Source organism: Thermobia domestica, chromosome 4, assembly GCF_964235325.1.
Source record: "Thermobia domestica chromosome 4, izTheDome1.hap1.1, whole genome shotgun sequence".
NCBI lineage: Eukaryota > Metazoa > Arthropoda > Insecta > Zygentoma > Lepismatidae > Thermobia > Thermobia domestica.
In genome coordinates this window covers 139,894,571-139,966,659 of record NC_137457.1, presented here as the reverse complement: position 1 = coordinate 139,966,659, position 72,089 = coordinate 139,894,571, and the positions used below count along the sequence as shown (strand labels likewise).

The following is a 72,089-nucleotide window of genomic DNA, read 5'->3' as shown; positions in this document are numbered from 1 at the left end:
AAACTAGAAAATGGGCAGATATAAACACTGATGCATTATCAGTAGACAAGGATTCCGGAATTCCTAGCATACTAAAAAAATCCATTAACCGATTACAGATGATAGTTAAATTCAAATTTCTTAATTTTTCGAGAAAAATAAATCTCGCAGCATTATCCACCCAATTAATATAAATTTGTAAGAATTACAGGTCGGCAAAGGCCCCATTATGTCTACCATTACGTCATGTCTAACTCTTATGGAAAATTTTTAAATTAATGGACCCATTTTCTTTGTATTATTTTCTTTAACTAGTTGACATGTTTTACAAGTTCTAACATACTCCTTAACGTCATTTACTACTGAGGTCCACGTGTATCGTCGCATTGTTTTCTTTAATGTTCGAAAGGTCCCCGAATGACCAGCTGTCAATTCATGGTCGTGAAAGAATTCAATCACTAATTTGTGCAAATTCTTCGGAATTACAATTTTATATGGAAAGATCAAGGCTTTACTCTTTTTCATTAAAATGCCATTATTCAAAACATAATTTCGAATATTTTCGCCATATTCCAACCTTTCCATAATATTTCTCAACTCGGGATCTTCTTTTTGCAATTCCGGTAAAGGCTCTTTCACCATTGGTAATTGCCATGAATTTGCCATTTTTAAATTCTTTCTCATAATGGCCATACCCACGGGTCCGTCCACTTGAACAAATTCAAATGGATCATACATCCGGGTCAAAAAATCGGCCACTACATTGTCTTGGGACCTAACATGTTGAATAGTAAATGAGAATTGGCATATCTTCACAACTAAAGATCCATATTTTAACAATCTCTTTGAATTTCCCAAAACCCAGGCTAGCGCCTTGTTGTCAGTAAAGACAACGAAATCATTAATAAGATAGTGGCGGAACCTATAAATTGCTTTCACGAGACTGATGAACTCGATCTCATATATGCTCCTGTGTCGGTCAGCTTTCGTCAATTTTTTACTAAAATACGAAACAGGAACAAGGTTATTGTTCTCATCCATTTGACTCAAACAAGATCCAATCGCTTTTCCTCCCCCGTCAACATGGATATAAAACTTTTTGGACAAATCAGAAGTCTTTAATATAATATTATCTAACAATACTTGCTTGAACTTATTTAAAGCTTTCTGATATTCCATGGTCCATTCGAATTTTCTTTTTGTTGATTATAATTCGCTCAATGGTCCCATGAACTCCTGAAGACCACTACAAAATCGGGCATAATACGAGAAAAGTCCACAAATTTTTTGAACTCCGCGTCTATTCCTAGGTGGTGGGATTTTCTTTATAGCCTCAACCCTTGATGGATCAATTTCTATAGTATCCCCATCAGTTACAAATCCTAATTACTTAATGTTCTTATAAAAGAAAGCATTCTAGTCTGGAGAAACCGTAATGCCATATTTTCTCAATCTTTCGAGAACCATTTTTAAAACTTCCTTATGTGATTCAACATCAGAAGTACATATTAGAATGTCATCAAAATACGTTTTTACAACTAGATCCTTCATATCAGCAAAAATTTTATCAATTACCCTTGCTAAAATACAACTTGCAGTCTTAATACCTACAGGTACCCTCGTATACTGGAAGCTGCCACGCGGGGTAACAATAGTAGTTATTTCGCGTTATCCTTTTACCAGTTGCAACTGGAAGTAAGATTTGGTAAGATCTAGGCTCGTAAAGAATTTCTTACCCGCTAAGCTCGTTAAACACTCTTATAAATTAGGCGCAGGATAAACGTCACCCTTAATCAAGGAGTTCTCCTTACAGAAGTTACCTACAAAACGATGTGAACCACTTTTATTACTTACCAAGAAGCAACTACTTCCATAATCCGAATGGTCTACCTCTGTCAAAATACCCTGAGGCACAAGATCATCGATACAATCATAAAAAAAATTCTTTATTTTTAGGTATCAGAAATGGATGCTCCTTAAATGGTTTTTGTTCTTTTAAATACAGTTAACCCTTAAGTACTATGGACGAAAAGAATCACGTAACTACTATGGAACGGTCTGTCAGACCGCATTGTTGTTTCACATTTTCTGAATAGTAGTTTCATTGTATATTTTTTTAAATGATATCCTATATATCTTAGTTGCTTATAGAAAAATAAAACATAGTAATTTCACGATGTAAAAAAAGCTTTATATTTTTAAAACAATGAGAAAGAGAACACAGTCAAAATTTGCAACAATGCTTTAATTGTTATTCTGAAATAGTAATTGTTGAAATATTCAATTTCTTTCTCCGTTTCTATGTAGTCAAAGTAACACTAATTTAAAATGCACTGTTCTTATAGATGCACTAAGAACAAAAATTACAGTAAAAACGGAGAAAAAACATGGAAATTTAGCTCTTTTAATCTTACAGGAAAGTACTGTTTTAGTTGTACTCTTACTTTTTTTTAGTGAAAAGGTAATGCATAACACTTATTTTTAGTTCTTATATGATGGAGAACACGTTTTGCAGGTATAGAAAGTACCGCACTAACTTTTCTGACAACATGCACTTTCTTCAGGTAGGCACTTATATCTTTTTTATTCTGCCCTGCAAGGAAATCGGTACCCCACACCGCTGACACGAATGAATATCTTTGCTTTCCGCTTACAACTCAGTTGACAGAAGACTATGTTTTCCTTTTCAACTCCTTATGCGCGATGGTGGGAAACTCACTTTCAAGCTGTAGTATGCTCTTGATTGAAAAACTCAGCTCACGTGGCAGATGTCCGATGAACAATCTACGTTCTAAGTCCTGTTGCCAACGTTTTCATGAAATCAAGTCTTGTCATCACACCGGACTTAGCGTAGACTTGATGCAGGACATACGCATTGACATCACACACAACATCCACCAACATAAAGAAAATTGTCAATGGCTAACCTCTTGTTCGACGACTTGATGTGTAATCTGTACATTTTTTGTCTAGAGTATCCACTCCGCCTTTACTCATGTTATAAAATGTGATTACTTCAAGTTTTTCAGTCTCTGGGTCATTATTTGATGTGTAGTGCAGGACGTGACACATGGTAAGACACAAAACTGCTAATAATCAATAGATAACGAAAGTCAACTGATCAGCAAAATACTCACGTAACTACTATAGTACGTCTGTGAGACCGCTCGACCCCTCCAGCGCCGCGCACACGGGATCAATTACAACACGAACTTCACAATGTGTAACCATTTGCTAGACAGGAAGGTAGACGAAAAGATCCACTTGTAGTAGTGAGACTGTGGAAAATATAATGATATGAAAAATCGCAGCGGTCTGAGAGACGGTCCATAGTACTTACGGGTTAATCCACAAATTCTTGACAACATCCTATTTTTTCTGTTATTACATCTGAAAATTCACTACGAAGACCATCAATGAATTCCAAAATATTTTTATATTGAAAATCCGCACCCGAATCTCTAAGATCATCCTTATTATTATCTCTCGAAAACAACTCCGATTGCAATTTATCATCAGGATCTACTAATTGTTTTTTTTATTTTTTCACTGAATCATAATATTTATTGGATTGCTCTAAATACATATCCGAAGCAGCTGAATCACTATCACAGAAGTTCATATGAACCGCCGCAACGCAGCCTTTTTCTTTTTCCTTTCCTCCCACACATCGTTCCACTGTTTTTTTTCAATTTCACAAGAGGTAAAATTCTTAATAATCACAACTCGACGACGCTTCATTTTTCTCTTTCTTCTCTTCTTTTTCTTTTTCTCATCAATCTCAGGTGTATCTCCTTTTCCATTAGTAAACTCAAGTAGAATCTTCTTATCCATATCTCCCGGATGCAAAGATGTGGAAAGAAACGATCTTAAATTCGCATCTCCATCAGATCCTTTTGCCAGAAACTGAAGATAATCGGATCTAAGTTTGTTCGGGTTGATTCAGTCCAAAAACATGACGAATTTCATGAAATTGCTTCGAAGTAGGTATTTCCAACAGTTGCCGCTCAATAGTTGAAAATTCAATATCACATTGGACACCAACATTAAATGATCCTCTACCATGAAGAACTGACGGACTTCTTTCCAAATTCCTATAAGATCTTGATTGGCCAACTGAGTATCCCGATCTAAGTTCATTTCTCAGTGACGAATTATCACGAAAAAACAACGAAGTCGACTTCTTAGATTTAACTTCATTCCAACCTACATTTCCTCCATGATGGTCAACACGATCAACTGATTTAAATCCCGAAGTCGGATTCCGAAAAGATAATATATCGTCTCTAAAATACAGGATAACTGATTTGCGATTATTACGCAAATTCAATGTTCCACGAACAAAGTCCACACTTGAAGAAGTACTTTTTAGAAATGGAGTTCGCAGAAGGCAATCACACAGCAAGTCATTAACAACCCAAAAACTAACTCGCTCGAACCAACCAGAAAGATTTAGAGTAAGTTTAATCTCCTTACTGGATTCGTAAAATGATCCTTAAAGGTGCAAGAATTAGAATTGGAGTGCTTTCCTCAAGATAATGTGTAACCCCACAACGTTCAACAACCGATAATTTAAGTAAATTATAAGATTACCCGCTATCTAAACAAGCGCGAATTAATTCATTATTAATGCGAACATTAACAAAGGTAGCTACAGTTCCGTCTAATTCAGAAGGTACTACATTCTGTTTTTCCGAACCCGCATTTGAATTCATTGATCGTCGGAATTTTTTTGTTTCACTTTTATCAACATCAAATGATTCAACTTTTTCTGTATTAACATTCAATTCTTTTGAACGGTACTCTCTAATGTTTTCTTTACCAATGCAATAGAATTTCTTGTTGACTTATTTCCTATCTTTTTGTTATATTCAACCTGATTTCGAAAGATTTTTGAAAATTCTAACGAAATTATTTTAAGTTCTTCTAAATTTCTCGGAACAGAAAGACCAAACATTTTGAATCTCATCGCGGGATTCATGCCATCAATCATAATACGTATCAATTGTACTTCATCACCATAACAATCCAAGATTAAAGCAGTATAATAAACATCATTAATATAGTGATCAACAGATTCAGTTAATCTTTGCTTCCTAAATAGCCTTTGTGATATTAAAGCATTCCTAATTGAATTTGTAAAAAATTACTCACAATTCAGCTTCTTAATTCGTGGCCAAGAAATATTCGAATAAATAACATGCTGAATTTCCTCCAGAAATTCCCTATCGCTTTCAGATAACAAAGTACTATAAATAGCATTCAAGCGGAAACTTGTACTTTCAATGATTTGCTCTAAGTTGACTAACAAATCAAAAATAATATAACTATTTTTTAACATCAATCTTCCTAAAGTTCTTAAATTTCGGATCCAACAATTCAGCATTTTTTTGAAAAATAAATTGATCACAACAACTTCCATAAAATAGCCTTGGAAGCGGTTTAGAATTTAATTCCCCTACATGCTCTTTACTTTTTGAATAACCCTCACATAACTGTTCACTACCTTTATAAACAGGATTTCCTCTACTATACAAATTAATTGGAGTGGATTTTTTTATGGCTGAAACTCTCCTATAATAGCGACCTAATCGTTGATATTTGTCAAACCCCTTACTCTGACCCACAGTTTGAGAACTCTCAGGTGGTAAGTTAAATTCTACCTGCCTATTAGCTATATTGTTAACGTTTGAACAAACTCTTCCCAAGGGATTAAAATTACTGGCACATCCTAACGGGGCATTACTATCAAAATGCTCATTTGAGGGGGCTTGTCCAAATTCTTGCTCACTCAAACATAAATTCCTTCCAGAATTAAACCTATTTCTTTCAAAGAACCTATGAACAGTTGAAGGAGATTGAGCTAAACAACTAAAGTCTCTACTAAGAGAATTCTCTAAACTTGAGCTATTTGACATACAAAACAAATTAGGCTGACTCCTATTTCTTTCAGATCTATTATCACTCGGGCTATTCAGAATACATTCCCTATTTTCTCTTGAACTAACATATAACAGTGAATCTCTAAGCGGTGGCGTTAAACTCATCGTCAATCTACAAAAATCACTTTCGTCAAATCCGGTTTGATCAATGGTATTCCAATCGAAAGTCGAGTCAACACCAGGCATGTTTATTCTTACATACTCCTCCGACATTTTAATAACACACAACTTATCAACTATAACAAGCAAAATACAAAATATAGCAAAAAGATTATACATATACTATTAAAAAAACAAACTACCACTAAATCTAAGCAAACTACGAGATACTACAGAAACTATCCCCGGGGTTCTAAATATACACAATTCAATCAGATTTTTTCCCTCGCTCTCTTGAACTTTCCTCTCTTTTGAATATATATAATTAATATTCCAACAATATTAGTTAACCTTATTTCTAACAAAGAATTCCAAAAATGAAAAAATTAAATGCCTTACAAATTTCAGGGAGAGATGCCTCATCAAACAAGGGGAGAGTTGCTGCGTCGAACTTGTAACGAACCTTGTGCCGAGGATTGTTTGACACATTTCTTAATACTAACCAAGACAAATAAATACTGATTAAGATTAGCCATACTATAATGTGATACGGCTCTAGTATCTGGCAAAAATAATTGCGTAAAAAAAACCAAATAATGCATTCTTCAAATCTCCCAATCTATAAATGCAAATTTATCAAAATTAGAATAAATCGAAAATGTTACAACTACTAGATATTTAAATAAAAGAAAATATTCAATTTGATTTTTATTACAAACAATTAAATCTTGAAAAAAATATAACAAACTAACAACAACAATTTAAATCCTGTGAATAACATGATTAATATGAAAATTTGAAACGTTCTTAAATGCAATTGAACAAGACGTGAATGCTGCTTGAAAAAGTAGTTAAACAAACAAATTATCAGTTTTTATAAATAATTCCAGACAAGAACAATCTGAACACTATTAACAATTTCAAGGGTTATTAAAAGTCAAACGGAATAGAAAGTATCAATACTTATTCAAATGCGACCACGACTTGACCTACCATTTTAAATACAATATAACGTGAAAATCCAAGATTATTAAATACGCAAAAGCAAGAACAAGAATTAGAATTCGACGTCGAAAAATGCTAATCTCTCAAAAGAAATTTAAAAAAATAAGTAATGACTATAATGGGACGCTAAATTCAACTTTTCTTTTCCGAGTAAAGTTACGAACAATTTTCTCACCAAGTACTAAGACGAAAAATTCTATTAATCTAAAAACTCTTACTACTTGAGTTAGCAGGAAACTCATAACTACTCCAAGACTCGGTACGAAGCTTTTTCCGAACATCTCAGAAGAGGTTCTTCATTTACTTCAGGTCTCAAAGCCGGTCAAGAACTTCTCCTCTCTGCCATTAACATCTCACCACTAAGCAACTTCATGAAAAAATAGAATGGTTTCTGAACAACAACAACCATAACCCAGAACTGGTTAAGAAACCGGTCCAGAGCGTCTTCACAAGAACAGGTTCATTTTTAATCAATGATATATATTTTTAATATTCCAGTAAATTTATCATTTATTGATATATATATATATCAATAGTAATCTGACGAAGTACCTATGGAAAAGTGTAAAAGTTTATATTTGCTTAGTTCGCACTATAAATCTTTAAGTTTTGTGAAGTATTTTGTGTATTAAGATGTTAATAGCTTTATGGTACAAATTTGATGTTTTTTTTATCTATTAGTTTAGTTATTAAGTATTTGGATTAACAAAGTTAAATGTACTTTGTGTGGAGATCAATTGTACCTATTTCTTAGCCTTGTAGTTGTTATTTTATTTAATGACTAAGTTAGTGATTTTACATTTCTTTTTCGCATTACATTGATGCCTATAATTATGAAATCGTTGAACACTGAAATGCAAATATGCTGAAAAATTATTACTGACATTTTGAGGGTATATCAGGTTCAATATTTTTTTTAACACAACGACAGTGAGTTTATATTACTACATTTCTTTTTCTTCTAATGTTTGTGCCTACAGTGCTTCTTCGTCATAAATGTTCTATATTTTCTCAAAAGAAATTTGACACTAGTTGAGTGACTACTCTTCCAATTGATCGTCAATTTCATAGTTTTAAATACATTTAGAGTGTGTCCCGAATAAACATTGTTCAAAAACCAAAGAATTATTCTTAACTTTTAAACCTTTTTAATATGTTCTAAAGCAAATCTTGCTGTCAGTTGAAACTCCAACTAATATTTATGCATTCTTCTCTTTTTTCTAAATGTGTGTATGGGATAACAGTGACGTTTATTGCGGCACGCTTAAAGTTCCATTTTTAAACAGTAACTATAATAATATTAAAGCTATATATATATAAGTAAATTATGTTGACGTTATATGAGTAGCGAAACAAAGTACTATACAAAAATATGTTTTTAGTGTTGAAGGTAATTTCAAACAACAAGCACGTCATATTGCAAAGCAAAATGAAAGTAGTAGTTGAATTTATTGCGCGATAGCTCAAGTCAAATTATAAAAGTAGACAAGAAACAAGCTTTATGTATAGAGGAGTTTCCAAATTTCGAAGACAAAATATTGACAGCTGGTGCCAGCCCAACCCTGCTAGAAGGGGTACAAGGTTAACATATCCAAACAATCTGTGGTATTAATCTAAATTTTATATCTATCTATCTACATCTCTCTCTCTCTCTCTCTCTCTCTATATATATATATATATATATATATATATATATATATATATATATATATATATATATATATATATATATTCAACTAATTTCATTGTTTTCCATATTTTTCAGAGTCTGGACTTAGTAAGTGTAATGTTGACTTTCTGAAATTCATTGCTATTTCTAATCTTACAAATTATGACCATTAGAAGATTATAAAACTTGCAACTTCTTGGGGATAAACATGTATATTAAGTAACAATATTGGATGTATGTATTATCATTAGTAACTACTGCATTTCTTCACTACGTTAAACATTATTTGAATCAATTTAACTAGTTATAATCACGCTTCTTGCTCACAGTAAAACATAAATTAAGTTTCATGTTGAAAACAAATAAATATTGGTTTTAGAATCAAGACACAATATATCAGATTAGCTCTGAAATCAGTTATTTACTGCGAAATGAGCTTACTGCGGAAGTGACATTTAACTGGATTCCAAGGTTGTAATTGTTATTAAAATGTCTAGTATTTGAATTAACCATTGCAGAAACACAAATTAGTTTCAGTGCCCCCCGAAGTAATGCAGCCCTATGTTAAAATTTTAATAAGGTATCTGTTGAAAGGAGCCACTTACATTTGAAAATATGGCCAAACAAGTAGGTGTACTATCACCGACATAAGTATGTACAACATGAACTATTGTAATTACTTTAGTTTTCGATTAAATACAAAATGAATGGAGAGGATATGAAATTCAACTTGCACGAAAAATTACGAAGAGGAGATGACAGAGAGTAAGCATTCCATGCACAGGAAATTACTTTTTGTGCAGTTGATGCATTAAATTATTCTAACTAAAATGCATCTTTGTTTTAGGTGGCGTGCTTTCCGTAAAAGTGTAGTAAGCCAAATGAAGTATAACTCATTGTTTTTCACAATATGTTATCTCACTGCATAATTCATCTGATAACAAAGAACAAACGTTCACCATACAATTTTTATAATTTTTTACAATTACAATTTTTTAATAAACTGAAAAAACAAACAAAATCTGGAAAAAACAAATGAAATAAGTAAGTAACTCCCTTTATAAACTCGTTTTAAATATACCTATTCTTTGTCATTCTCGTCAATACAAGAAATCTTTCTTTTTCCACATTTCTTGTCACATTGAGTATGGTTTAACATTGGAATAAAAACTCTTAAGAAGTTTCAACTAATCAAGATACGAATTCGGAGAGTTTTGTTTTCCAAATGTTAAGCCTTAACCACTTATCTACGCTTATGAAATCCTTAATTTTGCACAAAACAACTGTTTAGTTGAATCAATTTCCTGTTCATCCCAAAACAACGAGTTATGGCCCGACAAGAGAAGATATATTCGAGTTAATTAGTGCTACGAAGGCCATATTTTGAGCCTAGCAATGGCAAAACAGTAAGTTATCGTGGAAAATTGATTTACTGTTTTTCGAAATATTCTACTTTATGATCGTAGGAACCACCTTTTCATTCGTAGGAACCATTTGTAAAACAATTTTTTTCAATCTTCTTGAGACACCTCCAAAATATGGTTTTTGAACGCATAAGCGGCTCTTCTACCGACGAAAATGGTTGTCCACGTAATTTATTCTTGACATTCGGGAACAAAAAGTAGTCGTCGGGTGCAAAATGAGGACTGTACGGCTGATGACCTATCAATTCGATTTTTTGAGTGTTTAAATAACCGGTGGTTAGACGAGATGTGTGTGAACGCGCGCTGTCTTGATATAGAATGATCCGACTGCACTTGTTTGTTTCCATATTTGACCGAAGATTTCCCGCAAACAAATTGTTGTGTACCATTTAGAGCTGACCGCTCTACGTTCCTCTAAAGACACAGATGCTATACAAGCAGATTTCCCGAAAGGCGATCATTTGTTTCCATGTGCTTCGAGCGCGAACAACTTTAGTTGGATTTGGTTCGTTGTGAAACACCCATATAGCCGACTGGTGTTTACGTTCCGGTTCATATGTATATATCTATGATTCGTCACCTGTTACAAATGGTCACCTCACAAATCTATGCACAATCCCGAAAGTCGAAAAGACCGGAAGAAGTGCTTTCTCCATTTGTTACTTTGTTAAATAAAGATTAGGTACAATTGATGACAGCCAATCAGAGTCGATTTTACAAATTGGCAGAAGTTTACTTAAATAGATATACTGATCTTCGACTTTTAATGGTGCAATAAATGTCCTGGAACCAAGTTTAAACGAGAAAGGTTAATGTTTAACGCGTTTGACTGAACGCTCATTTAAACTTCGTTGGTGCACGCGGCTGTATGCAGTTTTAATCTGTGTTGAGACGATGTAATATTATTGTTTATTAGCTACGTTGTTGATAACTGTACCTCCGTCATATCGGTTTAGAGATTTATTGGTATAATAAACGTAGCTCAGGATTATATCTGTATTTAATTGAAGGGGTAATTTGGATAACGGAGTATCCACTTTTTTCTGGTAAAATGACATATGCATATATATATTTTCTGCAAGTCTGAACACATTAGCATGGGTCTAGGTCTATTAAGGAATTATCTATGCTAGGTAGCGAGAGCTTGTCTCCTAACATAGTATATGAACACTGTGGTTAATTGCATACGGCGTTTCGGCACTTTTGCTATTATTGTCTAATGGAGTGTAGCGCTTTGAACCAAAATAACTATTAAATACCAACATTTTGCGTTGTTACCCACTTAGCTACTTCTAACCTTTAACAGTGGGCAATGCGATAATGCACTATCAAGTCAAGAAATATAAAATACATTTGAAGATGAAGCTTCACTCCTTCCAGTGAAATTTTTAAGTAGTCGAGAAGCTAGTGAAGGCCTAAATGAAGAACTAGTAGTGTTCCTTCTTGCAGCCCTGCAACACAGAACAACAATAGAGCACCGGTAGTGAAATAATCCTGAAAATGAAAGCGAAAGCGTGAAACTTATGATAAGAACATAATCAAACTGAAAATAGCAAGAGGTGAGGACCATATTAGTAGAATAACGGAAAAAGAGTCCCTGCTATAAACTGCCTTCTACATTTGTTTGTAAATGTAAATGCTTTCAAAAAATACGAAAGCAAAGTACGAAACGAATATTTGATGTTTTTCACCAAATAGAAAATTACAACAGACAAAATGCTTACCTAATTGATATTATCAAACCTGCAGAAATACAAAAAGAAGACAGCAAAAAGTGAAGAAACTGAAACATTTCTCTTATGACGTTCCGGTTTCTAAAATGAGAAGGAAAGTGTGCCTCAAAGCATTTTTGAAGCTTCATGGAATGTAGAAAATATAATCCGAGTTGTAAGAGGAGTGATGACTTTAAAATCGTTGATCTCCTAGCAGAGATTTACGTGGACCGAAGAGGAAGTAATAGATGAGAATCACGGCCAAAAAGTGATTGCACACATAAATTTCTTTCCAAAAGCCATTAGGCATTATTCAAGGAACTCAAACTACAATAGACAATATCAAGATACCAACTTGTCTATGGAGACAATATTTGATTTCTACAAGAAACAACACCCTTAAGTCCATACCATGAAAGAATTATGCTGCAGAAAAATATTTTGCACAGAATTTAACATAAGATTTGGGTCACCAAAATCAGATGTGTGTAATGTATTTCACAGACTTGGAATTGCAATAGAAACTATGGGCAGTGAGCCTGAAAAGAAATAAAAGGAACAACTGCTCTACTCCCGCAAACATTTTGCTGAAGATGTTCCAAATACGCTCACGGATGACTTCATAAATGCAACTGAGGACACATTTGTTATTTCTGTCGACTTAAACAGGTTCTGTACACATCTTTATTGAACGTGGATACGTTTTTTTATTTATGCAAATTAAGCTCATATAACTGTGGGATTCATCGAATTAAGGGAAGAGCAAGGAAACATGTTTATGTGGACTGAACTAATTAGGAAAACAGAAGCCGATTAAATTAAGTCTTGCATAATTAAATTTCTTTCTGTAAGGCTCCTTTTTCCCAAAAGACTTATTGTTTTGGACAAAATTAAAAAAAAAAACAAATAATAGCAACGCATGGATACACGCCTCCCTTCCAGTTGATTCTGGAGGTCTTGGTATTCGTCGGGCTGTCGATTTGGCGTATCCTTCATTTTTAGCGTCGTTCTATGGCTCCCGGCATACCATTGAGATACTCCTCAACCAACTGAATGAGCCTCACATAGAATTTGACGTCCAAGACTGCATATCTGACTGGTCTAACCTAGTTGGTTTAAGCCCTCCTGAAATAACGGGCAGAAGTTCGCAATCAATTTGGGACAAGCCAATCATCAAATTACATCAATCAGTGTTATTACAAGAAGCAGACAGTCAAGAGGATAAGGCTAGACTTCTCGCCTCCTCATCAGCAATTTCAGGTGCTTGGCTACAGGCATTACCTTCACACACCCTAGGACTGCACCTTCCAAACGAAAGTTTTCGTATTGCAGTTGCACTTCGCCTAGGAGTAGACATCTGTGAATCACACAACTGCTCTAAATGTGGTGCATCAGTCAAGCAGAATGGTCTGCACGGTCTGTCTTGTATAAGTAGCTCCGGAAGACATGTGAGGCATTCGAACGTGAATGACATTATCTGGAGAGCACTCAGATCGGCAGAAGTTCCATCTGTCCGTGAACCTGTGGGGTGTAACAGATCTGATGGCAAAAGACCAGATGGCATGACGCTGGTACCATGGAAGAGGGGAAGGATTCTTCTCTGGGATTTCACCTGCTCTGACACTTTCGCGTCATCTAATTTGACTCTTTCTTCATCTCGAGAAGGGGCTATTGCAGCCCGCAGAGAATGCGAGAAAAGAAGAAAATATAAAGAGCTGCTCAATAGATACATGTTCGTGCCCGTAGCCATTGAATCGAGCGGCATTTGGGGTCTCGAAGGGCTCAATTTCATCAAAGAAGTAGGCCAACGTATAACACACCTTACTGGTGACAAGCGGGCTACTACTTTTCTCATAGCAGTTCAGCGAGGAAATGTGGCTTCCATTTTAGGTACATTACCTCCTGGAAAATTATTAGAAGAAGTTTTTCTTTTATAACTAACTGTTCAAAATTTGCTGTTTATCAGTCTGTAAAAAAAATGACAAATATGTTCCAATTTATAGTTAAAAAAATATTCTATTTAAATTGTAATAAGGAGATCTAATGCAAATTATTTCTAATTAATTTATAATCAAAAGTATGTATTTATGTGTATGTGCTTCTGTGTATATGTTTAAGCAGTAATGTCTAGTAAATTTAGTACATACAAGTTTATTAGGATAACTACTACAAAGCTCTTATAATAAATTATTTTCATATAGAAAAAAAATAATCTTTTATTGTTGCGCTTACAAGTAGTGGGAAAATTGAGGTGCATTTCGCCAGCCATCTTGGAATTTCGAAACAAACCCTCTGCCAATCGTTTGTGCTACGTTTGTGTCGGAAGGTACAGCAAAAATTTTCGTTTGTACCACTTTCAGTAGTAGTAGTGGCCCCGTTATGTCCAGCCGAGTCAGCAAAAATTTTTGTGACGTCATAGGTCAAAGGTCAATGACCTTGGCCCGGGGTCAATGACCTAGGGGTACCTAGGACCACCCCCTCTAAATTTTGGCAGGGGTACCTTGGCCCACCCCTTAAATTTTGGCAGGGGTACATAGGACCACCCCCCTCAAATTTTGGAAATTGCCAAATCTAAAAATTGGGTATGGTAGCCTAGGACCATAGTATGTACCTCTATCAGTATTGGGTGTCTATGTCGTCCCCTTTCATGGGTAAAAAATTGCCAAAATTTGAAATTTCGGGGGTTTTTGACCTAATTTATCCCCTTTGATGAGGTGTTATTACCTTATATAGTTATATGGGCGTATACAGGGGTTCATTACCTTTCATAAGACATGGGTATATTTGTGCACCCCTTGAGAAATTTGGGAGGGGTACCTTGGCCCACCCCTTCAATTTTGGAAATTGTCCAATTTCAACATTTGGTATTATAGTACAGGACCCTAATATGTATTATGATAAATTTGGGTGGTCCACCTCGTTTCCTTTTAGGGGTAACAAATTGCCAAAATATAAACGTAAGCAATACGTTGTACCACGTGTTTGGTTTTTGGCTCAATTTATCCCCTTTGATGAGATGTTATTACCTTATATGGTTATATGGTCATGTATAGGGGTCCATTACCTTTCATAAGACATCGGTATATTAATGCACCCCGGGAGGGGTACCATGGCCCACCCCTTAAATTTTGGAAATTGCCCAATTTCAACATTGGGTATTATAGTATTGGACCCTAACATGTATTATGATAAATTTGGGTGGTCCACCTCGTTCCCTTTTAGGGGTACAAAATTGCCAAATTTTAGTACAACCACATGTTTGGTTTTTTGGCTCATTTTATTCCCTTGGATGAGGTCCTATTACCTTATATGGTTATATGGTCATGTATAGGGGTCCATTATCTATTATAAGACATGGGTACATTGGTGCACCCCGGGAGGGGTACCTTGGCCCACCCCTTAAATTTTGGAAATTGCCCAATTTCAACATTTGGTATTATAGTACAGGACCTCAATATGTATCATGATAAATTTGGATGGTCCACATCGTTCCCTTTTAGGGGTACAAAAATTGCCAAAATATAAACGTTGTACCACGTGTTTGTTTTTTTGGTCCATTTTATCCCCTTTGATGAGATTCTATGATTACAGGGGTTCATTTCTTATCATAAGACATGGGCACCCTTCTTAAATTTTGGCAATGGGGGTCCACTGAAATTGTCCAATTGAAGCATAGTACAGGACCTCAATATGTTTCGGTGGTCCTATTACCAAATTTGTTTAGTACAACCACGTGTTCGGTTACTGACTCAATTAAGGTTATAAGGTATGGATGGGTATCCCCTTTCAATTTGGTAGGACCCTTCGGGTGTAGTACAGTCACGTGATCGATGATTTGGTTTTGATGCGCGACGAGGTCCCTGGTCAATGTTCTCTAGGAATTAGGCGGAAACTTTGAAGAAGATTCTTGGCATTTAAAACTTTTTTTTCAACTTTTCAAACTAAAAAAATCAAAACAAAAATTGAAACGAAAACTTTTAGACAAAAATCTTGAAACTAAAAATTTTTCAAAACAAAAATTTGAAACGAAAAATTTAAAACAAAAATTTCGAAACAAAAATTTTCAACAAAAAATTTGAAACGAAAAATTTTCAAACAAAAAATTTTGAAACAATAAATTTACAAACAAAAAAAATTTGAAACGAAAAAATTTTTAAACAAAATTTGAAACAAAAATTTTGAAACAAAAAAAATTTTTAAACAAAATTTTTGAAACAAAAATTACAAAACAAATTTCAAACGAAAAATTTTCAAATAGAATTTAAATCAAACAGTGATCAGCTTTCACGGTTAACCGTTAAACTTTATCCGGTTTTTAACTATTCGATTAACAAATAAACGGTTTTCAACTATTCGATTAACAAATAAACGGTTTTCAACTATTCGATAAACACATGAACGGATTTTTCCTTTTCACACCAGTGAGTGCAAGAATTGTTGTACTCGCTTTAAATACGCATCATTTTTGAAACAAGGTGTTAGTGTTCATCATGGATACACAGTGGAAACATCCATTTACCTGTATTCTCGCAGGGCCTAGTGGGTGTGGAAAAACGTATTTTGTGAAGCGATTACTGTCACATCTCCCAACCATGATCAATGCAAAATTTCGTAAGATATACTGGTATTATGCAGAATGGCAAGACGTGTATTCAACAATGCCAGTTCCAGTAGAATTTCACGAAGGACTTCCACGAATGAAAGATTTTCAGCCTCAAGATGGACCACATTTGATTATTATTGATGACCATATGCGAGAAGTGAATAGTGATATTGTTGATATGTTCACAAAAGGATCACATCATCGAAATATTAGTGTGATTTTTATAACACAAAATGTATTTCATCAAAGTAAAGCAAATAGAAATGAGTTTAAATTGTTCGTATTTGGTGTTGTTTAAAAATCCACGTGACAAGTCACAAATCAAGCATATGAGTTATCAAATCGTGCCTGAGCATCCACTGTTTCTACAAGAAAGTTATGCAGACGCAACAAGAAATCCACATGGCTATTTACTGATGGATCTTAAACAAGATACACCCGATGAAATGCGATTTCGTACAAATATTTTTCCCGACGATTTGCATCATTATGTTTACGTACCAACAAAACATGTTTAAATTATTGTGCATGTGAAAAGAATGACTTAGTCTGTCACGATGTCTCCTACAGTGAAACACGCTGATCTGCTACGTGCTCTGCACAAAGCTAAACCAAGATTGCGTAAAGCTATTATTGCCAATGCAGACGCTTCATTAATTCATAGTATTTGTGAATGTTGTTATAATGTCTTAAAAGGCAATGTTCCACTGACAAGTGCGCAGAAGTCAAGATTAAAGCGTTACAAGAACACGCTCCGCTATCTCGTAGACAATACAAAATCATTGGATAAAAAGAAGAAACATTTAGCCGTACAACAAGGAGGATTCTTACCTGCATTACTTGCACCTATTGTAGGAAGTGTGTTATCCAGTATTTTGTTTAAACAATAAACTTCATGGAACATAGCAAGAAGATGGTTTTAGTGCCACCAGAAATGCTTCAACGAATGCATGCATCATCATCCCGTGTGAGTGAAAATCGAGAATCTGATCTCGATCGTGAAATGCAATCTATATTGAATACATCGTATCCAAGTGATGAAGAAAAATGGAATCAGTACAATAGAATATTACAGAAATATCTTTATGTGATACGTAAACAAGAAGAACCAATACCACTTACAATTACATCAATGAAACCTGATGGTGACGTCCCGAATGTTGACGATAGCACGAAACAAGAAATTTTAGCCGCAATACCACAAATGTATCGTAAGAAAGCCGAACTACTATTCCGTCGTTTAAAACAAGATGACGCAATTACGTGGGATCATAAAGGAACAGTGTACATCAACGACAATAAACTACATGGATCCAATATTGTAGATTTAATGTGCGATGTGACTCGACCGAGGAAACATTCTAATCCTCAAGGCTGGGAATTGTTTTGCAACTACCTTGCATCGTCAAACACACCTCAAGAATTGATTGGTAATCCACGAAGATTAAACTATATTGTCAAGCATAATAGTACAACAGCATCTGAAGGATCTGCACCACCAAAACCGGCACCTGAATTATTTTCTTCCGGAGAAGAAGAAGAAGAAGAAGACGATGATGATGTTTTAGAAGTCCGACCAAAAAGAAAACGTATCATTCCACAATGGTCAACGTACAAACCATGAACAAAAAGTTGAAATCCATTTATTACAATCCAGCACATCCTGCATCGTTTTCTACTGCAAAGAAATTATGGCAAGCCACAGGAAAATCTATACCTCTAGCCAAAATAAAACTTTGGTTAAACAAACAACCTACCTACACGTTACATCGTCCTGTACGTCGTCGTTTCCGTAGAGATTTTTATCTTGTCAACAATATTGATGATCAATGGGAATGTGATTTAAATGATTTACAATCCCTTCAAAACTATAATGACAATTACCGCTATATTCTTACAGTGATTGATGTGTTTAGTCGGTACGGGTGGGCTGTACCACTAAAATCAAAAAGTGCCGAGGATATAGTGAATGCATTTGAAATGATTTTCCAGGAGAGGAAACCAATTGTACTACGTAGTGATCAAGGAACTGAATTTACCAACAAGACAGTACAAAAGTTTCTCAGAAAACACAACGTGCAACATGTTACAACAAAGGATCCAGATATTAAAGCCAGCATCGCAGAAAGATTTAATCAGACATTGAAACATCGTATGTGGAAATACTTTACCAAATATCAAACATACAATTACATCAAAGTATTGCCTTTACTTGTAAAAGCATACAATGAAAGTCGGCATTCCAGTATTAAAATGGCACCTGCAAACGTTTCTCAGGACAATTTACTGGAGGTGTGGCATAACTTATACGACAAAAAGCTACAACGTTCAAAACAAGATACGGATTTGTCTGTTGGTGATACTGTTCGTATAAGTAAAACAAAACGTATCTTTGACAAGGGTTACCTCGAGAACTGGACTTGGGAAATATTCAGAGTAAAAGCCATTGTACCAAGAAACCCACCAGTGTATCGACTAGAGGATTTAAATCATCAACTTATCGATGGTGTTTTCTACAGAGAATTACAACCAGTGCCGCTCCCTTCGACGTTCCTCATCGATAAAATATTACGTACAAGAACAAAAGGTCGCAGAAAGGAGTATCTCGTCCAGTGGAAAGGATATCCTTCCTCATTCAATTCGTGGATCCCTGCAACTTCATTGAAGAAGAAGAAGAAGAATGGAACCTGATCAAGATTTTTACGTTACACTTCCCAGTAATAGTTCCATGGATTATTTTCCAGAAAATACATTGACTTCATATATTACGAAATTACAACGACGTGTAGAGTTTCGCCAGAAATGGGATGTGGCAATTGTAGAGATTCATTATCCACATTCTTTGCTGAACATTAACAGTAAAAACAATAAAATATATTACAAATCATCAAGTAGTAATGATCAGGAACCGTGGAAGGTTGTAACGATCCTTGTACGCTATTATAACAATATACGGGATCTTATTCATGCAATTAATATACATCATAAAGAAACCAATTTATTTATATCTCATGACGCAACTAATAATATATGCCTCATAAGACATCCCAAAAAGGAAATCCATACTTCTGTACAATTGTCACCAAGTGTTAGTTTAATGCTTGGATTTGACCCGAAAAGTGATTTAAAAGATATGGAAAAGGGACAATATACACCGGATGTACGATTAGGCTTACCATCACAAATGTACGTCTATTGTGACATTATTGAATCTGTCATTGTTGGAGATACAATGGTACCCTTGCTACGAATTGTCAACATGGATCCTGTGAATCATACTTTTGGAAGTCATGCAGTACAAATCTTTAATCCTGCACATTATGTTCCGGTGGAAAAAATGAATTTTGAGCAAATACAAATCGATATAAGGGATAGCACAGGTCATCCTATGCCATTCACCTTTGGAACGGTGTGTACAAAACTACATTTCCGTCGTCGTCGTCATGACTGATCCGTATTTGCAATACTACCAAAAACAAGCGTTATCCGGTATCGGCAACGTCTATGTGGGAAGTCCCTATCAAGCAGGACATGGCATTGGAAGTTTCCTTGGTGGCTTATTTCGTTCAGTGTTACCACTTGTGAAGCAAGGCGCTAAAACTGTGGGAAAAGAATTATTAAAATCAGGTGCCAATATGATTAATGATGTTGTGATCTCGAATCAACCGCTGGAAGAATCGTTTCATCAACGGATGCAAGAGGCAAAAACGAATTTACAAGAAAAAGCTAAAAACAAGTTGAAAACTATGCTGGGAAGTGGATATCATAAACGAAAATGGGATGACTGCTCTCAGTTTGAGGTTGACCTTCCAACGATCAACAACACCATCAATCCTACAAAGAGACGTAAATTATCACATAAGAAGAAGAAGAGATCATTATCATCGTCACCAGATATTTTTGATTAATTCAACGATGGCTTTCTTACATCATCAATCCTGTGAATGTGTAAAAAGTGAATTGGACATTTTTTCAACGTTGCCCACGCAAACCAGTGTTCTGGACAATCGTATTATTGGCTACAAACCAATTAGTTCAATAGCTGAAAATTCACCAATAGAATTTGTAGTGAGTGGTAGCAGTGATGAATATATTGATTTACCACAAACCTTATTATACATCCAAGCACAAATTGTGAAACCAGATGGTTCCTCCTTCACCGAAACGGATAAAGCAATTGCACCTGTCAATGATTTTCTAAATGCTATGTTTAGTGAAGTACAAATCTACTTGAACAATAAACTGATTTCATTTCCGTCACATAATCATCCATATCGTTCGTACCTGGAAAAACTACTCAATTATAGTGATGGAGCTAAAAATACACATTTACAAACAGCAATGTGGTTTCAAGATACGGCTGTTCATATGAACGCAACCACAAGTGAGAACAAAGGATTTCAACAACGCTATGAACTGACAAAACAAAGTATGACATTCGATATGATTGGACATCTTCATTGTGACATTTTTAATCAAGATAAATTTTTAATTCATGGAGTGGAATTACGTGTGAAACTTATTCCTGCAAAGCCAAACTTTTGTCTCATGGCCGGTGAAAGTGGTGTCAATGCAAAAATCAATATTCTAGATGCATCGTTGCAGGTGAAAAAAGTCAGCATCAGCCCTAGTGTCAAATTGGCACACAATAAAATTTTACAATCTACACCGGCAAAGTATCCTCTGACAAGGGTTCAAATGAAATCATTTACCATCCCGAAGGATATACAATCCAAAACTATTGATAACCTGTTTATGGGAACATTGCCAAATCGTATTATTGTAGGATTTACATCGAATGAAGCATCCAGTGGAACTATTACCACCAATCCATTTGAATTTCAACATCTAAAAATTAATTTCTTTACACTGTACGTGGATGGAAAAGCTGTACCTTCAAAACCGTTGCAACCCAACTTTGAAGAAAATCTCTACATTTCATCGTACCACACATTGTTCTCAGGCTCTGGCATACATTTTACCAATACTGGAAATACAATTTCAAGAGCCGACTACAAGAATGGATATACACTGTTTGTATTTGACCTAACTCCCGATTCTTCTGCTGGAGATTGTCACTATTGGAATTTACAACGACATGGAGCCATCCGATTGGAAGTTCATTTCCAAGAGAAATTAGCAGCACCTGCAAACTGTATTGTGTATGGAGAGTTTTCCTCACTCCTAGAGATAGACCACCAGCGCAACATTATCCTGGACTTTTAAATTACAAGGTACGTATACGTTATATATCATTTCCATTCACGATGTTGAATACATTACAATTAGCTAGTGCTTTAAACGGTAGTCCATTCTTCAGAAATCATTTTACCGGGGTATTTGCAAGCGATGAGTTGCCCTCACGGATTTCTCTTCCTCTGGCAATCATTGTAAATACAGATCCATCCACAAAACTAGGAAGTCATTGGATTGCAATTTATATTGATCATCGCGGTGTTGGAGAATATTTTGACAGCTATGGCCTTCCTCCTTATGTATCACAACATGTTGCATTCTTAAAACTTCATTGTATATACTATAAATATAATAATAGCCAAATGCAAAGTCTTGGTTCATCCGTATGTGGCTATTATGCTTATTTTTATTTGTGCTGTAAAGCCCAAGGAAAATCTCTGCGTGAAATTCAATATTTGTTCACAACAGTACCCACGGTTAATGATCGTAGACTGTTGCAATATACCTTCCAGGTAATTTTATCATATTTATCATTGTAAGTGTATTTGTTTTATCATCATCTATTTCTATACTAATCATCTTTTTCCTCGTTCTTTTTTACAGAATTCACAATACGAAGCTTTGCAAACGGGTGCTATGCTGCAAAACATGGAAACAAATCATTACAATCAAGAAGAGGAGGCAGTCTAATGAAGAAACCCAGCTCAATATACAAACATTGTCAATAAGAAAGAAAAAGAAGAAACCAGAAAAATGAATAAAATACAATTTATGCTTATTTATGTGTTTTTATTGTCCATTCCATATACAACGTTATCAGATTCTCCTAAAGAACTGTGCGATATAAGACGAGAACCCTGTGCAAAGTTTCCACCTAATTCCTAGAGAACATTGACCAGGGACCTCGTCGCGCATCAAAACCAAATCATCGATCACGTGACTGTAATACACCCGAAGGGTCCTACCAAATTGAAAGGGGATACCCATCCATACCTTATAACCTTAATTGAGTCAGTAACCGAACACGTGGTTGTACTAAACAAATTTGGTAATAGGACCACCGAAACATATTGAGGTCCTGTACTATGCTTCAATTGGACAATTTCAGTGGACCCCCATTGCCAAAATTTAAGAAGGGTGCCCATGTCTTATGATAAGAAATGAACCCCTGTAATCATAGAATCTCATCAAAGGGGATAAAATGGACCAAAAAAACAAACACGTGGTACAACGTTTATATTTTGGCAATTTTTGTACCCCTAAAAGGGAACGATGTGGACCATCCAAATTTATCATGATACATATTGAGGTCCTGTACTATAATACCAAATGTTGAAATTGGGCAATTTCCAAAATTTAAGGGGTGGGCCAAGGTACCCCTCCCGGGGTGCACCAATGTACCCATGTCTTATAATAGATAATGGACCCCTATACATGACCATATAACCATATAAGGTAATAGGACCTCATCCAAGGGAATAAAATGAGCCAAAAAACCAAACATGTGGTTGTACTAAAATTTGGCAATTTTGTACCCCTAAAAGGGAACGAGGTGGACCACCCAAATTTATCATAATACATGTTAGGGTCCAATACTATAATACCCAATGTTGAAATTGGGCAATTTCCAAAATTTAAGGGGTGGGCCATGGTACCCCTCCCGGGGTGCATTAATATACCGATGTCTTATGAAAGGTAATGGACCCCTATACATGACCATATAACCATATAAGGTAATAACATCTCATCAAAGGGGATAAATTGAGCCAAAAACCAAACACGTGGTACAACGTATTGCTTACGTTTATATTTTGGCAATTTGTTACCCCTAAAAGGAAACGAGGTGGACCACCCAAATTTATCATAATACATATTAGGGTCCTGTACTATAATACCAAATGTTGAAATTGGACAATTTCCAAAATTGAAGGGGTGGGCCAAGGTACCCCTCCCAAATTTCTCAAGGGGTGCACAAATATACCCATGTCTTATGAAAGGTAATGAACCCCTGTATACGCCCATATAACTATATAAGGTAATAACACCTCATCAAAGGGGATAAATTAGGTCAAAAACCCCCGAAATTTCAAATTTTGGCAATTTTTTACCCATGAAAGGGGACGACATAGACACCCAATACTGATAGAGGTACATACTATGGTCCTAGGCTACCATACCCAATTTTTAGATTTGGCAATTTCCAAAATTTAAGGGGGGTGGTCCTATGTACCCCTGCCAAAATTTAAGGGGTGGGCCAAGGTACCCCTGCCAAAATTTAGAGGGGGTGGTCCTAGGTACCCCTAGGTCATTGACCCCGGGCCAAGGTCATTGACCTTTGACCTATGACGTCACAAGAATTTTTGCTGACTCGGCTGGACATAACGGGGCCACTACTACTCTTTCGATACAAAGTTATAAGAGTTTAAAGTGGGGGGGCTGGGGAAACGGCAGCCCCCCACCTTCGAATTTCGAAACCAGACCTACGCCAATCGTTTGTGCTACGTTTGAGCCGGATGTACCGCAAAAAGTTTCATTTGTACCACTTCCGGTACGACGTTATAAGGGTTTTAAAGTGTGGGATGGAGAAACGGCAGCCTCAAACATTGAAATGTCGAAACAAAACCTATTCCAATCGTTTGTGCTACGTTTGCGCCGAAATGTACCGCAAAGTTTCGTTTGTACCACTTCCGGTGCAACGTTAGAAGAGTTTTAAAGTGGAGGCTGGGGAAACGGCAGCCTCGAACCTTGAAATTTCGAAACAAAATCTATGCCAATCGTTTTTGCTACGTTTGTGCCGGAATGTACCGCAAATATTTTCGTTTGTAGCGTTTCCGATACGAATTTAGAAGCGCACCAGGTCAAGCACCACTTCCACTGGCGAAACCTATCGTATTTGTTTTGACGTGTGCGCTTCTGTTCAACCCTTTCTCGTGTTTAGCATGAAACAAGTTACGTGTATTGTGAATTTCATTTTCTTATGTACATTTGTTCGGAAATTATAACTTTCTTTGGGTTCGAAAGCTACTGGAACGCTCTGTACTTAACACATTACGTATTAATACACTCATAATGTCGATCAGTGGCCATATATACTCACGAAAAAGAAAGTCCAATTAATGAATGCAATTACATTTTAAGCATTATTTTAATGACGCAAGGATCTCATACTTCACAACACGTACTACCATTTAGTATTTTAAAAAATAAACGAAAAATAATGAAGGCTTTAGAATTTTCTTCATGAATCAATGAAGTACTTACCAGTTTAAGTGTTCCGCCGAAATTCAGATATTCAACTTCCTCCACATGCTCGCGCACATACCCAGTACAATGGAAACAACCAACATGATGTCCATCAGTCAAATTTTATTACGCAATATATTTAGTAATTTTTAAATTAGATTTAAAATTTCTTACAGATAATTTCCAATCTTTCTTTACCAGCGATATTAAATAAACAGCATATCTACATAAAAATTGAAGCAGAACGTGCACGCGTACCTAACACCATTTATGTAATATATTAATTTCATTCTTTATGATATAGATTCAGTATATCCAATCGATCCAATAATACTTAGTAGAACACAAGTAAACACAAGTACACAGCTAAAAACACAAAAAATAAATGTACGTTTGAAAAGTACTTACGTGGAACAATGCGAAAAAACTAGTATAGGAATTTTGCAGAGAAATGACACGGAAAAAAATATTAACTGAGGCATATTTAACTTTCACCACAGTAAAGTATTTAGCGTCACAGATGGAATTCCTGGAAAAAAGTTCTTATATTTAAGCATGGAAATGAAGAACAATAAGAAAAATAATAACTAAAAGGTTCGCAAAAAGGTAGAGAAGAACAACCTAACATAAAAATCAAATGTTGAAATTTTGCGGTGACACACGAAGTGAGATGTCCTTCTTGGGGAGTTCTGTGTGACAACTGTAAAAGATATAACATTTTGCTAAAGAGTGTCACAGAGTAAAAATAAATATAATAAATGGTTGTCATCAGCACCTGAGCAGTCCATTATCAATGAGGAGAGTACCGAGTCAGACAGTGGGTCATCGGCAGATGTAGTCTTCATAAAATAATATACAAAGTCAAGAAACAAAGTCACAGAAAAAAAATATTGATAATTGTTCACTGAAGAAATTGAGCAGGAAGAAAGAAAGAAACGAAAGAAACGTCAAATGATGCATTAGGACTGTTAAGACAAGATTCGTTAGGATCACAATCTAAGATTCATCAGTATGAATAAATGTTCTAAGATAACGTTCCAAAGTGGACCAAAACATTTTGAATTTAAAATTGGATACTGGAACAGCAGTAACTATAGGTCCTAAATCCACTTACATGAAGGAGCTTAACCTACTTAAAATAGAATCAACTCGATATAACAGTGTTACAGCAAATAACAAGATTGCAATTGTGTGTCAGCTCAAAGTACTTGTAACTTCTGGGGTAGATGTTAAGGAAATACTAATAATTGTTTCTGAAAGAAACGGAGTGGAGCATATTTTAGGACGTGAATGGATCGAACTAATATATCTCGAATGGAGAGAAGAATTTGAATACCATTTCTATAACCTGACCGATGAAAAAACGTTATCGAAACCAAGAGAATCTGAAAACCATGAGGTGTGGACAAAATAAAATAAGAAAAAGGGGAGAAACTAGACTAGGAAACATGATAGGCAGTACAGCTAGGAGGAAGCTTGTAAAGTGCGGCTAGATAGTAAACCAAGAAGAGAGAAAAGAAGGAAGGAAAAGATCAATGAGGAAGAAGTTTGAAAAATGTGGGCGGACAGTAAACCAACAACAGAGAAAGGTAGGAAGAAAGAGGTGGACGAGGACTATACGTGGAAGTTATAGTTGACCAGAAGGCAAATGAAGGAAAATTAGAAATAAAAATTAAAAAGACATCTTTGAGTTTTACGTCCCACGGTTATGCCAGTTAGGCTAAAGGAGACATTGATGATCAGGAATGAATTAAATGGAGAATGACGAACGTAGGAGGAAACGGGAGAACCCCGAGTAAATCCATGAACACAGTGTTTGTCCACTACAGAATTCACTTGTCGCGAGCTGAGTTCGAACCCGGGACCCCGTGCACCAGACTTGAACTTTCTAAGATGGCTGTATTCTTGGGCTGTACTGTTAGTTTTTGTTTGTTTGAAGTATCAAAACAGGTGAAATGTATCTAAAGTAAGTATAATAAACGTAACAGAATGAACTGGCAATAACTAAAAACATCATACAAATTAACGAATTTCCATCACACCTAATTTCTCGTTTATGCAGAATAATTACAATTACAACATATATTTAGAATCAACTCTAAAATAGGTTACAGGAGACGTCTATTATTGGTTAATTACCCTAGTACACGAGTATGATTATATTTACAAACGTCTACCGAAAATACTCCAAGTTTTTATTTTGAAAGCCGGGACACTTCATATGAGGCGATGATATCTTAAATTTCAATAAGACTTAGTCACAATTGCTAATTAATGAATTTTTCTTATAGCTTATCAATTGACTTCATTCTATCAAGTAAGTTAAGTCATGAAGAATGTTAAAATAATTGTTTTGTATGATTTAGTGGATTTTGGATGATCTAGTATGAGGCACATGTGCTTAACGTTAGCGAAGGTTGGAGAACAATACAATGGGTGAAATGCAATGACCCACAAAGCAATTCCCTTAACACTATAACATACCATTATGTATTTCAAAAAATCTATTGCTGATACGTTGTGTGAAGTTCATTCTCCTGAATGGGGGACATCTGTAAATCTGTAATATATATATATATACATATATATATATATATATATATATATATATATATATATATATATATATATATATATATATATATATACGTGTGTGTGGGTGTGGGTGTGTGTCTGTGAAACCCAATGACACGTGAAAACATGTGAAATCCACATAATAGCCTATTTGTGTGTGTGAATTTGGCTTTCTGTATTTACTGTCAGCCTCTTTAAACAGTTTGTCATTGGTCAATCTTATGCTAGCTGAAGAAATTACGTATCATTAATCATATGATAGGGAAAAGTGACTATGGTCTTATTGTGAAGGTAGTAGAAAACTTAGGCCACAACTGTCATTTTCTAAGTTTGACAATTTGTATTCAGTCAGTCTACTGCTGAATGAATGTCCTCCTATGACATCAGTGAAAATATTAATTTTGTAATAGGTTTCTGGATTACTTTGCCAACAGGTATCAGTTGAATTCATGAATTGTAGGGAGATGGTTATTTTAAGTAAGAACTGGAACTCTTAGTGCGGCTGCTATAAGGTTGCAGTTACCGTCTGGCTGTTTAAATTAATGTAATCAGATGCTAAGGTGTCATAGTTATTGATATCAGGACGAACAGCGCCTGATATTTTATTGATTGTGTTGTCCTTTAGCATACGTTGTTTCATGGTTTGTTTGCCCCTTGAGAAACAATTAATAACAAAATTAATACAGAAAGCAAGTGCATTCTACGCATACACACCTACACGTGCGTAATTGAAAAAATGTATAGTTGTTTTTGCGTTACTTGTATCCCTAATAAACAACGGTTCTCGTGGCGAGAAATCCACGTGGGTGGATGATTCCCCAATTGTTCTGGAGAAGAAGGTCTCTTAAATATGAAATTTTCTAAGATGCAGCAAAGTATACTTGTTCCAGATGAAGATTGCGATTTTGGGTAGCAAACCCGGCATCCTCAATATACCGCCAATAGCATAAATTAAATCGCTTTGATATATCGTTCAACCAATTTAGCTTCCACTTCAACCAATGCATGTACTAGCGAAGTGTATGTTGAAGTAATGATGCAACAAGAAATCATAATGGGAACCAGGAAAGAATGACATTTAAGGATATCGCGGCTGGCACTACATATTCCTGTAACATAGCAAGATATCCTATTAAAGACCCTAGAGTAAAAATTAACCGATTTCTTGTGTTTTCCATATGATTCCCTACATCATAATTTTATCTATATGGGCAATATTGAAAAATAGGCGGCGCCAGGATTTTAGTATTGTGAGTGCAATCTAGGATGGGACACCACATCTTAGCATTGCTGCCAGAACGCTCTGAATTATTGAGCCTTAACGTCTCAGAAATAAACCACAAGTTTTACTTTTAAAAAACTATAAAAGACAGTATGATAGCAAGTAACTTATGATAGACTTACTCAAATATATTTAAACATAGGAAAGAAGAAATATAGAAAATACAAAGGATTACTGTTGAAAATCTGAAAATCGGAGTTAATATTGGTGCAACTGCACCCACTGTGGCGCCGCCTATGTATTGAAGGGTTGTGCTTACAATGACAGGTAATAAATACCACATGTTCTGTCTATCAGCCTCTTGATTTTCGAAGGTAAGCTTCATCCGAATGAGGAACCGTCATAAGAAAGTTCTGGTTTAGTCGTAATTACTCTATAGCCCAGCCACAAAACTGCACTCGAAGATCTGGATTATCTTCGGAGAAATATTGCTGCACTTGCACCTTATACAGAAACATTTAAATTTGTGCAGCTGCCTGTGCACTGATCTATGAATCAGAAGTTAAAATAATTGGCAGCTGCTTCGTCCACGGCACTTTCCTGTTTTCTGATAGTCTCTTGATGAGTATGGAAGTCTCCTCAAACTTAGTTAATAACTGTGATATTGTAATATCTCACTCAGGGAGTAGTTTTAGATTACGCTGGTTGAAATCTCCATAAACTGCACGGACTTCAGCTCTAACCACAAGTTAAATATATTTGTCAGTAGCTCAGGTGTTAACGGCATGGATCCAAAAGTGCAAGGATAAGATAAGCATAAGATAAATAAATTTTAAATACGTTAAGTTTCATTATATCTGATTATCCGTGTAATGTAGGTTTATATCATCACAGCAAGGCGCGTCCTCAGTTTGCGGGTCGAGGAGAAGTACTTTAGATATAGAGGTTAGCTGCAAATATAAGGAATAATCAGTCACGTACAGACGACATGAGTAGTTTTTGAGGGTTTGACGTGAGGCTAACAACCTCATTCCAGGAAAAAATGGACTTGTTAAGAAACATTCACAGAAGCCTCAGGCCAGGACTGAGACCTTGGAACTACCTAAGCAAAAACTGGTCATGAGATTTGTAACAAGGAATATTAGAAGTCCTTATAGAGCAGGTGACTTTTCTTTAAACGCCTGCTGATGCAAATGTGCATCATGGTTTTAAACATTCATAGCTCAAGGCATGAAGATAATTTTGATATCAATGTGATATCAACGGCAGAGGGAGGGAAGTGTAAAGTTCCTGTTTTATGTTTTTTCCTAAGGTTCTGGGAGCATCCTCAGTCCTCCCTTAGGGACACAGTCATACAAATTGATATGAGAAACAATAAAGTAATCCACTACACGCTAATATCCCGCAAACGTACTTGTTGGTCAAGTGTGTGGAGTAGGTGAGGTTCAAATGTGACCAATTTTGGGTTGCCAGTACCTCACAATTTCTAGTTTTTCATATTTTTTCCACATTTTTCTCTTTCTTTTTCATCTTCTTCTTCTACCAATAAAGCGATAATTGCCCCATTGGTACCCCATTGCAATCAGACATCCGTAAGCTTTCCAGCGATGTATGAATAATGGTTCAGTGACAATTAAGGATGTCACCAGATTTGACAACTTGAAGTTCTTCAACCGCTCTTCGAAAATGACATACATGGCGTTTTTATTAGAAGTTTGGTTTTGAATTATTTCTCGCTTTGCTTTCCAGGAATGACTACCATGTTTTCCTATTACTGTCACAAGTGTGTGGCCTACACATGCGCTTCCTTTTGTCAATATAAGTTGATTTTAACGCTTTGCAGGGCCTCCCAAATTCTACATTTTAAATATGATTCAGGATTTTACATTTCTTCTTCTTTATCGTCTACGAACATTGTGGAAATTGCACATATGTTATTTTGATGGAATCTGTTACTCATAAGCATTGCAACAATGTATGAGTCATGACTGTGATAATTACGGGGGTCACAAGGATCCCTAACATGAGAGCCTACGATTTCGATGAAACAACTGGAATGTGTTTAAAAGTTAAAATCCGTCACGAATCAGTTAGAGAAGAACAGGGTGTATTGATCTTCAAGATGCTGTAACTTTTCATCAGCTTGAATCAATAAATACTAGTCAATTAGAAAGCGATAGAAAGAAGTTTGAAGACAAATACTTAAAGAAAGATGAATTAGATATAAGATCTTAGGTATAAAAATTACATTTTTGTGATAAGAGATATATATTTACAAATCGTAAGTAGACGAGTAACTGCTTTAAACGATATAGTTCCAAAGTCTGATGCTGGAAAATTACGTCACCTTAACTCCAACTAAGATAAATTTGTTACAATAAAATATTTCGAAACATCAAACAAAGAAGCAAATATGTTCATTATGAGGAAGAAACTATAAATTTATTATGTCTATTGAGAAGTAAAGGTGTTAAGATCCAATGTTCAGAATATTTAATTTATCGAATAGTTAAAAATTTTCCTGTAATGGTAAACTAATGCAAATAGAATTACATCCTGACAAATCTTATGTAAATATGTATTAAAGTGATGTTAATTTTATTGAAAATTTACCTTTCAGCTTTAGCAAATATAATATAATTACGACAAAACCAAAAGAGAACGCTGCTTTCGAAAAGGGACAGTTACTAATTGTTAATAATTACATAGATAGAGAACCTTAATCATTTTCAATACAATAAATAGTGTATTGTTTTAAGTGTAAGAATTCAGCAGATACATAGAAAGATACCATTAGTGAAGAGCAAACAAAGAATGGAAAATATATTAAGAAACGTGTTTGTTATGTTTGTGGTGTTACTAAATTTCAATTCATTAAAACGAAAGATTGACAAGAAGGTTAAAATATGAGAGAAACATTATAGAAGAAATTCACAAACTTGCAAAAAAAATATCCAAGGTTAAGTGGTGTTATAAAAATATTGATGATCATTGGCTAGCTGATCTTGAACAAGTGCATAGTGGGTACGAAAAGGTGTTTACAAATTAAACAGACACTATAACTATTTACTAACGATTATTCATGTGCCCTCGAAATTAGCGTTTGCTGTGCCTGTTAAACAAAAGAGCGGTAAGAATGTTACAGAAGCGTTCGGATCAGCGTTAAAAGTTAGAAAACGTAGTAAATTACAGGCTGATCATGGTAAAGTATTTTATAAGAAAGACTTTACAGAGTTTGTGAAGGAATATACTCAACTTTTAGTGGTAAAAAGGCTTCAACAGAACTCTTAAACGAAACATGTGAAAGAAGTTTACTACACAATGAAATTATAAATGGATGGAAATATTACCAACATTAGTTAGCGAGTTTAATAATAAAGTACATAGAACAATTGGTATATGGCCTGTAGAAGTTAATAAAACATAAGCAAATACTATTGGAGAAAGTACATTGGAAAGAATATAAGCGTGTTAAACCTAAATGTAAAATTAATGATTACTTTCGTACACGTAAATCTAAAAGTTTGTTTGAGAAAGGGTATACTCCTAACTGGTCAACAGACGTATTTCTTATTAAAGAAGATATTCCATTTAATCCACCAACATAGAGAAGATAACGAGATTGTTCAAGGACGGTTCTATGAGCAAGAATTATTAAGAACTAAGTATAAAGATGAGTACCTTGTTTGAAAAAGTATTGTGTAAGAAACGTAATAAAGTATATGTCAATTCGTCAGTGATTGATGATCCCCATATTAGCTGGATAGTTAGAGGTAATGTTGTAGTTTAAGTACAGTATGTTTTGTCTTTTTATGATTATTACTCATATAAGCATACACAGAAAAAAACGAAATGGTTGAATCAACAAAAAAAAGTTAAATTTACCAAAAAATATAATTAATATATGGACAACTATATTATAGTTCAATTTACCATAAACTATGGTTGAAACAACTATTTAGTGGTAAAATCAACCTACCGAAAACTATATATGAGTAAATACAACTATTTCATTCAACCCTATTATAGTTGAAAAATATGGTTGAATTTACCATATGGTAAAAACAACCTACACATGGTTGTTTTTGGCGACATGAATGGCGTCATATAGTAATGTCAACTATAATATTTGGTGAAAATTTTGCTACGCATTCAACCATATATGGGTTGAATTTACTATCTTTATAGTAGAAACAACTATACTATAGTTGGCAAGTAGTCCAAACGCCGAAAGTGAATACCTGAAATATATATTTCAATTTTTGCGACATAAAATCTGTGTAACAGTGTTATATTGATAACTATTTAAAAATTATTCTAAATTATTTATCAAATAGAGAACTTACACAGATTTTATATTGCAAAATTTTAAAATATGATAAATATTTCAGTTATTCGATTTTGGCTTTTAAAGATTACAAACGAAAATAGAGAAATGAGATTACACTATATTCTACGTACCTTTTACTATTGTAGAACGTAATCACCACACATGTTCAAGCATTTGTTTCACCATAGCACAGGTTTGTCGATGTCCACTGCGTAGAAGGACCGGAGATTGTAATCATTGGGTGTTAGGTTCGAACTACACGGAGGATGCTGTGAGCCGCGGTGGCTCAGTGGTAGAGCGTTCACCTCTGGTGCGTGGGGTCCTTGGTTGAATCCTCACTCAAGCCAAGTGAACTTTGTAGTGGTCAAACACCGTGTTCGTGGGTTTTCTCGGGGTTTTCCCGTTTCCGTCCACTTTCTTCATTCCACCATTCTCTGCAGAGGGTGTAATGCAGTTACCAGTAACAATGAGGTTCAGGAAAGTGTCGCCTTCCTCCTCGTAACACTGCGAATGGTTTAGTATCAATCATCCGTTTGCCCTTGTTGATATCATGAAGAATATTATAAAACATAATATTTAACAAACTGAATATTTAATAATCGTTAAAGTCAATCAATCTGTAATTTACATCTGTTGCAATATAAACCATTTGTAAGTATAAAGGACAAAAAACACTCATCTAGCAGCACTAGCGAGAATAATGTGTCAAGAAAGCAAACAACAATTGGTTGGAAGTACATATCAATATATTGCTGTTCTACCTTCTTAAATACAATAACAGAAATGAAAATTTTACAAATTCCTTGTGGTATGCAAATAACGTTGTTTTTAGTCTACTTTATATATATATATATATATATATATATATATATATATATAGGTAAGTATGTAAGAATACATTTAAAGAACATATAATTATACATACATACACAGTACTTTAGATAAAAACGTAAAATTATATACCTAGCGTGAGCAAGAAAAATAGTACGTCACAAAGTGTTGCTGTTCACGGAACATGTTTTCCTGTGACATATACTAAAATTTTCAACACGCGATTATTCAATTCAGGTTTCGAATTGACTGACAAAATTGTACTAAAGATGGGAATCATCATTTATAGATCTCAAATATCGAATTACCTCATTTTGGGCGGGTTTCTGACTTTTACTGTTTTACCTGCGCACGCTGTATATATTTTAACTTCAAATTATATTTAGTTTACTATAAAAGGAAAGTAAAAGCATTTCTTATCAAATATAGATCCACGTAACATGAACTACTCTTCAAGAACATTTCTGACATAATATGAATGTATTGGGGATTTTTTTTCTTTTACAAAGAGACTCCCAACCCTGAGAGCTGGATTCGTTCAAACTTTGCGAAATAGGTATTTCGAAGTCACTGAAAATGATGATGATAGTCACTCAATTCGCGTTTGGCTTGTTGTGGACATTCGTGTCTCAGAAGATCATTTTTAACACAAATTGACTACATAGGAAAAAATGGACTTCAAATATAATATCTTAAAGGTAATTAAAGCGATGAAAACAAAACTTACACAACGCAATACTCACTGAAGTCAGTATCGAAAACAACAATAACCAATGTTACCCCCTATCGATCAGTGTTTGCCAACTTGGCACACAAATTACAAACTTCAAATAGCACTATATACCTGGTATTACATGTTTTAAAGCTACTTATAAAACATAGCCAAATATGCAATTAAGAATACTGCATAGTTAAAATTTGTAACTTATATGCTGAGTTGGCAACAATGACTGATGGCAATACTAGTTGCTGTTTTCCGTATAGTCTTCAGTGAGTATTACGTTGTGTAACTTTAATTTTGATATCTTTAATTCTTTTTAAGATATTACATTTAAAGCCAATGTTTTCATACTCAATTTCTGTGAAAATTTAACCTCCTATACCCCTTAGCCCTTAACAAAGCAAAGGCGAACCGAACGACTATCATTACTCTTCTCAGTGACGTCGAAATAAATATTTTGCAAAGTTTGAGCTAAATTCAGCTCTCAGCTAACAGGGAGTCTTGCCTTGTTAGGAAAAAATTCACAATGTATTCATATTACATCAGAAATGTTTTCGAAAAGTAGGTATGTATCGTTAGCGTACTGCAACTGTAAGTAGCACATGTAACATTATTTACTTTTCATCTTAAATGAATCACTCTTAATGCACAAAAATGAAAAAAAAATCATTCAACAGACTGTAATATATAAACATTAAGAAATGCTACGTAACAATTTTCCCATTCTTGAACGAAATGTTTATACAATGGGGTAATAGAATAACCATCACAAAAGAATCTACATCAGATGAAAATCAAAAAATCAATGAACATTGATCTAAATACTGTATGTATATGTATGCTCCACGTAAACTTATTCTAGAAGTCAAAAGAAGGCAAAAATGTGGACCTCTTGTGCTAGTAGGATTCAAAAAGTTTGAATCTCATTTATGGGTTTTAGATAATAACAAGTAACCACTAGATTTCTTCAATTCTTTCTAACAGTTCTTTACCATAGATACTAATGTTGCAGCGGCACTTATTTTCTTGTCCAATTTGGTATAAATGTTGTACACAAGATGCTGCATCAACAACCACACTTGTTCAGCTTCTGGAGGATATTTTGCACCCAAGGCATGGAAAGTTTTAAAACATATATCTACCATTTTCAATGCTGACTCCAATTTATACATTATATTGTCAACGACCACGTAGTAGCCGTGTATTTCCTGAATAGATGGCCCTACTACTAACATCACTGGTTGGAATGTTAAATTGAGGTTATTCATCTTGTTTCTTTTGTTGTCCAAAGTTTTCTGGATGTCTCCTGGATTCTACAGAAAGAAAAGAGCATACGTAGTAGAATATTGTCTAATAAAAAAGTGTAACATAAGAACATTTATTTTCTGCAAGCACTTCAATAACTGTAACTGAAACTGCAAGAAACCTGTTCCTCTCAGCGTTAGTTTAGTAAAATGCGTTATATTACAGCTATATAGGGACAGAAGTAAGCAAAGATCTACTAGTATCATGTTCATATACTATTATTAAATATTTATCGAGGACTAATTTTACAATTATTGTGTTATTTTGGAATTACAAGTTAACATCTCGGACGTGGCACGTCCACGAAAAAAAAAACTTTAATACAACTTTCAGTGAACATTACAAACTTCTAGATAATCCGATTAACAAAATGTTTATGCAGTATATTTAAATAACTCCTACAATATCAAATCAACACAGTTGTTTGTTAATAATTGCGTCAATGGGCTCTTATTGATAAATTCACATGCATAATCAATTAGTAATACATAGATATAAACACATAAATAACTACAAAGCATACTAACAATCTAACAAGTACTGTAATTAGTGAATATAGGGAAAGTGATATTAACAACTTACCTACTTATAACACATACTGAAAATGGAACAAATTAATTTGTTGACTGCATCTTATGGCAGTATCTAGCTCCCGGTCTTCCATTGTCCTCCTGAGCTTTACCCACTGGAATGCATTTACTGTCCGAATGCAGGCATTCCATTCCTTTGGGAATTACCTTCTAGCATTCCTCCAATAGACTACGTATAATATTCCAGTAAAATGTGCATGCATAGCTTATCACTTAAGTTATTGAATTGTACACATATTGATTATTAGTATCGTTGGCTCCCTCGTAACATATCTGAGCCATTGACCATACACACTATATTAAACATTGGACAAACACCGCGTGCGTGGGTTTTCTCGGAGTTCTCCCGTTTCCGCCCACTTTCCTCATTCCACCATTTCAATCATTTCTCATAATCACCGTCTCCTTTAGCCTAATCGGCATAAACGTGAGACGTAAAACTCAAAGATTCCATTTCATTTGTCACTATATTAAACATTACGATTATGAAATGAGATTGAATCACATCGATGACAACGAAATATTCGACTTCCTATTTCAAACGCGTAAAACAAAAAGTGCAAGAATTACCTTCACGTGAATCAGAAATCCTTCCTGTGACTCGACAACAGACGGTTTCCATGAACTTTTTCCTCTTCCAGCAATTCTTACTCGAGGTGGACACACAACCGGTAATAGAAAGAGTTTCATCAGGTCAACAGTTCCTGTCAAAGAAATTATGAACAATAAAATACTGATGCATAATTACTAAATACAGTGCAATATCACACGAAATCATTATTGTTAATAAAGATAGATGTATTTGGGTAAAATCTAAATGCTCTCTTTCAAAGAAAATTCAGACTGATCGTATAAGCGCAAGAAATAAAATTAAATAGAATAACTACCCGTGACACTGTTAAAAAAAAAAGATAAATTTCTAAAGTAGCTGTCGACAGAACTTACTAATACAACTGTACAACTGTTACTGCAGTAGCACAAATATACAAGGTGGTGCGTAAGCCCACTTATAAACTGTATGATAATGATAAAAAGTGAAAAACTACTATGTGGATACACATTCGACCTAGGGAAGTCGTATGGTAGGAGTGATCTAGAATGTGAGCATTTTTAAATCTACTATATTCAATTCAGATTATGTTTTTAAAATGGGAATAGGGTGATGTGATCTATATTTCAGGCTAGAATTTAATCACGAAAACAATCAAGGCGTTAGTTTTCAGATACCGTAAAAAGTTAGACATATTACTTTCTGATGTTTACATTGTGCATAAGTACCTTATCACCCCTTAACTGCGTGTTTATAAAAATAAGTTAATAATACCTTCTGCATACTTAACTTGTTTGTTTAAGACACTCTTTTCTGCATAAAGGCTTTCTAATTTCACCTCATTATTGATGGAACACACTACTATCAACATTAACTTAAAACACAACATTATAAGGCAACAGCGATGCGTACTTCAGTGGGCATTACCTATTTTTATCTTCAGTGTACATAAACCTTACATGATGATACTAACTCCCATTTGTATGAACGCATGTACGCTTTCTGAAAAAAAGGGGCCGGGGTGGCTCGGTGGTAGAGGGTTCACCTCTGGTGCTTGGGGTCCCGGGTTCGATCCCAGCCCCCGCCATGTGAACTTTGTGGTGGACAAACACCGTGTGCGTGGGTTTTCTCGGGGTTCTCCCGTTTCCTCCCACATTCTTCATTCCACCATTTCATTCATTACTCATCATCACCGTCTCCTTTAGCCTGACCGGCATAACCGTGGGACGTAAAACTCAAAGATTTCATTGCATTTTTTCCTGAAAAAAAGCGCGGCACGATGGCTCAGTGGTAGAGCGCTTACTTCTAGTACGTGGGTCCCTGGTTCGATCCCTGGTCAAGTATGTTTGTGGTGCACAACATCGTGCTCGTTGGTTGGTTTTTTCGGGGACTCCCGTTTCCTCCCACTTTCCCATTTCACCAATTCTTTCATCATTATTCAGCTGCTTTAATCATCGTCTCCCTTGCCTAACAGGTATCATCGTGATATGTTTCAAAGATTTATTTTTATAAAAAGTATCATTAGCACAGTAGTATAGTATTAACTGTACAATCAATATTTACCTATAGTATTTGATAACGTTTCTACTTCTGCAACATTCCTCGTCGGTAAGCATTCACCTTCCGCCTTCCTCAGTAATTTTAATGCGTTGCGGAATCGATCCACTAGCTTGCCCTTCGATAATTTTTGCTGCGGACCTTCTGTTACAGGTGGAACAAAATAGACCTCTTTTGCCTCCCCAGGAAATATTTCACATATTTGTGAAGAAAGTTGCTCCCACTCGTGATTGTATACTCTGTAAAGAAACATGTTAACATTGGTTGAAACGAAGTTGAGTAACGATGAAATATTAGTACTGATAATTTTGGGCAGATAATTTCTTTAAATTTCTTTTGGTATTACACTAAATGCCTACCGGTTATGAAAGTCATGTATTTCAGTGATCAGTCACGCAAATCAAGAAAAGCAAATGAAATGTTCCAGAATAAATATTTTTAGAACCATTTACGTAACTATTTTCCGTATTCTGAGAAATCCAAGATTTTCTTTTAATTTTAAAGAGTAAAGATTACGTGACTGGATACCAGAATCGAACCGAGACCTTTGGGCTGATGTCGCAATGGGCTACCAATTACTGTTATCGAAGTTAGGGATTTAGTATTTAGATTTCTGGGCTTTCGGCATCTAGGTCCATGTTAGCCTGTCAAGTATGACGTCTCTTGGCGATCACACTATCCGGGGAAAGGGAAGGAAGTAACTTCGGACATATATGTTAGGTACCACCCCGGCATTTGCCTGGTATGAATGAACAAAACTCAGGAACACCTCATTCAGGATGGCTGGCCTGAAAAAGCTTTTTACAATTTTTCGATCGAGTGCCCCCACTGGGAACCGAACCCGAGACCACTCGCACCGAAGGCGATAGCGTTAATGACTACGCTAAGTGGGGCCACTATTATTATCGAAGTTTTCGTGTGGCAATCGAAGTACTGTCTTTAATTGGTTTTAACAAGTGTATTTCTAGACCTTTTGGCAAGTAAGTTACAAATTTATTCCGGTGTGGACACACGGTCGAGAAGATGCAAAAGCTTGTTATAAATTATTCCATACGGGATTTCTTAATTTTCCCTTTGTCAAATACCGGAATTGAATTGTAGCTTACAAGTCCAGGCCACTTCCTTACCAATTCTTTCCCCGAGTAGCCTATTTACGAGAAACTTTATCCATTCGATTTGATGAGCCATAGATATCAGTTCTTACATGTAACGCTCATAAATGGATTACAGAGCATGCCAAGTGCTACTGGGTAGGTCGAGCATGGCCACGAACTCTGCACCTCCAGACATACTGTCTGAAGTTTTCCTTCTGTAATGCCAGGGTCGCCATCTTTCCACATCCTTGCCCTAAGTTGTCTAAAGGTCATAAATAAATTCCAAATTAACTTGAATGGTTGAGACTGTGTAACACCTTTTTTCAGGTCAACCATCCACTGTGATTTTCAACCCTCATTCACTACATGAAAATAAGGGGAAAGTACACTACACACACGCAGAGGCTACTTCCTTCCTCGGATACTGGTCTCCGAAGAATTCCATCTTCCTAAAGGACGGGCCTTTGCTTGACGTGTTACGGGCTAAGGCCAAAGTTCCCACTACGCCCATAAGCTGAACGTGAATAAAATCATTAAAAAATATTTTGATCTAGAACACGATACGTTGAGCACTTTTTTTTAGATATTTATGATGCATTAATACTGTTATTGATCAACTGACGTTACATAAAAAAGCAAGATGGAAATTGTAATATTAAACAAAATCACGTTAAAAGCACAGATATATACAAATCTCAAAGCATCTCATTCTCTAGGCGATGATTTATTCAGGCCAAGAGAACTCTACAGGGTTTAAGGATGCATACCACGGAAAGGCTGAACTGTAAAATCAAGTTCCAAACTTATATCATCTCTAAAATTCAAAAACAACAGAACTTCTACTTTACAGATGACTTGAGTTTATAACTCAACTTCATAATTTACGTGGTTCAGGCTTTCCTCTCTTTCTTAACCTAGGGAAGTGCTTGCCTAGAAAATGGAAAAGTTCGCCAGTTTTACATCTGCGTTTTTAACATAGTCCTGTTTGGGCTAAAATTATAATCTCCACGTTGAGAAATCAGCTTTTGGCAATGAAACTTAACTTGTGAAATTTGGTCTTCGCTTCCATAAAAACTCCGTGCCGATAGTAATCCTAAAAAAATGCATAGAAAAATTCTGTCTCTTAGACAGGATTCGAACCACACATCTCATCATCTGCGCTTACGAGAATTAAAAGTGAAACTACTGTGACCAAGGGATTTCTTTGCATAATTTTCGTGATTCCACTTACCTCCGAGATTAAACAACTGCTCGTTGGTATTCAATATGAGCATTTCATCCACGTGAAGCTACTACTTGTCGAGGAATCTCTCATGCATGATCAAACAGGTGGTAATAGTTAGACGTCTTTTGCTTTTATGACGGTATTAAACTTGAGACCGGTACTCACGACGTGGGAAGTTCGAATCACACCCAACACTGAAAACTTTTCTGCACCTTGTCTGAACTTATTTTTATGTAACATTTGTAGATGAATGGCAGTATTAATGTATCAAAATAGCATAATAATAATAATAATAATAATAATAATAATAATAATAATAATAAATATTAATCAATTTTTACCGTACTGTAACAGAGAATAGTGTCATTATGCTAAACATGTGTATAATCCTATACTACACTAGTGTATTGGACAGGTGTATTAGACACATCTGTTGGGCAACAAACCGGCATACATATTGTAACAGTATCCTGAGTGGTACTACTTAGATAGGCTTTTAGTTTACTTGTGAATTTCGCTCTTTGTCCAATGACGGGGACGGGGATCAACTCCTTGATCATTTCTTCAGTTAAAAGCGACATACTTTCTAAATCAATTTGCTGCTCTGAAAAAATAAAACAAAATATATATATGCGGCATATAAACCCTGTAAGCTGAATGGGAATTTACTGAAATTTATTGTTGAAAAGTTACAATTCTCTTTCGTTTTGCGTATAAATACAGCGTCCGGATGCATGGCAAAGAAATACAGTGCAAAAAATACAAACCAGTCTGTGTTAGATAGCTGCTAAAGATAATTATTTTTATCTAACCGATTCAGAGCATGGCGAAGCTGGTAGGCCCGCGCGATAGGGTGTGGTTGCGCCCGGAAGGAGCAGTCGCGTCAGCAATGGTGGTTAGAAGCCAAGGTACTGGAAAAAGGTGGGTTTTGGCAATGATACGAGTTTCAATAGCACTTCCCATGCTTTCTTACTAGTAATGCTCCACTAGTAAACATAAAAGACTGCTTGTATATATTGTGCAGAAATACACAGCAGAGGTGGCCACCTAGCAGGTTAGGTTGGTTAAGTTACATTAGATTAGGTTCGACAAAACTCAGACATCTCCACTAAATCATAACAAGTATACTTCCGCCTCTACATGCAGTGGCGCTTACATCAAAACAACCAACAAGAACAACAAACATCTTCTTAACTTCAACTATTCCCTTCACCTAAATTTCAATCATTTTTCATCAGAAACCAAAATAAATTATCCAATTCACCCGGTAAATTTCATCAAATTGGTCCAGCGATACAGCATTTAATCCCTATTTTCCACCGGCGGTAGTGCACAGAAACTGTATTTTATGGTTACAAGTGGGGCGTTACTAGTATGAAACGTGAAGGTTCTAGAACACAGGTTCCCCTATATAGGTTAGTGGCTAGGTTGGTCCCTTTCAGTATCAAAGCTTACTATCTAATTCACATACTATTGACGAGCGAATGTAAGCGAGTGAAGGCGCGTTAAAGCCCCGCAGGGCACGTTGTTATCCGTCTTTATTAGAGCGAAATGGGAAGGGGGCTTGTATTGTACAACCTTGCGTATGAAACCATGACAAGTGCTATAGAAACCCGTATCATTACCAAAATCCACTTATTTTCACTACCCTCGCTTACGCGTATACCCACCGGCGATGACGCGACTGCTCCTTTCAGATCCACTCCCGCGCTATAGCACACGCTTAGCAGCTTTGCCCTGTTCTTATTCGGTTAGATAGAAGTCGTACTTTTTAGTGGCTACCCAACACCAGTTGATTTACATTTATTTGCACTGTAGTTTTTATACCATATATCCAGATGCCCTATTTATTCGCAAATCGTAAAAGAATTGTAATGTTTCAAGAATTACTTTCGGTGGCCCCCTTGAATTTCATGCTAAACGGAGTAATGTGATGTCGCCCAGCGCAAAGATTTTGGACAACAATAAAAGAATTATAGAAGAGTTATAACTTTTCAACAATTATTCCGAGTGGAGTTTAGAAATTTGACCTGCACGAAATTTTTACTTTGTTCCTTCTTACTTCGAAAAAGTTGGTGAAATGCGTCGGAACTTCAGCCAATTTTTAATAAATAGTATCGGAGGCTAGGTCTATAACTCATTAGACACAATATTTGTATTCTCATCTCATATTGTTTTAATTTACCGTGTCACAGAACTTATTTTGTATTGAGTCTGCTGGTAAAGCTACAAAAGCAAACGGGTTCACTCGAGCAGACGGCTCTAACAAAAAGAAAATTTATAGGCAAAATACAATGTGAAACATTTTTTGTGAGGGAATGAGAGTGTGAATATAAATAATTACTACCAGTGCACAACATATTATTTATAAAACTAATTTCGACTTATAGTGAAAGTAGTAGGCCTATATATGTAAGTGTAGTCTTCCACTACCCTCGGTCGCTTACAGTACTGTACCCTACGGGCGTCCCCCCCTCGCTATCGCTCGCCCGCCTGCTACGCTTCTGCCCTGACTCAGTTAGACAGCATTCGTCATTTTAGAACCTACCTAGCACCAAGTGATTTGTGCAGCGTAATGTTTATGCTTTACGCCCGCACTGTATTTACAAAAGACCCTGCTGAAGTCAATCTCCAAGTAGTAACAGATCTCCTCATTTAGTACATGGGGGAGGTATGGGGGACATAGAGACCACTGCCCCAACTTTTTCACAAAAAATAAACATGCCACAGGAAGAAAATTGTCAAAATCGAGTTAAGCATATTCACTCTATACTCGTGCCCTCCCCCCCAGCAGACAATTCCTAAGTCCGCCCATGATTAGTACATGCTCTGCTAAAAGAAATACACGGATCTAACCTAACCAGAAAATCCAAAAATTGGGGTAGATTCCTCTGCTTGTGTAATAACAAACAGACATACTTTAATTCTCACCACTGTGTCCAAGTGGTAGCAATTTTGCAGATGGATATAAATTTCCGTCCTCTAGCTAAATATTAGTACTGGTAACACTGTTAGTTTGCTTTAGTAAAAATAAATTGAACTTATTTGCAGTAATGAACCAGTTCACGTGAATCTATTCTGTCACTGTTTTGCTCGAAGTACACATTTGATGGACGAAAGGACTATTTTGTGTACCCACATTCCACAATAGAAATCATTTACTTATCTCCGGTATGATATTAAATACTCGCCCGCACTGATGAACCACTCGCACCAGGAGAGTAGTTATTTGCATCCCTGATATGGTATATATAATAACGGGTTTACTCGAGCAGACGGCTCTATTGAAATTCATTTTGAATGGAAGTGAACGTATTCTAAGTGTAACTATTTACTGAAGCGGAAGAATATAAGAATGCGAAAAAGGCGGAAATAAATGGTGGGACTGTTCTGTTCGTGTCAGCAATAGACATTTGCGATGGATATAATGCAAACATACGATTTTATTACAAAGAATTCTGTGATAAAGAGCGTCATCTTATAAAGTTTTTGCAGCGTCATGGTATGTTGAAACGTAAAATGAATTATGCTGTGTGGAAAAGTAGAAATTCAAAACAGACGAATTTCTCCTCGCAGCGGGCCATTTGTACCCGGGAAACCAGTGAAGTCATTTTGAAAGTATGAGTTATTACGATTATTTAAGTGTTTTTGAATGTGAAAATTATTGCGGATATTTTATATATTTTTCTACTATCCTTGTTTACGCGTATGCTCCCCGTCGCTGACCCGCCTGCTCCCTACGGACGCACCCTCTCGCTCCGCTCGGGCCTCCTACTGCGCTCCTGCTCTGACTCGGTTAGATAGCATTCGTGCTTTTAGTGGCCATCTAGCAAGTTGGTTCGTGGTTTATCCCCCCCCTTCCGAAACAAAATCCTAAATACACCACTGGTAGTAGATAACCAAATAACACTGATTTGCACCGTAGGCAACGCTGTACAAGAGAAGTGGCTATAGCTTTATTTCATAACCGCTTGCACTATACAACTTTCTTACAGTGTAGCAAGAAGAGTCACTTTTAATAAAAATGTTTACATAGCTGTGCCCCATCCAATTGCTAACTGTATTTTGAGAAAATAAAATTGTTCTTGAATTCAATTCAACAAGGATAGCAAATGATACAATTAAGTTATCAATTACAATTTGATACAATTACAGTTTTCAATGTTGAGGAAAACCCTGCAGAACAAACGACTTAAAAGTTAGGGAGAACAACTATGAAACAGGTTCATAAGAAACAAATCAAACGTACCTTCAAAAACTGGAATTAAGTGTTCCAAATCCCACCCGTGAAGCAATTTCTTTGCTTCATTGTGAAATGATGGCTCAAGCTTCCTTCTTCTTCTTCTTATATTGTAAACAATAAAGGCACAAAAGTAAATGGTTTTGTAAATACATTCGCGCACATGGATATTTGAAATTAAAACTAAACTGTTCGCATTTTAATGCTTCCCAAGGTATATAAAATAACAGGTAGCCCCAGTTCTCGATTAGCGTTCTGATTGGCTCCCTGTCCGTGACGTCATGTGGAGGTATCGGTGAAGATTTTTTTCGCTTGCCTGCTTGTTACACTTCGCGCTTTATTCGTAAAACAAGATTCAAAACATAATTATGATATTCCTTGTCTTTCCAAATACAAATAATGAGTTATTTCTACTCACAGAGAGACAATATAATGTAATAAATATATAAATACCGTCAATAATGATTAATTATCTATACAAATAAAAATGAATATAATGTTTACTCGCTAATTTTCATTCTAGAGCTTTGGATCGATTTTCATAATTTTTAGTACCGTACGTGAGTTGACCTGGCCCTTATTACTTTGATTAAAGGGCGAATTAAGGGTAGAAGGGGTTCAAAATTTGTACCTAAAATACAGTATGTCACGAACCTATCAAGTTAGAAAGATGAAACTCGGTATAGCTATAAACTCCTCATTAAGCTTAAAGAAAAAAACATGTCCCATTGTTTTTGAAAATTTCCGTTTTAAGGGGAAGAGGGTATATTTTCTATTCATTGTAACAATGTTTGATTGCTAACTTCTCCTCGACCAACTTTAACGTTGGTACTTTAATGCAGCCAGGCCTAACTCAGGATCTTATCATTTTTTCGCTCGGGATGAGAGGAGATAGGAAGGATGGGACAAATAATCAAAAACAGCCGAAATTGGTGTCCAGTCTATAATTTTCAGGGTCACTGAAATGAATAGTGACCATTCCGATACCGTTTAAAACCAAATTCATCCTCTTTGGGCGTGGGAAAGGGGTGGCATTATGGATTTTTGTCGTTCCACATACATAAAAGAACCACCTTCACATGGGAAAATTTGCAGTTATTTGTCCTACATTTTGCCCTTCGATTTATCGGAATTTAGTTTTAGTGGCTTAGCCCCCTCTCTCGGCCAGCCCTTCCATTATAAGAATATGGTAAGAGTGCACTATGATCAGAACAAATGATTTTGTCACACGATGTGACATTCAAGAAGGAATAAAATCAATGTGATTTGTACGCAACAGGTACGGTTCGTAATAGGTTTCTATGAATGTTCTGCTCAAAGTGCACTTTGCTAGAATAATGCTTCAGATACTTAACAAAACTTACGAATATCATTTAAACTAAAGAATATATGAGAGTACACATTTATATTCTCGTTGGTACCCCCTTCCACTTCGCTTTACGTACATAAACTCTTTAAGCTTCAGGTCCTCAGAAACAAATGTCATAAAAGTAAAATTAAATATTGTTGTTACACACCTGTTTTTCAACTTGACTAGTGTCTAGTTTTTTTCCATGCCAGTTTGGTATCAATAATGAAGGAAAAGTGTCAGATTTTAAACACTACTTTTGCAGGAAAATTAGAAGCTCGTTTTTTTAAAACTTTTTGATAATCCTCTGGTGAAAAGTGAGCAGAATATATTCGTGCGTTATCCACATTAAAAGTGTTCTTTCGCTTACAGCGAGAAATCAATCTTCTTCGAAGTTGATAATTTTGGCATTTATTCCGAAGTTGGGCGTCCGCTTTCTCCACGTTTTTTCCGCTTATCTGCAATTTGTTATTAGGTTCATTAATCCGTGCTCTTCAGAAACTTTTAAAAGATTTTTCTCGTTATCAAAGTATTGCTTCACAAATATTAAAACTGTTAGTTCATTGCCGTTGTACATTCGCCATCTTGATGACAAAAATGTTCGTTTCTTTCCCACAATGCAACTGTTCGGTTACCTTGCGCCAAGTAGTTCCCTCCGCTCGCCGTATAGTCCCATGTTTATAACCGTTTATATATAACACATAAACAGATTTTTCGAGACTCTTATATATTATCAAGCACACAAACGATCAAATTATCCATATCTTTCCTGTAAATTATAAAAAGTTTGCTGGAAACGGACGCCCAACTTTGGAACTTAACCGATAATTTTTAGGGAATCGATGGAACATTATTTCATTTGTATTGCTTTTTATTTTATTAGAATGAGCTACTGCACAAGTAAAATAACTTTTCCCCATCTTAAAACAGTAGTGTTATTGTTTATGCGGAATTTCACTTATTTTGAAAAATACCGTGATACCTCCACGTGACGTCACTGACCGCAAAGTATCCTGGGAAAAATGAGAACAGAAAAGCTATCCCGAGAGTCCCCTGAATGCTTCCTGCCACGAATCAACTCACATCCACTATCCGTCCTCTATGCTCCCATCCGCGCCGCGATCAACAAATATGGCTGACGTGTTGATTCTGTTTTACCATAATAGGGTTGAAATACTGAAGGTTGAAATTACTATCTTTAGGTATATTCTACTATATTATATTTAACTATATCGTATGGTCTTTTGAACTTTCAGTCGTTAGTTGATTTTCCTTTATTAAAGTTGTTTGAACTAAAAAAATCAACTATATGGCTCAACCCTACGATTTAGGTGAGTCAACAATTTTCGTTTTTTCAGTTTAGGCAATCTAAAAAGCTTATAGTGAAAAAAGTGGTGCCTGCGATCCCGGACCATTGTTCTAATGACCTGCCACTTCAACATATTTAGTAAAACGTAATTGTTTCAGATCCCATGAAATGAAATAAAACTTTTGATTCATGAAACTTACGAGTACTATGGATAGTTTAAACGATATTTGCTACGAACAGATTAAAGATAACTATTTGGTACGGTCTGTATGGCTATTTCAACTTGATTTTAAATGGCAAAACAGTCTAATAAATTGTGTCAATATGGTGGTAAAATGTTTGATCATTGGATAAAAAATAAACAATCCACAGTTAAGAGAATATTATAATGAAGGGAATCGCTCTATATACACAATAAAAGTGGAGCAAACACAACTATAACAGGAACATATGTAAGAAAGGAACTGATTGCTAAGTATATCGTTCTGGATGTCATTTGTTTTCTATGATAAGTTAAAAAATTATTGAAGACTATCTCGTTCAAGACCTTAAAGAAAATAGAAACAACAACCAATTACTACAAACAGAGATTAAGAAAATAGAAAGACGAATGAAAGAGTTATATCTTAAAACGATCGACTGATATTAAATTAAGATGGCCAATGCAATAAATTGTTTGGATAGCTCTTTTATTCCGCAATATCCATAAAAGATAATAATTATAGTTAGAATGAGGCTAATTGAAATAGAAGTTCATTAAAAATCCTACCCCTCCAAAAAAAAATTCTTCTAACTCTCTTTACTTTCAATTAATCTTGCCTTTATATTTATGTATAAAACCAACTGTGACAGTTCCAGCACGTAAATGAAACCATTGATCAACTGTTAGTGTATCCAATATTTCATCAGATACATTCATAATATACTTAGTATTTCTTAGTAATACATTTTATAAGGAGTGCATACTTCTGTTTAATAGCTTTTTAAATAAAAGGTCTCACATGACAACTGAAACAAGAAATTCATTACATCATCAAATGTGCCATCATCAGCATCTGGATCACCATCAATATTTATATTTTCATAGTAGTAATGGAGACACACTGTCTCAATCTTGGTTATCCAATATAGGGGACCCATGTACCACAGCTTTAGTGCGAATGAGTCAGAGATAGTTTGGCCTGATTATTGCGTCACCTATTGAAATGCACGCTGGTGCGAGTGAGTCAGAGGTACCTTGGCCCGACTAATGCGTTTGTATGACGTCATTGAGTTGGGGTTTTCAGATCAGAGGTTATGATGATTTGTTTGTTTTCGTTTAAGGGTACAACATTATCAAAACCTGGTCTTTGACATCTTCCTTGATGATTTGTTTACGTTACGAATATGTACAGGATTTATGTATGCTCTTCATTTCTGCTCCATATAATGGCATAGATTTTGGACACTTTTATCCCTTTGATGAGATATTAGTTCCCAATATCGTTAAATCTTAGTACTAAAGCTGGCGCGGTATTTGGTCCAAGCTAATGTGATCGAATGACGTCACTGAACTGGGATTTTTTGATTGGAGGTTATGTTTCGTTCCCTTTTATGGGCATAAAATTAGTAAAGGAAGGTCTTTGATCTACATCTTGAGAATTTATTACATTATGAATTAGTATATAGTAATAGTATGGAATAGTATTAGTATCATTATGAAACTCGAAAACTTTGGAAAGAATACTTAACTTTTGGTTAAGGTTTAGTTTTCATTGATTGACCTATGGGACTCCAACCACGATATGCAATTTTCAGGAATGTGTCCAGGAAAGCATACATTTATTTGAGAGGCATAAAAGAAGGGGATGGGTGATCCCGGACCTGGATACTACCTCTTAAATAAGAATAATTTATATTGTATTCGTTTGTGGATTAATTATACTCTTGGAATGTTTAAAAAGCATCTTTGTGTATTGACTTATAATCATTTGTTTTAAAGAAAACGTCAGCTATATCGTGTTACATATGCTTACGTATTCGTTATCAGTACCGTTAACATTCTCTCGTTTTGAATATCGAACATATACGGTGTTTAATTGTCAAATATTGTGTAATGGTTTACTTTGAAAAAGATATATTCGTTCCTTGAGAATGAGAAAAGGGATAAGATAAGATGATTATGGACCTAGATAATACCTCTCTTTTCGTTCGTGGATTGAAATAAAAATGACGTCACATTTACTTTTTGCTTAAATTCGATTCGTCCACTGTAATAACGATTAATCATACATATGTAGCGAGATAACATTGAGGAGTTATTTCTTACGACAAAACAAGAACTTATATGTGTAATGGTTTATTTTGAAAGAATACGTTCATTCCTAGAGAATTTAAAAATGGAAGAATTTTGTGATTTCTGACATAGTTAGTACTTTTCGTTTCCGTTCGTGGATAATTAAAAATGACGTCACAATTACTTTTCCTTAAATCTGATTGGTTGTTGTAATACCTATTCTAACGTTCAGCGCTCCAGTGTTTAGTGCAATTAGTAAGAGCTTAGTTGATGGAAAACTGTTCCGGCAGCACTTGTTATTTGCTTGTTATATGTTTTTTTAGGTTCATGAATAAAATGTTCCCAATATTGTGTAATATTTGTAAGCTTGATTGGTTCTTGGGGACGGGGTGGCTTAGTGATAGAGCCTTCACCTCCGGTGCTTGGTGTCCATGGTTGGATCCCACCTCGCGCCGTGAAGACTTTGTGGTGGACAAAGGGTAGGTTTTTTGGGGTTCTCTCGTTTCCTTCCAATTTCCTCATTATACCATGTCATTCATTTCTTATCATTACCTTCTCCTTTAACTTTGGGACGTAAACCTAAAAGATTTTATTTCATTTTTGATTCGTTATTTTATTACAATACGTGGATGAGTATAGGCTTTTATAGGGTAAGGGTACATAAATGAATACTAAAATTTCATGATTGGTACACACCTGTTCACAAAAATGAAAACGAAATGAAATCTTGGGAAACGGCGTGGGACGTATGCCGGTTAGGCTAAAGGAGACGGTGATGATGAGAAATGAGTGAAATGGTGGAACGAAGTGGGAGGAAACGGGAGAACCCCGAGAAAACCCACGAGCACGGTGTTTGCCCACCACAAAGTCCACACGGCGCGAGCCGGGATCGAACCCGTGACCCTAAGCACCGGAGTTGAACGCCCTCCCACTGAGCCACCGCGCCCCCTACACCTGTTCACAAACAGCTGGAAACTCATTTAGAAACTAAGTCCGAAAAAGTGATCCCAGATCCGCCACAATTCCCGCAGATCTATACACAGGGAATTGTATTTCCCCCCGTTCTTTATATAGACACTAGATGCAAACCGTACTGTCATGTGATGCGATGTGAAAATGAAAAAACCAAAATTCAAACTACTTATTTCTGAGATTAATACTGATTGCACACCTCATGCACAGTTCTAATATGCAAAATCAACCATTATCTTAAGTAGTAATTGCTGAAAGCGAAAGAAAATGGATATATAAACCTGCAAGTAGGAATCTGTGCTTGGAGTGATTCTAGTATCAATATTATAACACAATCTCTTGTAAGTTGCGTCTATGGTCAAGCGGGTTTAATACTGCTACTGACATTTCGGAAACGAAGGGCGATGGTTCGAGCCACCGTGCGGAAAGTTAAGGTTTTTCTTCCTTCTTTTAATATATGAGAACTTTAAATAAATATAAATTTATGCTGTGAACTGATTGGAAACATATTATCCGACGAACTGTCACTTTTAAAAATCCCTGTCACATTTACTAGCCCGCCATGTCCATAATTCATATAGGAAAAAGCTAAAATGAGAAATGTCAACAAAGGTGAATACCTAAAACCACACGTCCAAAATAAAAATTATTCTTATATATTTTTTTGGGAAGGGGGTCTTTGATACCTTCATTCTTGGATATGTGAACATTCTACAAGATATTTCATTCACTTTACAATGTTTTATTTGAATAATCAAAATTTCGAGTGGTCGGATCTAGCCCGGAAGTCCTCTAAAATACGAATATATATATATGCTTGTAATTTTTGCATTATAAAAACATAGGGCACCTCAGAATCTGAATTCTTATAAAACAATTTGAACAATTATTTAGAAAATATATACTGCTTAAAATCAGATTAAATCTCAATGACAGTAATCTGTAATATCTTTCTTTTTTATTTATTTAAATTGAATGTGTATTTGTTTTATATTGTATAGCATGAATATTAACTGCTATGCAAGACACAATTATCTATAATTGAATTTAAGTAGGAAATCGATATAGTTATTATAAGAAGAAGCTTGTGAAAATAAAGTGCATAATAATGGTTTTGTCTGAAATAGATGTTGCGTAATGGTGTAACTGATTACCACGCCACCTTTAGAATACTGGGTTCTTTCAACTGCCCATCCTTAGGGATGCGCAGAGTCGAGTCGAGACAGAATTTTCCTGACAAAGTTCGAGTCGAGACACAGATCTTCCAATAGAAAAGTATACATTTTTCGAGTCGAGACACCCCTTTCACAGCATATTGTCGAGACGAAACGGCCTGAAATCCTGTCTCGTGCAAATCGCTATCCATTTTACCGAGATAAAATAATTTTGAATGGGAATATTCAATTTCTTTTAAAGATAATTGTAATCTACGATACAGATTGAAGTAAGATATTAGTTTGAACTACTTTATTATCCACTTAAACTTCGTATACTGCAATTATATATAATTTTGGCATAAATATTTAATATTATTAGAATGTAAACACTGTAGAATATATATTAACACAAAATGAGGGAGAACTCAATGCGCGTCGAAATTAACGAATTCTTTCCAAGGTTATTTAAAATTAACTCTCTTCAAATTTAAATCATCATTATTAGAAGGAAACAAGACAACCGTATTGTTAATTTGGACATATTATAAGAGATAGCGGAATGTGTATTTAATCGAACAGAATATATCAAACTAAATGGAATGGCATATGGAATCGAACTTGAAAGAGGATAGGATGTGTAAATGCAAAATGAAAGAAAGCAATGGCTAACAGCAGTAGTCACTACTTACAGCAGATGAGTGAAATGTACACCCCCTTAAAAATCAACAATTCTGAAACATAAGGTCGTCACATTTTCTTCGTTTCCCAAATCGAAAAATGGATATTGCATATTTTTCGTCTATACCCCTTCAATATAGTAAGCTAACAAACTAAGTACGGTCGACTTACTAGACGTCAAGTGAGTGAAATTTATATAGGAAGTTTCGATAAAGCGTTCACCGAAGTGACGAAGACGTATGTTGAAGCTTCTGGTAGGTCCAATTTCGTAATGGATTTTAGGTCAGTGAGCTTTCTTTATACGTATCAGAAAGTTCTTTATCTCCATACTAAGGGCGTGTCGTATGATTTATTCAAATCTTCAGGTATTCGGACAACCATGAGCCCAATTCGTTTTACTTCACTTCTCACAAGTTTAGCTTGAAATAAATTCTTACTTTTCCACGGAAACACAAACAGTTTTAATGCTAATTTTATTATGGGTGAAGTGTATAATTCTGCAAGTAATAAAAATTTACATGTCCATCTCCGAGATTCGATTCCTCGTCCTTTAGCTCAGCAGTTCGACACGTTGACAACTAGATTAATTGTCGTTGTGTAACAACTTGGAGAAAAATCGGTTTGAACTGCACGAATGAAATTGAGATTATAGTTGGAATGAGGTTGGTTGCTATATATTATGTTTGGTATTTTTGTTTCTATACATTTCTTGAGTCTGAGGTTGCACCCTGCCCCCTTCGGTTGCCCATGAATCAGAGGTAGATGAAAGTGTTAACTAATAAAAATCATTTCAAACGGTTAAGCCATTTTTTGTTCTGACAGACGACGTCTTTTTCATTTATATCTTGTGTAGATAGATAAAGATTAATAGCACTATTACTGTCTTATTTATTTCATTTTTACCGTATACCTTTCTCAACGTTTAAGTCCTTGAGGTTAAAGAAGACGATTCATGCAAAAAAAATTGTAGGTCAAGTATAATTTCAATTGACTCTTAACAGGAATTGAACCCGCGACTATCAGACCCAACAACGAACGCGCTAGACATTAGATATTAGAGTGGGGTAGGGGGACTCTGAACGGCGAGCGACTCTGAACATATTAACGTTTGTCATTTGTTTCCAAAAACCTCCACCTTGAGTTTGGCAGAAAGTGGTGGAACTGGAAGACGTTGATGTGGTGAGCTAAATATTCGTGCGACATGAGGAACTCACGTTTGTTTTGGAGAGGAAAGTGAAAGAGACAAACACAAATGTAAGGATCAAGTAATAAAATAGCCATACTGTAGTTTGGGACCTTGTGTATATAGTGTGTAGTTTCATGCCTGACTGCTACATGGTTACTGGTGCTGCCATCTGTGAAAATTAAGAACACTTAACTGACAACCTGCGTTGAGGGGCTACTCTGAACAGATTTGATGGGGTGACACTGAACACAGCTTTGTATTGCTGTTATGATGTTTTTACTGTGCAATTTGTATATAGTGCCTTATGAGAGTTTCATGTTTCATTACAGCTGCCCAGAGACTACAAGAAAGTAAAGAATTGCACAAAATACGAACGATGGAATGAGCAAACAATGGCGCAAACTTTCGAGGAAATTAAAAAACTGTCCCTCTGCCAGGCTGACGAGAAATGCGATATACCCAAGGGCACGTTACACTTGCGGTTGAAATCTGTCAGTAGGAGGTCACAAGGAGGTCAGTTCGTGTTAGGGAAAGAAGAGGAAAACAAAATGGCAAACTTGTTGCTCAAGGTGGCACAGAAAGCTTTCCCTATAACATCGCAAAATGTATCAAAAGCCGCATTTGACTATGCTGAAAAGAAAGCACTGAAACATCTTTTCGACATGGAGACGCGATCGGCGGATAAAGATTGGCTTCAATTGTTTCTCAAACGAAACCCTGAATTATTATTACGAACCCTGAAACAGCTATCTCTTACAAGAGCAAATGCTTTCAGCAAGGAAGTTGTCACAGAATATTTTGATCTCCTGCATCAAACCGTAGAAGGCACTGGCTTGGTCCACTCTCCGAAACACATCAACAACGTGGAAGAGACTGACCTTTCTTTCAACAATAAACCAAAGCGTGTTGTGGCAGACAAAGGTTGTTCGCAGTTTTCGTGACATGCGCCGAGAAAGGAGAAAATGTTTCGTTAAGTACATGATGTAATGCTGCAAGCGCTTTCATTTCTCTGTCCTGGGTTATCTGCAGTAGGTAACTGGATCCAACGTTCAACATGCAGCCGTTGGTACCGCATAGTCTGTGTGAGCACTGGTGACAATGTACTTTTTATTTGTGGACGATGCAGAACCAGTGCGTGAGCACATGTCAGTTGTACGGGGTCTACGTCCCCCAAGGAGTTTTAATACACATTAGATATATTATTGATTTTGTTTTGACTTTAGTAAATCTGTTCCTTTGTTTTTATTTCGCAGATAATACATGCAGATTATTCTTCCCTAAAATATATACAGTACGTTTAATATTTCTGCATATTTTAGTGCTTTTTAAATGTTCAGTGTCACCCCTGCTTTGTTCAGTTTCACCTCTCGATCGTGGGTGACTGAACACAACACACGTTTTCATTTCCACACACGTAGCATCCATTCTATACCAGATATCGCGCATTGCTTGCACCGAGTATTGAACAACATATTGGGGTATCGATTCCATGTAAAGTTGCGAACCGTTTGCTTATAAGATAAATTACCACGAAATTGTTCAGTGTCCCCCCACCCCACTATAAAACAAAACTGACTTACCGAAGGTTCCTCAATAACCGATTTTGTTATTTTTAGTTGATTTATTCGTTTTTATAGTTTTAGCAGTACCTCTCTAAATACAGTTGGCACGAACACAGAATTATCATAGATAGGTAAAACACAAGCCTCTCCCAGCGGGAATTAAACCCGGTACCCCGTACACCAAAGGCACACGAGCTAACCATTGGACTATTTGTGTAGGGTAAATAAAGAAGTAGAAATAAATATATATATATTGCAGATTCTGACGAAACAAAAAAAAATGTCCCACTGAAAGCAATATTAACGGAATAATGGAAAAACTTAGTGATCTCTTGAAAGAGCTTAAAGGTCACCTGGGTATGAAGACAAATCTTTATTCAGGAATTAATATCTTGTATAATCGCCGTTAGCTTCGATGACGCATCTTAATCTTCTTGGTAATGAGTTAACGAAGCTAGCGACATATTGATATCCCTGTGCTATTCCTTCCCTCGCGTCACAAACTAGCTCCCAAAAGTGCGTCATCTGTCGTTGGTTGGGGATCAGGCCGATTTTCGTGTAGAGTTCTTGTAACTTGCGCCCATAGATTTTCCATTGAGTTCAAGTCTGATTCTCTTGGAACGCAGTCGATTAGCTCAACATTGAATCCTCTTGAAATCAGGCTTGAACTACATGGGAATCATGTATTGAGGTATGATCTTGTTGAACTTCTACAATGCCGTCTTCAAATAAATTTCTCTCAGCGGGGAGCAAGCCATACTGCACAATATCAAGATACTTCTGGGTGTTCAGTCGGCATTCTATACGGTGTAATTCACCTGCTCTATCCTTACACATCCATCCCCAGCAGTGAATAGTCACATGCCTTATTCGATACATTCTGTGCATGTACTGTGTGTCTATAAACAAGTCGAGGACCATCATTTCCTGAAGAGAATATCTTTCGTCTGTGAAGATTACACGATCCCAGTTACGACCAATATTTGCCTCAGCAGATGCTAGTCGATCAGCTTTATTACTATTCCTGAATTGCTCCTTACACGCGGCACGATATGCGTGAAGCCCTACATCTTTAAGGCATCGCCGAGCGGTAAGGAAGGAGCCATTAAAACGAGACGCTATCACTAACTGCCGGGATGACATGAAAGGATTGCGACGGCTTACTTCAACTATGGCCCGATCTTGTTGTGGGGTTGAAACACTTTGAAGGCTAGTGTCAGATTTTCTAGACACGTTACCTGTTTCTTAGTATTTCTTCCACCAAGTATATGCTGTAGAACAGGGAACACCAAGACGTTTGCTAGCTTGTCTCACACTCATACCACCGTATTCAACGAGAGCAGTAAGCTGCTCGCAAACAGTCTGACCACAACGAGCCATGACTAACGAATCAGTTGCAGTTGTTTGGCAGTAGGTGATTTCGTTACTCGTAGGCTTAAGTGAAGAAGCTCGTCTGCTGCGATAAGGCATACGTCATGTTTTCGTAGTTCAGCATTTTCACGAAAAATGTGTTAGAGTAGTGTGACACAACACACACACATATATATATATGTCGGGAACATGAATAATTGGCGGGCTAGTAAATGCAACAGAGATTTGAAAAGTGACAGTTCACCTCCTTATTTTTCCAAGCACTTCAAAGTAGAAATTTATATGTATAACAATGTTCCCATATATTTTAAAAAAGGAAGAAATAAAAGCGAACTTTCCGAACGGAGGCTCGAACCGCCGCCCTTTGCTTGACAAATTTCAATCAACATTACTAAACCCGCTTGGCTACGAAAGCACTTAGAAGGAAATGCGTTATAATATTGATAATTGTATCGCTCCAAGCGCAGGTTGACACTTGAAGTTTTAAATAGTCATTATCGGTATTTTCAGTATTTTTCCACTTAAGATATTAAGTGGTTTTTCATATTGGAACTATGCATGAAGTGTGGAATCAATATTAGTCTAAGAAATAAGTAGATTGATTTTGTTTTTACATTTTCACATCGCTCGGATGACAGTGCGGTTTGCAGCTAGTGTCTACAGTCCCGTCCAAAAAAATATCCCCACTGTCAATATTTACTTTAAACGTATGTTTTATTTCAGATTTTCAAACAAATTAGGTTAAATGGTATTGTAAATAATTCATAATATACTAAGGTATATTTCAATTGATATTGCTTCTAATTTTATTATTTTGTTAGGGAATAGATGTCAGGAAAGAGGTTGGCCTGCCTTGTTTAAAATGTGGTAATATGCAGTAAGTTAAAATTACAGGAGGATTTCATTCCAAATTTTAAAATTAGTGCAACAATCGGAGATGACATTTGCATCTTTATGGTTTACAAAAATATCCCCCAGGTGTCTCTGCTAACCACCATTTCCTGCTCTTTTCCGCTAATCACTTTTTCGAACTAGAAAATTCGAAATTAATAGATAATTCGAATAGGGGATAATTAATTGTATACAAAACTTTGGAAACAAGACCTTTACGGAACTAGAAGGCTCAAGCTGATAATACTCGTCTCTAGATGTTATAATTATATAATTTTTCCTATAATTTTTCCCAAGACCTTGACATTAGTCCTTATGAGTGTTACAGATAATCTAGTAGTATTTGTGTTTGTCTGTTGCAGTCACTTTTTGTTAGTCACTAAGCATAGAGCTTGGGCAAACCTCAGAGCTAATGGAAATCAAAACTGGTGCACGGCCGCTAGAAAAATCAGCAAAATAAATCTCAGCGTCGTCTGAGGGGTCAGCAATCTCTTTGGCTGCCCGGGAGACCTACACAACTACAAAACAAAGTTACAGTCCAAACTCCCCAAAACAAAAATAGTTATTGGAACGAAAAAGAGAACTACAGGGAACCCAAATAGTAGAGTCAGAGTCTTACTAGGAAAGTACATGAAATGGTACGTGAGATCAGCATGTATTATATATCGTTGGAAAGGCCACACTGAGTATACCTCACATGTGAAATATCTCGTTTGAATGGAGCACATGGGGTGTGTGGCGACCATTTGAAAATCAGAAAAATTCACGCTCCGAAACACCACAAAACATGAACAAACTAGGAAGATATGATTTAATTGTTTTGAGACGTGGTATATACAGGTTTGAAAGATAGCTGAATACGAATCTGACATCAAATATTTACAATCCAAATGGCGAATCCAACATGACGGACACAAATTGCAAAAAAAAAAGCTATTGATCTGAAATTGGATATATAAAGACACTCGACGTCGCTATGTATGAATAGTACACCAAAATGTAAAATTCAAAATAGCGCATCCAATATGGAGAACAAAATGCAAAATACTTCTGAAACTGAAAGCAGGTAGGTAGAGGTTTTCGTGGTCGCGGTGTATGAAGTCAATATCAAAAGTGCAAAATGCAATATGACGCATCCAATATGGTGGGACAATGTACAAAATTATAAAATGGACATATGCGTATTGAAATGAGCCTGGCTCCGTTTCGATCTCGTCTTGATTTGGAAAAGCACATTAGAGACGAGAAGGAAACAAGATAGAAACTACTCTCCGGTGTCAGTAATATCCCTAATACGAAGAGTGCACATTTGTCATATATATTGCTTACAAGTGTATACGATATAATGTGAAACTGGAAAATCAGTTATGCAAGCATAACAGCGTTTTAAATGTGCACGTTGCACTGTTATTGTTCGGATCTACAGATAGTATCTGCAAATACTCGCTACGTACTTTACAGATGCCATTCAAGCGAGATACTACAGATGTAAAGTGTAGTCGATGCAGCTTTTCAACAATATATGGCATATGCCGATCCCCACATATCTCTTCGGAGGCGGGGCAGGGAGTTAATAGCAAAATAATTATTGTCGATGATTCCAGATATAATTATTGTTCGTATCTTAAAACTTTCATGTGCGCTACAAAACCTGTCCGCATTCTATGTCTCAATTTTTGCATAATTCTGTAGCAAAACATGTTCCCGGTTTACTGTAAAACATCATGTGCCCCCACTTGTCACCGGCCGTAGCCAGCCCAAAGTGTAAGGGGGGCCCGGCTGAGGTTGAGGGAGACCGATCTAATCATATTATAGTTCATTTGCAAGCCTACTGTCAAAATTTTAGGGGGCCTTGTGGATTCGTGCCTGTTCCCCCTTATGCACTATAGGTATTTTTCTGCTACATGAGTAAGAATAACATATGCCCGTTCCTTACATATTTTTCTTATTTTTCGACCGTCACATTGGATCCATCATATTACGTTTTGTACTTTTAATATTGAATTCTTATTCAGCGAAAACGAAAATTTCTACCTACTAGCTTTCAGTTCCATAGCAGTATTTTGCATTTTCTCTGTCATATTTGATACACCATTTTGAATTTTACCTTTTCCTTATCCGATTCATACACAGCAACGTCGAATACCTCTCTATACCTAATTTCTGATCCATAGCATGTTTCTTTGTAATTTGTCTCCGCCGTGTCGGATGCGCCATTTTCATTTGTAAACATTTGATGTCAAATTAGTATTCGGCAAACTTTCAAACCTATATATACCACGTACGGAAATACGTACGTCATAGTTTCTTATTTTGACCAAGTCTTTTGATGTTTCGGAGCGTGCCTTGTTCTCATATTCAAATGGTCGCCACGCCTCCTGCGGGCCTCATTTAAACGAGATATTTCAGATTTGAGGTACTTTCGGTGCGATCTTTCGCTCGATGTATAACAATGCAGATCCCCGCGTACCACTTCTGGTACTTCCTTAGTCATAATTATTATTTTAAAAAAGTAGATGAAAGTTAATTATACTGAGTATCCTATAGAAATCTTAAGTGGAAGAAGGAAACATACATGTTTGCTAGATTAAATTAAGAGCAAAGCAAACAAAATGTTCGAAGTATTTCTTTCTATTACTTCTAAATTAATCTACGAATAAACATGGCACACCCAGCACAAGTGTTGTTAATTACAGCTTACCTACTCTATGGAGTCCAATACAGCCTGGTTATTCAAAAGTCTGGTTATTCACACCCACACCCACACACACATACATGGTTTACGGAGAGCTTAATCTCATTGACCATTATCATCATCATACTCTCATAAATGAATAAAACATAGTATCGTTCGCATCAATAGTGGTAAGTGAGAAATATTTTAAGAAATCGCGTAGTGAATAACCACGACATGCTAGATATAGAAAACAATAATGTCCAAAAAATTGAGATAAATCACCTTGAATACGTCTATTATTCCATGTATAATACGGACAGTTTCGTTTTAAAAACCTTATATGATGTTTTATATAGGAAGGTATAACATAGCTATCGAAATACTCTCCCACACGCATATTAGATATATAAACAGCAACCCAATGTTCACCAGACTTATCACTAGAATGTATATTTATAATTATAGATGCTGGAAATGTGTGAATAAACAGAGGTAACTCATCTGCAGCATATACACCAATAAAATGATTTTTAGGCAGATTTTGTTGTAGTGCCTCATAAAGTTCAATTGTATTCGACATTTTTTAATTAATCAATATATATTTTTCTCTGGAAATCAATTTCAAATTCTGAGTAGAATTCACCACAAATAGTTGATGTGCTTCTTTAAAATGAACCTCTAAACGTACACTTCCTTGCCGTTGTGGACTAGTATGAAATGCAGGATTAGCACTAGAATCGGGGGTTAAATCAAACACCAGTAGAGTATAACCATTACGATATTCGGCAAGTGAAATATCATTACCTTGATTAGAATAATAAATACTTCAACCTGTAAATAACGTGGATGTATATGAATATGCCTGTATACATAGCTTATTATCAAAATCAGGGTATAGTGATTTGGATGCTACAGGCGTTCCATCAACATACAATGTAAAAAATGACATACTAAAATGTTGAAAATTGAACTGATTTGTCTGATAAGTACCATTGAAAACAGTATTAGTAACAAACCCAATAATAATACATTTAGGCACTATGCCGGAAAACAGATCTGGAAGTGTACTATCCATAATTCCTTGTGGCAGAGTTTCTGTCCTCAACTGCAATTTTGTTATAGGATATTTTATTCTAAATTTAGGATTTTGTAATACTTTATTTTGGGGTGTTTTAACTGCTGGTGATACCTCAACCTTTTTCACAAGCAATGTTTCATCTGTAATTACAACTTTTCCATCAGCATCTGCGTCTCTCATTAGACAAAATGCAGGTTTAGCTGGAATTAGTTTAATACGCAGTTCTACACCATTGAGTAAAAATTTCTCCTCATTAAATATATCAGCATAAATATAACCCAATAATTCAAATGACTGCCTTAAAGTAGTGAGAAGAAAACATTGTTTAAATCCTACATTACCATCGAACACACTATCCATATGCCCTGCAGTATGTTTAAACCACATTGATGTTTGAGGATGCTTTGATTTAGCAGTAGCATTATAATTTAGTAAGTTTTCAATATACGGTCGATATGGATATGTATGTGAAGAGTAGGAAATAAGTTGATTATTCAAATATAATTGCACTTCACTGAACATTGCATTGAGAAAATCATTTACATTGCCAATTTTCTTATCGGCAGAAGTTAAATTAGAACCATCCGATTTATTATTTTTACCTTTAATATCTAACATTGTGCGCGTTAAGTCCATATAGTCATCCCCATGACCGGGGACAACAAATTCTATTGATGCATTATCAGATATTGAAGCCACAGGCTTATATGGAACTATTTTATTACCTATAAGACTAGTTTGAGTGGGTAAACCAGCAAATAAATCTAATTCTGATTTCATACACTCACACTGCATTTTTTTATCTTTTTCTCCTTTTCTTACTATTAATATTCACATTAGTTAAGATTTACAATTTTGTATTTCGTTTGCAAAATATAATTTTACACATACACTGACCTATTGGAAAGGAAGTGCATTACCTGTACTATCTCTTAAATAAATAATAATTTGATCAAATTGTTTACGTTGCACGGCGACATAAGAAGGATTGTCAAAAATATGTACATTATTAATACCATACTCTGTAATATTTGTATACAGTGGTTCTACAATATCACTGTAAATATACATAAGCGTAGGTAGCGATTTTTCTAAATCAGGTGGATAACGAGCATGATGCAATATCTTCTTGTTGTATATGATCAAAACCTAGTATTCTGGCTAGTTCAGAAGATAGACGTACTTCTATAAGCTTCTCCTGATCTTTTTTACTCTACTGACTTCAATTCGTTTTACTGATACTTTAACTTTTAATTGTAAATTTAATATATCGCTTTTATGATTAATTTGAGATAGAATATAATTAACATTATAATAGTCCTGGTAAGATTTTAGTTATGTTTCAGCTTTTTGTATTCTTTGACGGTAATAAATATTATTAGTATATTTGGAAACATTCTGAAATGAATTTGTATAATGTACTTCAACAACTGCTGTCTCCCACTCACCTTTCTCTAGCACAAGTGGATGATATAGTTTGGTAGTATAAGATGACAAAGTATTTTGTGGAAAATACTCCATATAACTGTTACTTGGTAATGTAAGATAAAAGCTAGTACTCTGTTCCATATTGATCAAAAATATCACTCTCCCTCTTCCTTTTCTTCATCTTATTATTTTTACCACCAGTCTGTGCAAAATGAACTTTTCTTCGTTTTCTTCACTTGCCTGATCTTTCCAATACTTGATTTATTTTATTTTGGGGTTTAGTTTTAAAATTATTTTAACTTCTTGCCAACGCGATTTTAAAGCTTCGTCAATAAGTCTATTATCACCTAATACATCTCCAGGTTTATTAATTCCTGTAGTAATAATTCTTTACCAACAGTTTTAGCACCTTGCTTAATTAATGGAAATGCACTTCGAAATAAACCACCTAAAAAAACTTCCAATACCATAGCCTTCTTGATATGACGCACCCCTATACTAGTTATAGCCACCTTCTGCTTGATGCGTATAGTATTTAAAGTATGGATCATTCATTTTTTTCCTATATACAAAAATATAACATAAATGTATAATATAGTATTGTGGCTAAATGATATTTAAATGTGACACAGGAATCCATGAATTAAAGGAAGGTGTATTCCCGCCAACGAACAAGTACATGTTTCCCTTTAACTTCTAAAATTTTGTCTATCTCATAAACTTTATTCAGAGGCACTCTTTTAAATTCCTCTTCGTAAAATGTACCATCAATTACTTCACCATTTAAATCCTCCAACACATAAACCACTTTCCTTTATATTATTTATCACCTGTTTTATTTTAAATGTTTCTACAGTCCACTTTTCTTTGTACCCTTTTTCAAAATGCCTTTTGCTTTAGTAATGCGTACTGTATCACCTTTTTTATATTTTGCAATGTTAGTGTGAGGCATCGATTTAATAATTTATTCCAAACTTGTTGAAAAGTGTCTTGGTTCACACTGGCGGGTGGTAATTGATGAGCTCTATGTGGTCTAGAATTATATGCCTGAACAAGTTTCGATAGCACATCTATGTTTCGGTAAGTCTTCTTTGCTGTAAAATATTTAACATTGGTTCTTTAAGAGTTCGAGTAAAACGTTCCACTACACTTGTCTTAATATCGGAGTTTTGTGTTGTGAAGAATTTAAATTTTGCTTTTTTAAGTATAACCGAAATGGTTTATTAACAAACTCTGTGCCTTTATCTGTTTGTAGACGTAAGAATCTACGACGGGTAGATGCAAATATTTGCTTAAATGCTTTATAATGTTTTCACCAGTTTTTGTATGTACAGGCAAAACCCATGGATAACTACTAAACAAATCAATCACTGTTAAAATATACCTGTAACCGTCATTATACTTCTGCAGACTTTTCATATCGTTTAAATTAGCTTGCTACTGATCGTCAATATTGAACACTAAATAGGAATTAGGTGGAAAATTTTTACGTACTGGCTTATGCAGTGTATAAGTCGGCTGTTCTTTTATCCACTGTTTCACCGTGTGTAAAGAATTTGATTTTTTCACAGCTCTCCATAAAGTCGTAGCAGTTGAAAACGAGGCAAGGTGTGAAGTGTTATAATAAATATCGGCCAGCTTCTTCATATTTTATAATCACGCCATCTGTTGACAACTTTACGTTTACGTGGTGGCTGCTCGTCTTCTTCTTCTTCCTCCTCCTGTTTTGGATCAGCAGCTGCTGCTCTAAAGGTATATTGGATTTTGCTAACAGTACAACAAAGCTTTCCTAACCTGTAGGGGGAATATTTTCTTACGATACCTAACAAAATCTGCTATTAGATACACTATATTAGCACCAGGAATTAATTGATTATAAATATTAGCATTACCATTGTCATCCGAACGAATGTTGGAATTTTGTTTTAATTTACGTAATAAAGGTCTTGCTTTACGCAGACAATTTTCAGTATTTCATCGTCCTCCTCCCCATCCTCCTCCTCCTTAGTACCAACACTAGTTGATGTTGTTGCAGTAGGTTTTTTCACAACGTGTAAATATTTTTGTAACACCTCTTTATATCGTATCCATTTTTCTTCAACACTGATATTTTTATTATATAAAAATATTTTTCATCTCAACATCTAAATTAGATATAGTTTGATATTGGTGCAATTTTCCCGGCGAAATTAAAACATTTTGTTCATGCTGCATAATTATCTAATTAAACTAGATAGTATACTTCCAATAATAAGTGCAGCAATGCAGTAACAAACCCACCTTTTTGTACAATTATTCGTTTTTTTCCTTTTGTTTTAATGACGGACCTTTTTTCACTAAATAACTCAATTCCCTTTTATATCTTTTTAATTTATTTTTCTCTTTTTTATTTAACGGAACATTTCCTTGTAATACGTAATAGGAACATTCACAAATAGAGCGAATTAATTCGGGATCAGCATTTTGTAGAATTGCTTTCCGTACTTTAGGTTTTGTCTTTGCTAAAAGTTTTAGTAAATGCGCACTCTCTTTGCTAATCATATTTATTTATTTGTACTTTTTATACTAAAGTTGAATATTAAAATATAAAGGTTATTGAGATTATTTTTTTACTGGTACATAAACATAATTGTAAGAATCTGAGGGGAAATTTTTGTTCGAACACGATGTTCGTCGGGAGTGCCCTCTTTTAAATAAAAAGCAAATAACTATAAGGATCTCGAGTTGCGTCCTCATAGACCTCCTGCACAAATTTTGTGTTACCAGGATATAATTGGCGTGCTAGATAATTAATTTGAACCTGGTATCTGGGTTTTTAAAACATATTATATAATGGCAATTTAATGACATGTCTCGCATACATTTAGCAGGTTGTACATTTAAGGAAAATAGATGATTTTTCACCACAAGCTGGCCCACATCTTGTAATTATTGATGATTTAATGCGAAAGTGTGATACACGAATTGTTGACTTTTTTACTAAAGGTAGCGACCACCAAAATTTAAGTGTTATTTTTATAACGGAAAATATTTTTCACCAAGCTACAGGTATGCGAGACATCATTAAAATGCCATTATATAATATGTTTTAAAAATCCCAGAGACCAGGCTCAAATTAATTATCTAGCACGCCAATTATACCCTGGTAAAACAAAATTTGTGCATGCGGCCTATCAGGACGCAAATCGAGATCCTCATAGTTATTTCGTTTTTGATTTAAAAGAGGGCACTCCCGACGAACATCGTGTTCGAACAAAAATTTTCCCCTCAGATTCTTACAATTATGTTTATGTACCAGTAAAAAATTATCTCAATAACTTTTATATTTTAATATTCAACTTTAGTATAATAGGTACAAATAAATAAAAATGATTAGCAAAGAGAGTGCGCATTTACTAAAACTTTTAGCAAAGGCAAAATTTAAAGTACGCAAAGCAATTTTACAAAATGCTGATCCCGAATTACTTCGATCTATTTGTGAATATTCCTACAACGTATTAGAAGGAAATGTTCCGTTAAATAAAAAAGAGAAAAATAAATTAAAAAGATATAAACAGGAATTGAGGTATTTAGTGAAAAAGGTCCGTCATTAAAATAAAAGAAAAAAACAAATAATTGTACAAAAAGATGGGTTTCTTACTGCATTGCTTGCACCTATTATTGGAGGTAAACTATCTAGTTTAATTAAATACTTATGCAGCATGCACAAAAACGTGTTTTAATTTCGCCGGAAAATTGCACCAATATCAAACTATATCTAATTTAGATGATGAGATGTGTTGAAGAAAGATGGATACGGTATAAAAAGGTGTTACAAAAATAATTACACATTATGAAAAAACCTATTGCAACAACATCAAGTAGTGTTAGTACTAAGGATGAGGAGGATGAGGAGAAGGACGATGAAATACTATCTACTCTCTCGAAAATTGTCTGCGTAAAGCAAGACCTTTATTACGTAAATTAAAACAAAATTCCAACATTCATTGGGATGACAATGGTAATGATAATATTTATAATCAATTAATTCCTGGTGCTAATATAGTGTATCTAATAGCACATTTTGTTAGATGTCGCAAGAAAAATATTTCTCCTACAGGTTGGGAATCCTTTGCTGTACTGTTAGCAAAATCCAATGTACCTTCAGAGTATATAGATAACACACAGCGTGTAGAATATGTTCGTAAGCTGACATCATCTGCTGCTGCTGGTGCTGATCCAAAACAGGAGGAAGAAGAAGAAGACGAGGAGCCACCACGTAAACGTAAAGTTGTCAACAGATTTCGTGATTATAAAATATGAAGTGGCAAGCTGATTTAAACGATATGAAAAGTCTGCAGAAGTATAATGACGGTTACAGGTATATTTTAACAGTGATTGATTTGTTTACTCGTTATGCATGGGTTTTGCCTGTACATACAAAAACTGGTGAAAACATTATAAAAGCATTTAAGCAAATATTGGCATCTACCCGTCGTAGATCCTTACGTCTACAAACGGATAAAGGCACAGAGTTTGTTAATAAACCATTTCAGTTATACTTAAAGAAGCAAAATTTAAATTCTTCACAACACAAAACTCCGATATTAAGACAAGTGTAGTGGAACGTTTTACTCGAACTCTTAAAGAACCAATGTGGAAATATTTTACAGCAAAGAAGACTTACTGACACATAGATCTGCTATCGAAACTTGTTCAAGCATATAGTTCTAGAGCACATAAACCTCATCAATTACCACCCGCCAGTGTGAACCAAGACGCTTTTCAACAAGTTTGGAATAAATTAATAAAACCGATGCCTCATACTAACATTGCAAAATATAAAAAAGGTGATACTGTACGCATTACTAAAGCAAAAGGCATTTTGAAAAAGGGTACAAAAAAAGTGGACTGTAGAAACATTTAAAATAAAACAGGTGATAAATAAGGAAAGGAATGTGGTTTATGTGTTGGAGGACTTAAATGGTGAAGTAATTGGTGGTACATTTTACGAAGAGGAAATAAAGGAGTGCCTCTGCCTAAAGCTTATGCGATACACGAAATTTTAGAAGTTAAAGGGAAACGTGTACTTGTTTGTTGGCGGGGATACCCCTTCCTTTAATTCATGGATTCCTGTGTCACATTTAAAGAACATTTAGCAACAATACGATATTATAAATTTATGTTATATTTGTGTATATAGGAACAAAATGAATGATCCATACTTTAAATACTATTCGCATCAAGCAGTAGGTAGTTATAACTTGTATAGGGGTGCGGCATATCAAGAAGGCTATGGTATTGGAAGTTTTTAGGTGGTTTATTTCGAAGTGCATTTCCATTAATTAAACAAGTTACAAAAACTGTTAGTAAAGAATTGTTACGTGGAGGAATTAATATACCTGGAGATGTATTAGGTGATAATAGACCTATTGACGAAGCTTTAAAATCACGTTGGCAAGAAGCTAAAATAATTTTAAAACTAAAGCTCAAAATAAAATAAATCAAGTATTGGAAAGATCAGGCAAGTAAAGAAAACGAAGAAAAGTTCATTTGGCACAGACTGGTGGTAAAAATAATAAGAGGAAGAAAAGGAAGAGGGAGAATGATATTTTTGATCAATATGGAACAGAGTACTAGCTTTTATCTTACATTACCAAGTAACAGTTATATGGAGTATTTTCCACAAAATACTTTGTCATCTTATACTACCAAACTATATCATCCACTTGTGCTAGAGAAAGGTGAGTGGGAGACAGCAGTTGTTGAAGTACATTATACAAATTCATTTCAGAATGTTTCCAAATATACTAATAATATTTATTACCGTCTCATGAATACAAAAAGATGGAACATAACTAAAATCTTACCAGGACACTATTATAATGTTGATGATATTCTATCTCAAATTAATCATAAAAGTGATATATTAAATTTACAATTAAAAGTTAAAATATCAGTAAAACGAATTGAAGTCAGTAGAGTAAGAAAAGATCAGGAGAAGCTTATAGAAGTACTTTTATCTCCTGAACTAACCAGAATACTAGGTTTTGATCATATACAACAAGAAGATATTGCATCATGCTCGTTATCCACCTGATTTAGAAAAATCGCTACCTACGCTTATGTATATTTACAGTGATATTGTAGAACCACTGTATACAAATATTACAGAGTATGGTATTAATAATGTACATATTTTTGACAATCCTTCTTATGTCCCCGTGCAACGTAAACAATTTGATCAAATTATTATTGATTTAAGAGATAGTACAGGAAATGCACTTCCTTTCCAATAGGTCAGTGTATGTGTAAAATTACATTTTGCAAACGTAATACGGTATTGTAAACCTTAACTTGTGTGAATATTAATAGTAAGAAAAGGAAAAAAAAAAGATAAAAAATGCAGTCTGAGTGTATGAAATAAGAATTAGATTTATTTGCTGGTTTACCCACTCAAACTAGTATTATAGGTAATAAAATAGTTCCATATAAGCCTGTGGCTTCAATATCTGATAATGCATCAATAGAATTTGTTGTCCCTGGTCATGGGGATGACTATATGGACTTAACGCGCACAATGTTTGATATTAAAGGTAAAAATAATAAATCGGATGGTTCTAATTTAACTTCTGCCGATAAGAAAATTGGCAATGTAAATGATTTTCTAAATGCAATGTTCAGTGAAGTGCAATTATATTTGAATAATCAACTTATTTCCTACTCTTCACATACATATCCATATCGACCGTATATTGAAAACTTACTAAATTATAATGCTACTGCTAAATCAACTCATCTTCAAACATCAATGTGGTTTAAACATACTGCAGGGCATATGGATAGTGTGTCCAATGGTAATGTAGGATTTAAACAACGTTTTCTTCTCACTACTTTAAGTCAATCATTTGAATTATTGGGTTATATTCATGCTGGTAAATTTACTGAGGAGAAATATTTACTCAATGGTGTAGAACTGCGTATTAAACTAATTCCAGCTAAACCTGCATTTTGTCTAATGAGAGACGCAGATGCTGATGGAAAAGTTGTAATTACAGATGAAACATTGCTTGTGAAAAAGGTTGATGTATCACCAGCAGTTAAAACACCCCAAAATAAAGTATTACAAAATCCTAAATTTAGAATAAAATATCCTATAATAAAAGTGCAGGTGAAGACAGAAACTCTGCCACAAGGAATTATGGATAGTACACTTCCAGATCTGTTTTCCGGCATAGTGCCTAAATGTATTATTATTCAAAAGGAGATTAAATCCACGTCTGAGCTGGTGTATTTCCCCCTCCAAATAAAGGAATATGCATGATACATATGGCTGTTTACTCTGTAATTTTTTGGGGCCTCTACAGCACTGTCCTCATAGGAACTTGCAATAAAGTAGTCATATCAAAATAATAATTACAGATAGTTTATAATGTAAACTATGGTGTTAATAATTGAAATGTCTAATACACACTATCAAACGCAGGTATTTTATCCTTTCGCCGACTTTCTAGCAAACGACTAGCCTCCCCCAGGTGGTAAGCAGCGACTAAATGGTTCACGAACGTTGCTTGAGTGTCAAATGCACTGGTTTTTCCTAACACTTTTTGAGACTCATTACTAATTTGGCAGCCCAAATTTATCAAGTATGGTGTGCAATACCTTTTTGTGGATGTAACTAGAACAATTACTGGCACACATGTTAAACACACCACTTGTGCTAATGCTACTCTCCGCCATATCTACACGTTGACAAAGTACTTTCTTCTAGTATTTCCGTGTCTTGCACTCCTGATCCTGAGTCCGACTCTGAGGGTTCGGAATCGCACGAGATAAAATCATTATTTGTATTTTCGATAATTTCTCGTGCCTTAATTATAATACCAACATATTAGTAACGTTCTTTACATTTGTTATATTTCTCATCAGATGTAACACTGCAGACAGGCGTCTGGCAAAAGGGATCGTTGGAGCTTATACTGCTATCTTGGATTCACACATTTGACTCAATATTCATAATTTTTTCTTGATATAAACGGATTTTTTAACCCCTCATATATATAGCCTTTATAACTAGTACACATTCCTTAGCGTATACCACAGCTTTCTTGTCAATTTTTGTTAGATCATTAATGCCTATTCTAGAAAGACTTATAGCTCTGATATAGGTAACGGATCACCTGAGAAATAAATGTATTTCAGAAAAATTCCCTTTCTTTAGTAATTTTAGCTATTGTGTGCAATTCGCGCTGTAAGGTCGATCACCACCTCCTTATTTCTGTTCGAATATTTATTTCCGGGAGGTTCAGGCAGGCATACTGCCAAGGCAGATTTTATAATAATTCCACGTCATTGCCATTAGGTAATGTTGAGAAGTAATAAATATTCGAACATCTTGTAACTGACCTCAGTTACTTGATTAATACTAAGAACGATAAGTTAGTAAATAAACGATATATAAAATTTATAGCAGAAATTCGCCATTCCAAATATGGTAAAATTTATGGACGCCCGTTTTTTCCCTCGTCCTTTTTATGACCTATCGTCGACACTGCAATTCGCCTGCTTCATGATTCGGCTTGCTTAAATATCAGCTGTCGAGGTAAATCAACACTTCTGACCTTACACATTACTTCAACTGTTAATTAATTTGCTTAAATTAAATTTGTGTTAGGTTAAGTGTTTCTTTCAGAATCAAGCCAGCCGCTTGGCACCCCCATGGACCAGGAATGCAAACCATAGATGTTGGACCAACCAAGGAATTGGCATACGGAATACGTTGGATGGAAGAAGTATAGTAAAAACCATTTTGATTAATTCTTACGTTTCCGTTTTTACTTTAGACTGATACAAGAACATACTTAAATACCTAGATTTCTTCTACTTAGGCATGAATTAAGGCAATGTAGGAATATAGTGAGTTAAGTAGTTATCAAACACTCATGATGTCTGAGATCAACATAAAAAATCAAATAAAAGAAAGTCTAAATTTAAAAATTTGGAAAATTGATATCAATTCCAAAGGTTAAATAAATTAGTTTTAGCCGTCAATTACACCTGTGTCAGT

General features: G+C 35.3%; 1 protein-coding gene across 1 annotated transcript; it reads right to left on the bottom strand.

The window, feature by feature from the left end:
• Nucleotides 1-33,867: 33,867 nt before the first annotated feature.
• Nucleotides 33,868-45,330, bottom strand: LOC145683363 (uncharacterized). Its single transcript, XM_081754696.1, has 4 exons — nucleotides 45,121-45,330; nucleotides 38,559-38,791; nucleotides 37,016-37,149; nucleotides 33,868-35,863 (listed from the first exon to the last, which is right to left on the bottom strand). Exons 3-4 carry the CDS (start codon nucleotides 37,133-37,135, stop codon nucleotides 35,528-35,530), a joined length of 456 nt encoding a protein of 151 aa, XP_081610822.1. The 5' UTR covers nucleotides 37,136-37,149; nucleotides 38,559-38,791; nucleotides 45,121-45,330; the 3' UTR covers nucleotides 33,868-35,527.
• Between the last annotated feature and the right edge of the window lie 26,759 nt (nucleotides 45,331-72,089).

Bases quoted from the DNA above. Each gene is read 5' to 3' on its own strand.
- LOC145683363 (XM_081754696.1), bottom strand. From the start codon at position 37,135: ATGAAACTCTTTCTATTACCGGTTGTGTGTCCACCTCGAGTAAGAATT. The intron at 35,864-37,015 runs GTAATTCTTGCA...TTCTTTCTGTAG, and splicing joins GATTTCTGATTCACGTGAAG to AATCCAGGAGACATCCAGAA.